At 35.8% G+C, this 72,089-nt stretch overlaps 1 pseudogene across 1 annotated transcript; it reads right to left on the bottom strand.

The window, feature by feature from the left end:
- Positions 1-43,973: 43,973 nt before the first annotated feature.
- LOC145031516 (wall-associated receptor kinase-like 2) lies at positions 43,974-47,190 on the bottom strand (annotated as a pseudogene). The gene is made up of 3 exons (XR_013676964.1): positions 46,301-47,190; positions 46,044-46,208; positions 43,974-45,462 (listed from the first exon to the last, which is right to left on the bottom strand). The product of XR_013676964.1 is annotated as a wall-associated receptor kinase-like 2 (transcript).
- Between the last annotated feature and the right edge of the window lie 24,899 nt (positions 47,191-72,089).

Raw genomic sequence — 72,089 nt, 5'->3', positions numbered from 1 at the left:
GTTCCTTAGCTTATAGTACAGCTAAACTAATGTGGCTGAAATAACTCACCAAAGATCTTCATGCTCCTATTATCACCCCTCCACTGTTGATCTGTGACAACGTTGGAGCAATTTTCATGATAGAAAATCTGGTCATTAGTACTCGCTCTAAACACATCACTTTGGTTTCCATTTCATCAGAGAACAAGTCGAGTCTGGTCAGCTCAAGATCAATCATGTTGCTTCTCAGGATCAGCTTGCGGATATATTCACCAAACCACTCAGAAAGGATCGAATTATGTTTCTTCATTCCAAGCTTCAAGTACGACCTGCCCTTGAGCTTCCAGGGGGTAATAGCATTATAATAGTCTTATCTCTTATTGTACACATGTATTTGATCTAGTCTACAGTCAAGAAGTCTTAATATTCACATAGGAGCAAATATATCTTTCTCTGTTATTCCTCTATATATATATATATATATATATATATATATATATATATATATATATATATATATATGTAGACAGTTCGTATGAAGATATATACAAATTTACAACATCACAGTATGTGTGTTGTGTGTGTGTGTGTGTTCGTCCTCAAGAAATCAAGACCAACATCATCAGATATACACATATATTTTGTTTCTAAAATTGATTTTGTATTTTGTTTTTGAAATCATTTTTGTAATTCGTTTGTTGGTTTTCTAGAACTCGATTTCAAAAATAAAAACACGCAAACGCAAAGAAAAAATGTCATAAACATTTCAGATTCACGAGTGAGATTATCTAATATGTTAATGAAACCCAAAAATTAAATCTCTAAGTATGTAACTATGTATGCGTTCTTGAGTTTTGAACGAGTGGTATATATATATATATATATATATATATATATATATATATATATATATATATATATATATAGAGAGAGAGAGAGAGAGAGAAAAAGAGAGAGAGAGGACCTTTTCTTTATTTATGTATGAAAAAACTAGTTAATAATCGGTGAGAACCATGGTTATACAATTAACTAAACTTTCAAATTAAAAAATCAAGATATTAATCAATTAATTTAAATGAATAATTATTTAATAGATATTTTTTTAGTTATATAAAATTATAATCGTTGATTTAAATAAATACGCAAAGTTATATCTCCTTATAATATGTATTAATTTTATTTTATTTTTTTAGTCTAATGTTATTAATTTAATATAATTACAGTGAAAAAATTATAATTTAAATTTTAAAATGGAGAATCAATTATCAATTTTAATGTAATTAGAATGGGAAATTTAAAATTTGAAATTTGAATTTCATAATTAATAGGTTGACAAGTGGTATGATAGGTAATATATAATATTAATGACGAGTTTTAATAGTATGATACTTGTCAATAGAATATAAACCTATTCGTTATTTAGAATAAGGAGATAGTTAAAAAAATGAAAGAAAAAAAAATCTATATTAAGAGTACAATATACTTTTCATTTTGTAGGGGGACCAAAAACATAGGTAAACTTGCTGAAAATGACCATCAATCCAAAATTTTAATGATTTGGACCTTTTTTCTTGAAAAAAAATGAAAATCATACGGACAATTTTTGCATTTTCGTCTTCTTTTTATGTTAGTGGTAAGGGTTTAGCACCAAACCCTTTAGGGTTTAGCGATTTTGGCGATTTTGCTTTTGGTATTATCTATATATTCTTATGTTATTAACTTTGAAGAATCAATCCATTATCTAACATGGTATCAAAGCTCTAGGTTAGAACCTTACTACATTCCACAACCCACATCCACTGCCTTCCACCTCCGGCGACCTTCTCCAATAGTCGTCGGGGGTGCCTTCATTATGTTCCATATTTTTCATTTCTTCTCTGTTCTGCCTAAATAATAAAAGAGCCACCGACACCAAACTAGAGATTTTTCATCGGTTTCTTCCATTGCCTCGTCTACCTCTACCTCCTCCTCAAATGACCCCTGCCTCTGAGCATTCTGCCTCCTCCTCAGCTGGCCACTTCTTCAGATCTCTTTTCTGATTCCACCCCTTCTAATATTGTTGTTACCTCCCTCCGATGGCACATTCTCCGTCGAGCATCGTCTGATTAGTAGTCGTTTCTTTCTCTATCAAGATTGTAGTTGCTGATCTAGCCAGAATTGGCTCTGCTCACCGTAGCTCGATCCTTCTTTCTTTATCGTTGCTTTTCTCCAGACTCCTTTGCCATTGGTTGCATAATCATCAACGCCGCCAATATTCTATTTTTCTACAGTAGAATCACCTATCGCTGCCGCTTCTCTTCTCTTCTTCTCCGACAAGCAGTCGATGATAGCCACCATTGTTAAGGCTCTACTACCGCCAATGCGCTGTCTTCATCCAGTTTTAGTGTTTTCTTCTTTTGTTTATTTTTCCAGTTTAATTGTCTCCACCCTATTAAACTAGGGGGGGTGTTAGTTGTCACACCCCCAAACCAGAACGGCGGGAATGTCTGGGGGTGGATGACTTCATGTACAGTATCATAAAAATTGAATAGTAGCGATCAAAGCTTTACAACCATTGTATTGAATATTTAATAAATTACATTGTGCTCAAAACATTGTTTACATAATATCATATGCATATGACAATAATAAATAACATGATGCGACGGCGTTCCATCCTCCAAATCTCTCGTGATTACCTGTTACCAAATTAATGAGAATACAAGTGATTTTGAAAAGTGTCAACAGTTAAGTTGGTGAGTTCATAAGAATTTTGTATGATAAATAGTTAGTAAATGTTTTGTGTAAAAATGGGTTCGTACACTTCTAGAAAATTTGATATTTTCTTTAAAAACGAGTTGTAAGTCTTATACCCAAGACTAAAATGTATGTATTTCGTTTGTATCTTTTCCTTGTAAAGTGATATTTTATGTTATCCGAAAATCCAATATTTTCGTAAATATAAACTGTAGTCTTAAATCCTATGACCAAGAATGTAAGTAATGTTGTACTGAGAAAAAAGTAGGTAGTTTTATCTTTTAATAAAACCAATGAAGTGTAAGTTACCCCGTAAACCGAATAGTTTTTTTAATCCCTATGTGAGTTATTATAACCATACTTAATATGAGTGATATGCCTGGACGCCGTTCTTTAGGCGTTGGAATTGGTAGATATTTGTAACTTTAGACTTGTCGGTCTAACTGTAGGGGACAACAGGGGTGTGAGGTTGTCAATCAGGTATAGATCTATACACAATTATCTCACTATCCCTCAAAGAGACTCTGGTTATGATACATGACTTAAGGTGTACACTAGGTAGGTACGGTGAAGTAAATGTCTCACAAGAGCATCAACAGATTTATGTGATATATGACTCTTTTTTCTTGTAAAACGTAATATTTCTACTTTTGAATAATTATATGGTTCTTCTGAAATGATAGTGTGGTTTTGTGACTCACAAACTATACCAATTATAGTTTATTATGAGTGTTTTGTTAAGTCCATTTATATAATTAAATATATAAAAGCATGTAAGTTATCATGTTTAGATGTTTTAAAATATTATAACATATAAACTTACATATAAACACAAGTATGAAACATTTAGTATAATAAAGACAATTTTTAGTTTTTAACTTTTCTGTCCCTGTTTATAGAAAAATTATCGTAAGTCGAAATTTTGACCCGTAAACTCTCAGAGCTTAGAAAACGAGTCTACATTGTCCATAATATTTTTCTCTAATCATAAGTGGTTCCTAACAAGATTGAAAACATTCATTTTTACAAACTGGTCCGAAAATGTTCTGAAATGATAGACAGTTTTATAAAAATCACCATAAATTATAGAAAAATCGTATGAATGCATACGAGTAGTCCTTAAAAAGGTATAGACCTGTAATATTTGCATGTTCAACAGTTTTAAAATATATAAAGTTTATGTAGAGAAAAACAGTCAGTGAACAGATGACAACTTTTATGTAAAAAAGCTGATTTTAAGCTTAGATATGTTTTAGTGACATAACTTGTATTTTTAAATTTTCAAAGCCTTTAGATCATCCAAATATGATTTGTTTACTTGTATTTCCCCCTTAAAACTTGTAAAAATTATAAAATGACGGGGTATGAACTCACCTGGAGCGGATTTGTAAGTAGTTTGAAGTGATGAAGTGAAGATTTCGAGTCTAGAATCTTGAATGGAGTTGATGAACTCCCTTGAAGATGTTGTTATCCTAAAGTTTTAACATATACTTATGTGTAAAGATGATGAAATCAACATAAAAGTGTATAGAAACACTAGAGGTTTACAAAAATGCTTACCAAAATCTAAGGACCAACTTGATGGTGATGATCTTGAGATAATGAGGAGTGTTCAAGATGAAAGGATATGATAATAGTGGGGGAAGTCCATTCTTAGCCGAAATTAAAAAATGGAAGGGGATGGGATGGGTGTATGATTTTTTGTGGGTTAATCACATGTGTTGCATGGTTGCTTGTGGGGTAAAGGCCTGAGTTGCATGGATATGTGTTGGATGAAAGGTGGCAAAGTGGAAACATCAAGTCACTAGGTCAACTCCTACCCCTTGAATCACTAAACCGAAATCACCTTTCACCCTTGGTGATGTCGGTCCTAACTCCTCCACGAGATGTTTTCGGTCCTAGTGGTTTGGGTTCTTAGGTGTTTTCGGCCTAAAGGGTTCTAGGTTGATGATTTCGTTCCTAAGACATTCCTTTATTGTGTTTTCTATTTTGGTATCACCCATAAAAGGGTGATTTCGCTTTTGGTGTTTCTAGGCCAAAAACTATAAGATAGTGATTTAAATTTCATGGTTTTATGTTCCAACGATATGGCTTTGCTTTGCCTTTAAGTGTTTACTACCAACATGGTTTTTAAAGTATGCATATATGCTTATATATATATATATATATATATATATATATATATATATATATATATATATATATATAGGGAAAGGTTATTTGGAAAACAAAAAAATCCTAAAAATCATAAAAATGCATAAAAAAAATACCTAGAGATCACAAAACTTTTTTTTGACATTTTTTAAGAAAAATCGTTGAAAAAAATTTGAAAAAAAAAAAAAAATCAGCGAATTTTTATAAAAAGCTGCGATTTTTTATAAAAAAAATTCAAAAAAAAGTTTTGTGATCTCTAAGTATTTTTTTTATGCATTTTTATGATTTTTAGGGTTTTTTAGGGTTTTTTTGTTTTCCATAGAACCTAAACCTATATATATATATATATATATATATATATATATATATATATATATATATATATATATATATATAGATATAGATATATATATACAAATGATACCCTTTTGGATTTCAAAGTTTTATTGCAACAAGGTTGTGATGTGGTTTTACATTATACATAGATACACCGTAGACCTTGGTTGATCAAAATCTTCTGGTTGTTACATCATCCCCCCATTAGAGGGAATTTCGTCCCGAAATTAGTTCTAGAGTAGGCACTCACAAACTAGGGAAGAAATGTGGGTACTTCTGTTTCATTTGATTTCGCGCTCCCAAGTGAATTCAAGTCCTCTCTTGGTGTTCCAGTGGACCTTCACTATCGGTATACAACTTTCTTTCGTCTTTTTGACTCCCATGTTTGCCAAAGCGTATCGTTCCCTTCTAGGGCGAGACTTTCAACAGTACGCGATCATCGACCTGGGACTGCAAGAGTTTGCGTCGCTTGTCTTGCATAATTCTTTTCCCAATCTCAGGATGCTTTTAAACGTTCACATATTTGGACGATCTGTGGTTTCCCGTATGATTTCCGGGCCGACGAGTGTGGTATCAAGTACTTCTCCTATTTCTAGCTGTATGTCACCCACCTTGGTCCAGCATAGGGGTGATCTGTATTTGCGTCCGTAGAAGGCTTCGAATGGAGCAACCATTATGCTAGTGTGATAGTTGTTATTCTAGGAGAATTCGACGAGTGGTAAGTGGGTATCCCAAGCTTTACCAAAGTTTATTACACATGCCCTCAACATGTCTTCTAGCATCTAGATGGTCCTTTCGCTTGGTACATTAGTCGGAGGATGATAGGTTGTACTCTTGTCGAGCTGCGTCCCCAAGGACTTTTGTAGGGATTGCCAAAACAGAGAGATGAATCTACTATCTTTGTTGGAAATTATGGACATCGGCACCCCCATGCAGTCGTATAATTTCTCTAATGTACGTCCTGGTTAACTTTTCCATTTTGTCGGTCTCCTTTATTTGTAGGAAGTGCACGGACTTGGTTAACCTATCAACGATCACCCAGATGGTGTCGAGTCTACCCATGGTCTTGGGCAGCTTAGTAATGAAGTCCATTGTTATTCGCTCCCACTTCCACTGGGGTATATCTGGTTGTTGTAGTAATCCTGAGGTCTTTTGCTATTCTACCTTGAGCTTGGCGCAAGTCAGGCGCTTGCTCACATGGGTAGCGATTTCTGTCTTCATGTTTGGTCATCAATAAAGTTTCTTGAGGTCCAGACACATATTGTATGAACCAGGATGAAAGAAGTATTTGGTCTTGTGAGCCTCGTTTATGACAACTTCTATGTACCCGCTGAATCTCGGTGTCCGGTTCAGCCAACGAGGTAACGAGCTCCATCATTCTTGATCTCGAGGTTTTTATCCATTTCCCACAAGGCTTCACTTGAGATATTCTCGGGTTTCAAGACATCAATTTGTGCCTCCTTGATCTGCGTGGACATGTGTGAATGGATGGTCATCGTCAATGAAGATTGTGCACTTGGTTTCATAAAGGTAGTGTCTCCATATTTTAAGGCAACCATTATTTCCTCCAAAATCAAGGTTATGTGTGGTGTACATGACCTTATGAGTGTTAAGTTATCTCGGGTATATCCTTCCCCGGAACTCTGAGGTGATGGTATCTTGACCATAGATCGACTTTCTGCGAGGTTGCTTGTTCCTTGAAGTTGGTCAAACAGATCATCGATTCGGGGTAGGAGCATCGGTCCTTGATGGTGAGTTTATTCAACTCTTGACAAACAACATACATACGGAATGATCCGCCTTTCTTGAACAAGACTGATGCTAAGCAATATGGGGGTGGCTCTAGGGATTTAGTCGATTTTGAACTCGACTCGGCGTACGAATTGTATTCCCGAAAGGTCTTCTGGGAATACATCGGGAAAGTTATAGACTTCGTGAATATCCTTGAGGCCCTTAACCTTTTGTTCCTTATTTCTGTCGTGGGCTAAGAAAGAGCATCGTATCTTTTGTATAGGTACTTGTGATCCTTGATTGCAAGGTATAATTCGGAGGTTTGTGTCAGATTTTTCATCATAGATGGAAGGGTTTTGTTTATTTGGTAAGTAAAATCGAACATGCTTTTCATATCATTTGGTATGATGAGGATTTGACCAAACTTGGAATGAGTTACATCGAGTTTTCCTATTATTCCTGGTATTAAGTCAAATTTGAATGAATACTTCTTTAGAATTAGAGTGCATACTAGGTATGTGTCGTTGGTAGTTTCAGTTCTTATCCTAGCTATTTTTGCGGTAAACATTTCATTAAATTTTTTAGGTTTTTGTTTAAGGAAATGTTCAAATTTATGGTTCACGAAGCTTCTCTCTGCACCTCTATCATAAAGTATGTATGCTTATGATTTATTTGTGGAGGAAGCGTATCGATAATCATAGTGAGGTCCCTTGTTTCTTACTCAAGCCCCGTGGTTGAAACTCTTTCCAAGCCTCCAACATTGTCTTTATTGACTTTTGGGCACTTCCTCTTGAAATGGCCTATTTATCCACATCTGTAATAAGTCTGACCCATCCTAGCATTTGCGGCTATGGTAGTTTCTTGTTCTGACGTCTTACTATAATGGGCGGTATGCCCCTTTCTGTTGCTATTATTTTAGTGCAACTTTCAACAGGATCCGAAGTGATGGAAATTACACTTGCCACATGTTAGAAAAATAGGATAATAATAGCCTTGGAAATTCTGAGAATTGTGATTTCACCATCAAATCAAAGTATTGGGTGGTACTCCCTTATCTTTGATTGGATAAGACTCAGAAGAGAAAAGAACAAAGAATGAGATATATGAAATTTGTGAGTACCAGAAAAAACTGACCAAAATTGGTTAAATACCTCCTTTGTCTGAAAACTGTCATAAAACGGTTTGGAAATAGTAAAAAAAACTGTCATAAATCCGGGTTTTCTATAATGATTAATACCAAGCCAAAAAAACGGGTCAAATATTCTAAATTTGGATTTCTGATGCATTTTCAATACGACAATATAACCCAAATAACAAATTTCGATCCTAGCCAGGGGCTCTGCTCCTTAGACCTCGCCAGGGGCTGTCGCCCCTTGGACCCCGCTCCCAAGGGCACTGCTCCCGGACCCCTATTCGTTTAGGGGCTTCGATCCTAAATGAAAGTCTACTTTTAATCTTGAATAAATTTAAACAAGTGTGCACTCCACACCTTCCTTACTTGTATAATATTTATCAAAATCACTTTTGGTCACACAAAGTAATCCCATTACACTTAAATCACATTAGTGAAACAAATCACAACACCACATTTAGGCAAGTTCCCAGTGTATGGTTCCGTCGGTACTAAGGAAAGTACGGACAATAGTGGTGGTATGAGCTACCATAGTTTGTTTTCTTTTGGCAGGTATTTATGTTGGATGACCATTTTTCTTGTTCTATAACTTTCGTTTCGTGGATAGTACTCACCCATTGTAGTGGGAGTTCTTAGGTTTTCCATTTTGGGTGTCCTTGTAGGAACACACTCGTTGGTGTTCTTGGTTGTTACCGTGATTGGAACTGTTGACACCGTTCCCGTTTACATTCGTGTTGTTAGTGGTGAGTTGTGCCATAACAGCTGTCACAACGGTTGTTACAATGGCTTGGAATGTAGCGAGGTACAATCGTAGGACTAATGTTACTCCGGTATGTTGGCTTTTTCCGCGTCGCAACATGATTTTGTTGTATCGAAATGAATTTGTAAGTAACTATGATCCTCGTTTGTTGTATCCCATCTACATTTATATTTATATCCGTATAACTACATGTTTTGTTGTACGTTTCCCAATTGTTTCGACCAACCTCATCATAATATACGTATGGTAATAAGTAATAGTAGGTATTGCACAAACGTCAAGTTATCTAAATAGAACATGGACGTTGAAACATTAAGTTGATTCGAGTTACATTGATTTTGGAGGGTGTACCTTGCTTGATTCATTACTACTAGTTGGGATAAGAGATACACTAAGCTTGACCCTTAGTATGAGTAGTGTAACCACTTAACTCACTATGTTATACTAGTCTTTCATATACCAAATTGATGCACAAGGTGTCCCGCCATCTTATACATCTCGCGAGTAGCCTCCTCTGCTCTTTGTTCTGCTATGGTTGCCCTAGGTTCAGCTGCAATAATTTGTTGTCTAAAGTCGGCCATCTCCTCCTCTAAGGAGTGTAGGTGCTCTGTAATGTCCTCCTGCCCCGCTTGTTGATTTAGCATGATGCTCGCATGGCGTTCTTGTTCCTCATGGATGTGTCGAATTTGCATTGTCGCATTCCGGGCTTCGCCACCGATCTTCATTACCTCGTGATGGAGAGCCCAAACTAATTTTCTAAACGGTCCACTTGTGGTACATCCAGAGGTAATGCTTGATTTGTGAGAGTGTTGGGGCCCGAAAGATGGTGTAGTGGGTTCATGCCAAATGTGGGTCATCGGTCGTTATCTCTAGTCCACTCTTGCGGTTGGTTTGCCCGTTGTAAGGGAGCATTCTGGAAGGAAAGGGGTGGAAGGGGCTCATGCCCGCTCCTGAGAGGGAAAGGTTCATTAGCAATCTTTCCAGCACCTTCCTCCTCGTTTGATCCCTCATCAGAATCCTCCTTCTCGTAGTCCATCTCTTGCTACTCCTCAGGTTCCTCTTCTGGATTTTCCTTGTGGACCTCCTATGGTTCTTCCTCAATCCATCCATTGGCTGCCATGGCAGGGTAGTAGGGGTCTTCGTGGTGATGCTCGTCCATGTCGTCTGTACGAGAATAGAGATATGAGAAATATATGAGAGGCTTAAGCGTATGATCATGTAGTATTCTAAAATACCCCTATAGTATTTTAATCCTCTATGTTTGATTCTTAGAGTTTCTTGGTATGTGGGGTTGGTAAGTTTTATATTTGTTTCCCACCACGACCATTCCTAAACACATGTTGGTCGTATATCGTACGTACAAATATAGTTGACCATGCTATATTTATGTTGGATTATGTGTATAAGCCTGTAACTATTATTGGTATGTACTTGACCCGAGAGTAGTATGGTCCATTTGGGTTGCATCGTATCGGAACAATTTGGATAGACTTTTGTGAGAAGAGGATATTTATGATTTATTAATATATTATAAGTTCTAATATATTAATATGAAATCATATTATTTAATTATTATTGATCAAGAATTAGTTTGGAATTAATTTTGTGATCAAAAGAGAATAATTAAATAAATGGGGATTGATTTGGTAAATCATTCATTCTTATATAGTGGGCTTATGATCCATAGTTCTTCATGGTGGGCTAAACCCATGTGGTGACCCGTGGATACTCCAAGGGGGTTAAGACCCATGGATCATGAGGAATGTGGAAACTCATGAGTTACATGGTGTAACCCGAAGGTACACACTATATAAAGAAGCCTCACTCTAGCAAAATCACCAATTAAGATACACAAGTGAGGGCTAGCCGCTTTTGGTGCAATATAATATTCTCTCAAGTTATTCTAATTGTTGGTGGTGTTGTGTGATTCTATTTGAGGTGCAACACTTGGGGCACTATGTTCTTAAAGGTCCAAGGCTTCCAGCTACAACAAAAGGTATGTTTTCTAACTTGTTTCATTACCCAAGTATCAATGTTTTGTATGCTAGTTAGGGTAATACCTTGGAAATATCAAGTTTGCATGTATAATAGAGAAAAAATAGATCCAAAGCATTTAGGGTTGAATGCTCACCTTAGGAGTGTTAGAATGTTCAAAACCCAACAATGGTATCAGAGACTAGGCTTTTTTTCAATTATACTTTATGCTACATGCTTGGAAATGCTTTAAAAATGGATTCTGTACTGTTCTGGACAGTGGACTCGCCGAGTCCTCTCATGGACTCGCCGAGTCCAAGAACAAATTCATCCAACTCGCCGATTTGGGTCATACACTCGACGAGCTGGTGCCCCAGAATGAATTTTTTCGAGTTTTTTGGCTGGAATTGGAATATGATCATTACCCTAAATTATTTTTGATCTTATAAACTTATTTTTGATGTGGTAGTGATCATACTTATCAAATTTATAAGATAATTGTCAAAGTTTGATGTTTTGTATTAGTTTATATGGTTAGGCTAATTACATGAAATTTGTTTGATGTGAATTATCTTGTTCTTATGAGCTTAATTTAGATCATATACAAATTGTTTTCTTTTCATGTTATAATTTTTTATCTAAATGATTTTGATGAATTCTATAACTTGTTCTCAAGTTATGGAAAACAATAAGTTTTTTCTTAAAAAGATCATTAAAATCACAGGTTATGAACTTGAAAAGTCTTTTTCCCATAAATGGTTTTATGAACTCCATAACTTGCCCTCAAGTTATGTAATGTCAAAAGTCTTTTCTTAAAACTTATATTAAACTCATAAGTTATGGATTCCAAAAGTTTTTGAATTGTTCAAAACATGCCCTCAAGTTTTGGAATTTGTAAATGTAAAACTTTAACTTTTGAAACATTTAATTCCAAACCCTAAAATTTTAAAGTTTAAAATTTTACCCTTATACTATTATAATATTATTGGTTTAATATTTATATATATGTATAAGGAAAAAGTTAGTCTTACCATTAGTAGGCCTCATTGACGAACTCAGTCTATAAGGGGGTATAAGGTTACTACCTATAAAATGGCAGTTTAATGGGTGTCTACTCTCACCCATTACTTCCTTGACTAGTGGAGGGTCGTTAGCTGAACCAGTAGGATATGACTCTAATTCTCCCTTTATTAAAAGTATAATGATTAATATAAAGTAACTAAACACTTATAAATCCCCAATCTTATTTACTTAGGAAAATGTGAATATGGTTCCAACCCATGAAATTGCACTTTGCACCTTGTTAAGCCATATGTGGAGCGTGTGTGGTTAGCCGACACACTAATCTGGACTGATAGTACATGGAAAAGGGTAGCTTGATGTTAATCAAAGATTAATGGAGCGTGTGTGGTTAATCGGCACATTTATTAGGTGGTTGTAACATTGGGTGTACCAAGGTAATTTGCATGGTTATGCACACCTTGTTTGTGATCCTCGGCATCCAAATCACAAAATTGAAGGGCACACTCGAGATTTAAACAAGCCATTGATTTGTTCACTGAATCTCAAAAGATATAGGAGTTTCAATTCACTTAAAACCTAAAACTCTTTTTTGTTTTTCGTGGTGGAAATTGGTAAATCATTATTTACCTACCTTAAAATATTTTGCAGTTTGGATTACGGCATCCCTCTTACAAATTGTAAAATATTGTGCTGGGTCCTAGCCTTAATATATTTATTTGAGTGTTATATTAAGGACTTAAATAAACTAACTTGAATTTCTCCCATTGTAGATGTCTAGTTCAGACAACTATGGTCTTCCCAAATCTTTTGGAACAAGCTTTCTTCTTGAAGATGATGTCCCACAGTTGGAGCGTGGAAGTCATACTTCACTTCCTCCACTTCCTCCAATAATTCTCCCTAACCCACAAGTTCAAAGATTTAAAAAATTCAAAGTCACTCAACCCCTACTTGCAATGAAACATCAAGATGGAAGGCATGTATGTACTCACATCATGGAGATGATGTCACATATTGACAGACTGAGAGTATTGGGTGTCGTTGTCTCGACGAAGTTGGAAGTTGACTGGGTTCTTCAGTCACTTCCTGAGTCATATGGTGAGTTCATTAAGGACTACTATGTGATAGACCACGACATGACCCTTATTGATCATACCTATTCGCTTTTTGTTGTTGAATCAGCAATGATTTGGTGCACTATAGAAGCAAATTAGATTGAGATCTACTCCCCAAACTTCCATGGACATTAACAATGGAAACATTGGAAGTGCATAAAATATTTCTCTTTCCAAGGGAAAGAGAAAGGCTAAGTCTGAGATTGTCCCGTGTACCATTCCCAAAGATTTTATATGTTTCTATTGCCTAGAGAAGGGGCACTGGTTACGAAGCTACCTCGACTACCTAAAAGATCTGAGAAAAAGGTAGAATCAAAAAGTTTCACTCTGCTTCAGGTAAGCCAATTGTCTATCTCTATTAAGTTCCTAATTGTTGGTTCTTAATACATGATGTAACAAGGTTTCATTTTGATGTTTTGTAGGATCATGAAAAGTGAAGGAAGCTTAAAGGAAGAGTATGTTGAATTTGATCGCGAAGATGGATTTCAATCGACGGTTTGAAGATTGATTTTTTGAGCTGCTGCTTAGAGTTATGATAGATTGCTAGGAAATATTTAATAACATTGTTTTCATTTGTTGTTGCATTGTAAGGAATTTTTTTCCGCATTTTATAAACAAATAAAATTTTGTTTTTATATTTAGTATATCTCCTTGCAATGGCATTTGTGAAAATTGATGTTTGTATGTTTCTATGTTAGCAATATGAATTTGATTCTTTCGTTTGTGGTAGTGTCGAGTATTTTCCAAATAAGGAAAGATTCTCATCACACTATGTTCAATTGGACAGAAACTTGGAATTATGCAAGTTGTATTGTATGATGAATGAGAAGTTTGATCTTTAGTAAATTAAGACTAATTCCTTGTTCACATGTATATGTGAGTCAAGTGAAGGACTAGGGGATCAGGTACATTGGGTGTGCACTGATAGAGATCCACCACAAAGATCGATAAGACTATTCATCATGATTTACTAAATTTTAGTAAAATGGTTATGCTTACAAGTTTATTTATAATTCTGGAACATTGGAAAAGTTTCAATGTAGGGCAGGACGAATCAGAAGAATCAAATTAGGCAGAAAGATAAAAGTTTCTCCAATCAGAAAAGATGGGAGAGTACTTTAGTATCGTGTTTGATGATCATCTTAATGTTTATGGAAAAACCATATCATAATTGTTCCTCTAAACACATCTTAGTTCATTTGTATGGCTAAGAAGAGGAATCATGAATTGATGAAATAGTTTAGCTCAAGAAGATGAGCCATACTTCGTTCCCAAAACAAGTCTTTGAGTTATACTCCAAGATTGTAACCTTGAGTGACATAATCTTAAGAAAGGTTTAAAACACTTATCAAAATGTAGAGTAAGAGTTTTCTACTCTTGTACATTTGAAATTGGTAAGTTGTGATGTTTTGGATAAAACAAAGACCAACTAAGGCAAATTGTGTGAAGTGTTTGTCTTTATTAGAATCCACACAAACTCTTGAATATTGGTTTGTCAAGTAACGTTCCTTGACAAAGTGAATCATATATGTCAAGAGGTCAGTGGGAGTCTTAAAGATTTTGACAAGCTTCAAGAACTGATGAAGAATAAACCTAATGTTAAACACTAGCACATGACTTGAGATTTGTGACCTATCGTGTTGACATATTCTTATTTCTGTGCCCATTCCATTTAAAGCTGATTATGCATGTGAGTTCTGAGAGTTCTCAGTTGGTTGCATAACAACCTGGAAGCAATGGTAGGCCCTTGTGCTACCAGGTGGCAATAAATTAGGATTGAAAAAGTTTAGTCCATATGAGTTTGGATTTGTCACTAACCATGTTTTGTGATTATGGTCATGAAAAAATTCAAATGGATAGGAATATATACACCATAAAATCTTAGTGTCATAAGGTTTCTCTCTGATTCATGAAAATGATGGTGAGGAAACGCTTTAACTATGTAGATTTTAAGGAGATAGCAGTTGTTATATTTGCATTCTCAAATTTGATTATGATTACGACATCCCTTATCATAATTCAAATTGTGAGAAATGGCAAAGGTCTAAAAATTTCAGACTTAGGGCTATAAGTTCTAAAATTGTTAAAACACACATGTGACATATCTAAAGAAAGGTGTATGATTTGGAGAATCCTAGATAAAGTTTTATCTAAGCATATCGTATCAGAAATCTGAGCTTTGGTAATGAAAGTCAATAAGTATTGATTTCTAGAAGTCCAACTAATTTCTGAATACATGTCAACGCTAGTGGGAGCATAAGTCTTATGCAAATAATACTTTTTATTATAGTGGGAGCATAATTATTATAGTAACAGTTGCGAGTTAGCAATGTTAATTATAGAAAACAAAGGTTTCAATTGTCAAAGTGTGTGTGTGTGTGTCTATATATATATATATATATATATATATATATATATATATATATATATATATATATATATATATATATATATATATATATATATACGAATGTTATGTTGGAATGGTTCAACATAAGGGGATTTTGTATATGGGAACGTTAGTTGCGTTCTCAAAATTTGATTATGATTATGGCATCCTTCTTCATAATCAAAAATATGAGAACATGGCAAATAGAAATATTATTGCAAAAGGATGATTAAGCCTCATGTCTTTATGTTAGAGATTATGAATCATATCCCATATGCTTCGGGTATGGGATCGATTCATATGCTGTAATATTCTCGTGTTCTAATTTTTTCCAAATTCCTAGGGCATTAACAGGGAAAAAGGACTAGAATCGGTTATGACTAAAGTGGTTGAGCAACAGTTAAGGATAATCTAAGGTTCACCAATGATTGGTCGTTTAAGGATAGTTGGAAGTATAGTAATGGACGGGCCATATTGACATTATTATGAATAGATAGAAGTTTATTAATAATGAGTTGTCGTATGGAAAATATGTAATGTTTTCATATTAGGAGTTGAAGAATAGATGAGAAAGTTAGAAACCTTCATGCAAGAAGGATGTTCAAAGGAATATACTTTGAATTTGAGACATCATTTCCATGGAATTGTTTTGTAACAATTCCAAAGGAATATTTTTTAATATTATTGGTCAAGTCTCTGTGACTTTTGGCACCTAAACATTACAAAATAATCTTTGCATGATAGTTTAGAATCCAACACTTTCTAGCAGTGACAAGAATTTGGAATTCATACACTTGCAATAAGGATTTGGAATTTTGAAATGAGCATCTTTGAAATGTTTTTCAATTGATCTATTTCACAATGTAAGGACAATAGACAAACATAGTGTGCATGCTTGGTGCATGACATTATTTGGTTTTGAGCATTCTAACACTCCTAAGTGTACATGAAACCCTAAATACCTTGGATATATATTTTCTCTATTATACAGGCAAATATGAATATTCTAAGGTATTACCCTAACTAGCATACAATCTTTTGATACTTGGGTAAGAAAATGGATAGAATACATACCTTGTTGATGTAGCTCGACTCCATCAAGCTCGAGAGCCTAGTGTCCCATGTGTGACACCTCAAATGGTTCACACAACATCACCAACACATGGAATAACCATGAGGAGAAGACACTCCATGCTCAAATCGGCTAGCCCTCATATATGTATCACTAGTGCCGATTTCTTGAGCCAAATGGGTCATTATATAGTGTGCACATTAGGGTTACACCATGTAACCCATGACTTTACCCATTCCTTATGCTCCATGGGTTTTAACCTCCATGGAGTATGCATGGGTCACCACATGGGTTAAACCCAACAAAAGGAATCTTGGATCATAAGCCCCCATATATAAGAATGAATGATTTACACAATCAATCCTCATGTATTTAATTAGTCTCTTTTGATCACTAAATTAAGTCCAAATTAATTCTTGATCAATACTAATTAAATAACATGATTTCATATTAATATATTAGAACTTATAATATATTAATATGTCACAAATGTCCTCTTCTCACAAACGGTCTATCCAAATGTTCCGATGCCATGCAATCCAAATAGACCATGCCGTGTCAGGTCAAGTACATTACAATTATAGTTATGGACTTAGACACTAATCCAACAGTCTCCCACTTCGATAAGTCTAAAACTCTTATTGAGTATGACTTCAAAACCTAACTGACAATCGTAGCTCTCAAAAGCCGTTGTCGAACTCTGACCTTTGTCAATGACTTGTCCATTAGATAATGGATCATATATTCCTCCATTCTAGATATAATGTGCACTGAGACATGGATTATAAATCATTCTCTTTGTCCATTTTTTGTTTCCCGATTTTTTATTTATGATGACCGACTAATTGAACAAATCACATTAGTCCTGGCTTGGCCAAGCACTTCGGGGTGTCATCACTAAATCATCTAGGGGCCCACAGATATCGCTTTTATCCATTTAAGGGTAAAAGGAATGGATAAACTTCGACTCATATGCTTGTTCTACTACTTGTTGAATCATACACAAAGGCACGTTTTATAACATTGAGTTACCAATGTGTTTTTGTACAATCAATGCATAACCAACTCATAGGCAACAAGTCACATCTCTAGGTTTGAATAATATAAGATATTATCATCTCAGGATCACTCATGATAAAATCCATGAAGCGAGTCAAATGAGCGTGGGTTGAATCCAATACCCAGAACTTATGAGCACTCATGAGTGTTATAGCACCACTTTGTCCAACATCTTAGACCTCTACAAGCCAACCCATGACAGTCTTGATTCATATCTACTTCCAACATATGAACGACTGTGGATGGTTTGAATAACTTAGTGGTTCATGAAAAATGAGTTAATCTGGAAGTCAAAACATGCAAAGTGAAACACAAGTATAACCGAATCCAATATGGTCTCCGAACTTATGAATATAAATAAAACATCTTTTATTTATCACCATATTGATTACCCATTATTTATTGCATACTATTTCAAACTATCAACTTTATACTTGAATTAAAACAATAGTTGTCCCATGCTCCAAGCCTGTACACTATGTTTTTCTAAACACTAGTCATCCCATACTCCAAGTATGCATGCTAAGTTTTTCTATAATCTATACTTTGTGAAATAGATCGATTGCACATAACTCCAATGATTCTGATTTGACAGTCCCGAATCCTTACCGCAAATGCAAGAATTCAAAATCCATGCCATTTACCGAAATCTGTTAGATTTTAAACTTATATGCAGTGACCCTCTTGTAATAATTATGCACAAACTCACAAAGACTTGACAACAAACATTACAAATTATTCCAAAGGAGATCGACTCCTTGGAAACATCCTTCTTGCATTAAGTTTCCTAATCTTACACAAATTTATTGAACAACTTCCACCTTCCCATATTCCCATTTTGATTATCACATTTGAACAAGAGTTGCCTCTTTTCAGAATATGTCAATACCGTCCTTCCAAAAATTAACATTATACTTCCAACTATCCCTGAGCAACCAATCTTTGGTAAACCTTAGATTGTCCTCGATAATTGCTTAATCATTTTAGTCATATCTAATTCTAGACTTTTCCCTTGTTAATGCCCCAAGAATTTGGAAATTTTTAGAAAGAATGAATATTATAGCACATGCAATCGATCCTATATCCAAAGCATATGGGACACGATTCATGATGTCTCACATAAAGACACGATACTAGACCAGTCCTTTGGCTACAATATTTCTATTTGCCAAGTTCTCATAATTTAGATTATGAAAAGGGATACCGTAATCATAATCGAATTTTAGAATGGAAATAATAGACCCATATGTAGAATTTCCTTATGCTGAGCCATTCCAACATAACATTCATATATATACTTGACTAAATTTGATTAAAATCTCACAATCTAAGCTTATAGATTTGAGATGAAGTATGATTTCCTCTCCCTTAATTATAGCAAAGCAACTTTTTCCTAATTGAAACCTTTTGTTTTTCTACAATTAAAATTGCTATCTAATAATAATTATCATGCTCCTACTAACACAATGATTATTAGCATAAGACTTATGTTCCCACTAGCTTTGACATGTACTCAGAAATCAGTTGGACTTCTAGAAATCAATGCTTTATTGACTTTCTTACCAAAGTTTAGACTTCTGATACGAAATGCTTTGACAAACTTTATCAAAATCATACACCTTTCCTTAGATAGCACACATGTGTGTCTAAACAATTTCAGAACTATGAAAAGGGATGTCGTAATCATACTCTCAATTGTTTGGACCTTTCCCATTCCTCACAAGTCCATATTAGTGTGTCGCTTAACCACGCATGCTCCACTAACAACTTTGAGAATGCAAATATCACAATTGCTATCTACTTAAAATCTACTTAGTGAAAGAGTTTCCTCACCATAATTTTCATGAATCGGAGAGAAACCTTGTGACACTTAGATTTTTATGGTGTATTTGTTCCTATCCATGTGAATTTTGAAAACCTTAGTCACAAGACAAGGATAATGACAAATCTAAACTCATATGGACTGAACTCAATCTTAATTTCTTGCCACTTGGCAACTCAAGGGCATGCCATTGCTTCCAAGTTATTATGTAACCAATTGAGAACTCTAAGAACTCATATGCAAAGCCAACTTTAACTGGAATGGGAACATAAATAGAAATATGTCAATATGATAAGTTATAAACCTCACATCGTGTACTAGTGTTAAACTACAAGTTTTTTATTCTTGATTAGATCTTGTAATTCTTCCAGGATCTTTAAGACTCCCACTGTCCTTTTAACATATACAATTATCTTGCCAAATATTCAAGAGATAGTTTGGATTCTTTATCAAGACAAACACTTCACACAATTGGTCTAGTTGGTCTTTGTTTTATCCAAAACATCACAACTTACCAATTTGAAATGTAGAAGAGTAGGATACTTTAACTCATATATTTGACTAGTGTTAAGAAACCTTCCTTTAAGATATGTCACTCAAGTTACAATCTTGGAGTATGAATTATGATTTCTTGATTTGACTCTAAAAATTGTTTTTGGAACAAGGTATGAATCATCTTCTTGATTTGACCACTTCAACAATTCATAACTCCACTTCTTAGCTATTAGAATGCACTTAGAGGATGAATTATGATAAGGTCTCTTAATCATTAAGATGATCATATAACATGATACTATACTACTCTTCCATCTTTTTAGATTTAAGAAACTTTTGTCCTCTTGCTTAATTTGATTCTTCTCATTCGTTCTGCCCTACATCAAAATTTTCTCAATGCTTCAGAATTATACTTAAGCCTGTAAGTATAACCATATTTACTAAACTTTAGTATCATGACAAATAGTCTTATAGATATTTTGTGGTGGACTTGATCAGTGCACAAGAATGTATACTCGATCCCTTGGTCCTTCACTTGACTCGCATATGCATGTGAACAAGCAGCTAGTCTTAATTTTCCAAAGCTTTAAGTTCTCATTCATCATATTGTACAACTAGTATGATTCCAAGTTTCTATCCAACTGAAAACTTGCATGATGAGAAGCTTTCCTTATTTGGTAAATTTAGACACTACCACAAATGAAAGAATCAAATTCATATTTCCACTCTTGCTATTAATGGAATCATATAAGCAACAATTTTTCTCAAATGCCATTGTAAGGATATTTTTAAAATAAATAAAAAACAAAAATTTTCCTTTTATTTTAAAACTTTGCGGAAAAACTTTTCCTTACAATGCAAATTTGAATGAAAACTATGCTATTATATGTTTCCTAGCAATCTATCATAACTCCTATGAGTGGCTCAAGAATTCGATCTTCAATCAAGCAATAGAAATCCATCTTCGCGATGAGATTCATCATAATCTTTCTTTAAGTTTCCTTCACTTTTCCTTTGATTCTTAAAACATCAATATGTGACCCAGTCACATCATGTAATAAGAATCTCATACTAGAAACTTAATCGAGTTAGAAAGTGGACTTTACCTGAAGCAAAGTCAAACTTGTTGACTTTACCATCCGTATGATCTTTCAGGTAAATTTGGCAGTTTCGTAACCAATGACCTTTCCTTTTGGCAATAGGAACATATGGACCCTTTGGGAATGGTACATGGTACAATCTCATACTTAGCCTTTCTCTTTACCATTTGGTCAACCAAGTTGACTATGGCCACTCCCTTTCCATTGGGAAGAGAAACCTTTTACTGGGTATCCAATACAACCATTTTCAATGTCCATTGAAGGTTTGGAAAGTTAATCTACTAATCAAATTTGCTTTACCAAAGCTCCAAATCATTGTTGATTCAGCAGTACCAAGCAAATAAATAGGATTATTAAGGGTCATGTCATAGTCTATTTGATAGTAGTCATAATGGTAACTCACCATGTGACTTAGAAAGTGATTAAACATCCAAATTTATTAAGACTTTGATACCCAACTCTCTGGGCTTGTCAATATATGCCTTCATCTCCAAGATGCGATCACACATAGACCTTGCTTTCCAATAGGGATTGAGTGACCTTGAACTTGTAGGTTAGGGAGGATAATTGGAAGAGGTGGAGGAAGTGAAGTTCCAAGAGATTTGGGAAGATCATAGATGTCTTAACTAGACATCTTTTGGGAGATATTCAAGATAGTTGATTTAAAGTCCTTAATATAACACCCAATATGAAATATTATGGCTAGGATCCAACACAATATTTTATAACTTGGAAGAAGGATGTCGTAATCCAAGCTATAAATTATTTGAAGGTAGGTCAATGACGATTCACCAATTTCCACCATGAAAATGAAATAATTTAATTAGGTTTTACTTGGATTTGAAACTCCTAGATCTTTTGAGATTCATTGAACTGTTCAATGGCATGTTTCAATCTCGAATGTGCCCTTCAGGTTTTGTGAATGGGATGCCGAGGATCACAACCATACAAATTACTTGGTACCCTTAATATTTACCCCTCAATCGATGTGCCAGTTAACCACATGCGCTCCACCGATGCTATGATAAATATTAATTTACCCTTTGCCTACCTTGTTAAATCAAGCTAGTGTGTCGGTTAACCACACACGCTCCACTAACCGACATAAGCAAAGTGCAAAGTGTAATTTCATGGATTAGCACCTTATTCACATTTTCCTAAAGTAAATAAGATTGGGAATTATAAAAAACATTTAGTTACTTTATATTTATCATTAATACTTCTAATGAAGTGAGAATAGTTCTTGTCCTACCTGTTCGGCTAACGACCCTCCACCAGTCAAGGAAGCGGTGAGTGAGAGTGGACACCTATTAAACTGCCATTTTATAAGTAGTAACCTTATACCCCCTTATAGACCGGCTTCGTGAATGAGGCCTACTAATGGTAAGACGACTTGCTTTTACACATATATTAATATTATTAACTTATAATATTATAAAGTATAAGGGTTAAATTTTAACTTTTAAATTTCTAAGGGCTTAACTTGGAATTGAAGTATTCATAAGGGAAAACTTTTCAAATTCCAAAACTTGAGGGAAAGTTTTAAAACTATTCAAAACTATTCAGTTTGCAAAACTTATGTGTTTAAAGTAGTTTTAATCCAAAAACTCTTCAAGTTCCATAAATTGAGGACAAGTTATGGAAGACTTTAAACTATTAAAAGAATGTGACTTTTCTTATTCATAACGTATGAAAATCTTTATGAGTTTTATGGATCTTAAATGTGACTTTTCATATAACTTGAAGACAAGTTACAAAAACACATTTTAGAATCAACTGTTAGATTAATTTGGATTGAAAACAAGAATTTCACATAAATTTCCTATTAATCTAAGCAACTCATAAAAAACAAGATAATTCAAATCAAACTTTTTCATGTAATTAACATAATCCTTAAACTAATACAAAGCATGAATCTATTGACAATTATCTTTGAAATTCGATTAGCGTGAACATTACCACATCAAAAACAGGTTTACAAGTTCAAAAACAACTTAGATTAATGTTCCTAGTATAATTCTACCCACAACTTCGAACAACAAGTTGTCAACACCCAAAACTCGTCGAGTACTTTAAGGAACTCGTCGAGTTCATGCCCAAATAATGAACTCGTCGAGTTTTTTTTGCATAAAATCGTCGAGCTTTATGGTCTGGACAGTTTCAACTTTGAAAACCTAAGTTTGCATCAAGTATAATTGAAAACAAGCCTTGGTTCTGATACCACTGTTGGTTTTTGAGAATTCTAACACTCCTAAGTGTACATGCAACCCTAAATACCTTGGATCTATATTTTCTCTATTATAAATGCAAATATGAATATTCTAAGGTATTGCCCTAACTAGCATACAAGCTTTTGATACTTAGGTAATAAAATGGATAGAATACATACCTTGTTGATGTAGCTTGACTCAATCAAGCTCGAGAGTCTAGTGCCCCAAGTGTGACACCTCAAATGGTTCACACAACAACACCAACACATGGAATAACCATGAGGAGAAGACACTCCATGCTCAAATCGGATAGCCCTCACATATATATCACTAGTGCTGATTTCTTGAGCCAAATAGGTCCTTATATAGTGTGCACATTAGGGTTACACCATGTAACCCATGACTTTACCCATTCCATATGCTCCATGGGTTTTAACCTCCATGGAGTATCTATGGGTCAACACATGGGTTAAACCCAACATAAGGAATCTTGGATCATAAGCCCACATATATAAGAATGAATGATTTACTCAATCAATCCCCATATATTTAATTAGTAACTTTTGATCACTAAATTACGTCCAAATTAATTCTTGATCAATACTAATTAAATAACATAATTTCATATTAATATATTAGAACTTATAATATATTAATATGTCACAAATGTCCTCTTCTCACAAACGGTCTATCTAAATGTTCTGATGCCATGCAACCCAAATGGACCATGCCGAGTCGATTCAAGTACATACCAATTATAGTTATGGACTTAGACATTATTCCAACAAGAATAACTTTTGTTTAGACAAACCTAGTGTGCATGCTTGGTGCATGGCATTACTATTGTTTTAACTCAAGTATTAAGTTGATTATTCGAAACATCATACAATGAATAATGAGTAATCAATATGACTCAAAAGTTTTTGGGCCATATATAATTAGTATTATTCTTGTGTTTCACTTTGCATGTTTTGACTTCCTGAATAGCTAGGTTATTCAAACCATCAACAGTCGATCCTACTTTGGAAGTAGGTATTGAGGAAAGACTGCCATGAATGGGTCTATAGTTTGTCTAGGACAAGGTGGTTGCAGTGTTCATGAGTACTCCTGGAATAAGTTTTGAGTATTGGATTCAAGCCACACTCATCTGAATCAGTTTATGGATTTTATCACGAGTGATCATGAGATGATAATATCTTATATTCTTGAAACGAAGACATGTGAGTTGTAGTTGCGAGTCGGTTGCACATTGACATACGTAAACACACTAGTAACTTGGATGTTATAAAACATATTGTTGTGTGTAATTTGATGAGTAAGTACAAGTGAGCATTTGGGTCGAAGTTTATCCATTCCTTTTACCCCATGTGGATAAAAGCGATATTTGTAGGCCCCTCGATGATTTAGTGATGACATAAGGCCTGGGCTGATTTGATTTGTTCAATTAGTCGGTCGTCATAAATCGAAAATCGGGAAACAACAAACGGACAGAGATAATGATTGTAATCCTTGTATCAGTCCATATGATATCTAGAATGGAGGAATATATGAACCTTTATCTAATGGACACATTATTGACTAGGTCAAAGTTTGACAACGACTTTTAAGAGCTACAACTGCTAGTCGGGCTGGAATCATGCTTGCAACAATAGTTATTAGACATATCCAAGTGGGAGACTTTTGGATTAGGTGTCTAAGCCCATAACTATTATTGGTATGTAATTGACCCGAGAGTAGCATGGTCCATTTGGGTTGCGTGGCATAAGAGCAATTTGGATAGACTTTTGTGAGAAGAGGACATTTATGATTTATTAATATATTATAAGTTCTAATATATTAATATGAAATCATATTATTTAATTAGTATTGATCAAGAATTAGTTTGGAATTAATTTTGTGGTCAAAAGAGACTAATTAAATAAATGGGGATTGATTTGGTAAATCATTCATTCTTATATAGTGGGATTATGATCCATAGTTCTTCATGGTGGGATAAACCAATGTGGTGATCTATAGATACTCCATGGAGGTTAAGACCCATGGATCATGAGGAATGTGGAAAGTCATGAGTTACATGGTGTAACCCTAATGTGCATACTATATAAAGAAGCCTCACTCTAGCAAAATCGCCACTTAAGGTACACAAGTGAGGGCAAGCCGATTTTGGTGCAATATAATCTTCTCTCAAGTTATTCCAATTGTTGGTGGTGTTGTGTGATTCCATTTGACGTGCAACACTTGGGGTACTAAGTTCTTAAAGGTCCAAGGCTTCCAACTATAACAAAAGGTATGTTTTGTAACTTGTTTTATTACCCAAGTATCAATGTTTTATATGCTAGTTAGGGTAATACCTTGGAAAGTTCAATTTTTCATGTATAATAGAAAAACATAGATCCAAGGTATTTAGGGTTGCATGCACACCTTAGGAGTTTTAGAATGATCAAAACCCAACAATTTATCCCATATATGATTACATAATTGTAGGCTGGACCGTAGTGTCCAACTCCTCCAGAAAACCTTTTTACGGTTCTTATTATGATATTGTTCCTAGTATGTATGCATGTATGTATACTTTTTTAAGATACTTATATTTTTAAAGTGAACTTTAAGTCATAGTGTTTTAGCCCTATTGTATTTATATTTGTATATCTTTCATGATTTGATATACTTAGTTCACTATAAATAATGCTCTGATACCAACTAGTCACACCCCAAACCAGAACGGCGGAAATATCTGGGGGTGGTTGACTTCATGTACAATATCATAACAATTGAATAGTAGCAATCAAAACATTACAACCATTGTATTAAATATTTAATACAGTTACATTGTGCTCAAAACATTGTTTCCATAATATCAAATGCATATGAAATGCATAAATAACATGATGCGACGACGTTCCATCCTCCAAATCTCTCGTGATTACCTATAAATGAATTCTTGAGAATAAAAATGATTTTGAAAAGTGTCAACAATTAAGTTTGTGAGTTCATAAGCATTTTGTATGAAAAAGAGTTAGTAAATGTTTCATGTAAAAATGGTTTGGTACACTTCTAGAAAAAATGATATTTTCTTTAAAAACCAGTTGTAAGTCTTATACCCAAGACTAAAATGTATGTATTTCCTTTGTATATTTTCCTTGTAAAGTGATATTGTATGTTACCCGAAAATCTAATATTTTTGTAAATATAAACTGTAGTCCTAAACCCTAAGACCAAGAATGTAAGTAATGTTGTACTGAGAAAATAGTAAGCAGTTTTATCTTTTAATAAAACTAATTAAGTGTAAGTTACCCCGTAAATCAAGTAGGTTTGTTAATCCCTATGTGAGTTATTATAACCGTACTTAATATGATTCATATACGTGAACGGCGTTCTTCAGGCGTCAGAATTGATAGACATTTGTCAGCCTAGACTTGTCGGTCTAACTATAGCGAACAGTTGAGGTGTGAAGTTGTCAATCTCGTATAGATATATACAAAACTATCTCGCTCTCCCTCTAGGAGACTCTGGTTATAATGCAGGACTTAAGTTGTACACTAGGCACGTACGGTTAAGTAAATGTCTCATAAGATCATCAACAAATTTACGTGATCTATGACTCCTTATTCTTGTAAAACATAATAATGATACTTTTGAATGATTATATGGTTCTTTTGAAATGATAGTATGGTTTTGTGACTCCCAAACTATACCAATTACAGTTTATTATGAACGTTTTGTTAAGTCCATTTATATAATCAAATATATAAACACATGTAGGTTATCATTTCTAGATGTTTTAAAAGATTATAACATATAAAATTACATCTAAACACGAGTATAAAAAATTTAGTATAATAAAGATAATTTCTTGTTTTTGACTTTTATGTCCTTGTTTTTAGAAAAATTATAGAAAAATCATCGTAAGCCGAAATTTGGCTCCGTAAACTATCACAGCTAGAAAATGAGTCTAATTTGTCCATAATATTTTTCCCTGACCATAAGTGGTTCCTAACCAGAGTGAAAACGTTCATTTTTACAAACTGGTCTGAAAATGTTTTGAAATGAAAGGCAGTTTTGTAAAAATCACCATAAATTGAAGAAAAATTGTATGAACGCGCACGAGTAGTCCTTAAAAAAGGTATAGATCTGATCTATTTGTATGTTGTACACTTTTGAAATATACGAAGTTTAATTAGAGAAAATAGTCGGTGAATTGACCACAACTTTTCTGTAGAAAGATGATTTTTAAGCATATATATGTTTTAGTGACAAAACTTGTGTTTTTAATTTTCAAAGCCTTTAGATCATCTAAATAGGTTTTGTTTACTTGTATTCGCCCCCCCTCCCCCTAAAACTTGGAAAAACTCGAAAGTGAAGGGGTAAGAACTCACCTTGATTGGATTTGTGGGTAGTTTGAAGTGATGAAGTGAAGATTTCGAGTCTAGAATCTTGAATGGAGTTGATGAACTCCCTTGAAGATGTTATTATCCTAAAGTTTTAGCACATAATAATGTGTAAATATGATGAAATCAACATAAAAGTGTATAGAAACACTAGAGGTTTATGAAAATGCATACCAAAATCTAAGGACCAACTTAAAGGTAATGATCTTGGAGGATTTTTGGCTTCATCTTGAGAGAATGAGGAGTGTTGAACATGAAAGGATATGATAATGGTGGGGAAAGGCCATTCTTAGCCACAATTAAAAATGGGAAGGGGATGAGATGGATGCATGGTTGTTTATGGGTTAATAACATGTGTTGCATGGTTTCTTGTGGGGTAAAGGCTTGGGTTGCATGGATATGTGTTGGATAAAAGGTGGTAAAGTGGAAACATCAAGTCACTAGGTCAACTCCTACCCCTTTAATCCCTAAAACGAAATCACCTTTCACCCTTGATGATTTTGGTCCTAACTCCTCCACAAGATGTTTTCGGTCGTAGTGGTTTGGGTTCTTAGATGTTTTTAGCCTAAGGGGTTCTAGGTTGATGATTTCGGTCATATCCCATTCCTTTGTTGTGTTTTCGATTTTGGTATCACCCATATAAGGGTGATTTCGTTTTTGGTGTTTCTAGGCCAAAAGCTAAGTTGGTTTGCTGGAATCGTAACAACCCGGGTCACTTCAAGAAAGATTTTCATCTTTGTAAAGTGAACAAGGATGGTGCTGGACCAAGTTGGTCCAATGATCCAGAAAAGCAACAAGGTCAGATTTATGTTTTCATGATGAATTCTAAATATATTCAGAATTATATTTCTATGATTTCTGAAGCATTTTATGTGCAGGATGATAATGTTGTATGGTGGGTTGATTCGGGAGCAACAAGTCATGTTTGCAAAGATCTATATTGGTTCAAAGACGTTCAACCAATTGAAGATGGATCTGTTATGAAGATAGGAAATGATGCAACTGAACCAATCAAAGGACTAGGACCTGTTTTACCTACCTTTACTTCTAGGAAAATTTTGTGTTTGAACAATGTTTTATATGTTCCAAGGATTCGTAAGAATCTTTGTGTCTGAAATTGTATTAACTAATTGTGGTTACAAACAAGTATTAGAAAGTGACAAGTATATCTTGTCAAGACATGGTTCTTTTATGGGATTTGGATATGTATGTTATGGAATGATTAGGTTTAATATTAATTATCCTTATATTGATAATTATGTTTGCATGACTTCTACTAGTACTAGCAATAATTTTAATAAATATGAATTATGGAATGCCAGACTAGGATACATTCATTACAAGAGATTAAAAGACACATCTAAAATGAGTTTAATTCCTGCTTTTGATATGAAAATTAATGAAAAATGTAAAACATGCATGCTAACCAAAATCACCAGACAACCTTTCAAAGATGTTGTTAGGGAAAGCAAGGTGTTGGATCTTATACATAGTGATTTTATGTGATTTCCATGCAACACCTTCCCTTGGAAACAAAAAGTATGATGCCACTTTTATTGATGATGCATCTAGATATTGTTATGTCTCTTTAGTACATTCTAAGGATGAAGCACTTGATAAATTTAAAATTTATAAACAACAAGTTGCTTCATAAGAACGAATTAATAAAAGTATTGCGTACTGATAGAGGTGATGGGTACTATGATCCAGTTTATTTTGAATCAACTGGAATAATACATCAAACGATAGCTCCATATACACCATAACAAAATGGTGTAGCTGAAAGGAAAAATAGGACTATGAAAGAAATGGTTAATTCCATGTTGTCATATTCTGGTTTAAGTGAAGGGTTTTCGAGTGAGGCAATGTTAACTGCATGTTAGATATTGAATAAAACTCCAAATAAAATGAGTAAGAATACTCATTATGAACTTTGGTGTAAAAAGGTACCAAATTTGAGTTATCTCAAAGTTTGGGGTTATAGAGTAGTTGTAAAGCTCACTGAACACAAAAGGAAAATATTAGGTGAGAGAGGTATAGATTGTATCTTTATTGTATATGTTGGGTATTCCAAAACATATAGATTCTATGTTTTAGAATCTAATGACTCTGTGTCTGTAAACATAGTGATAGAGTCAAGATATGGTATCTTTGATGAAGAAAGATTTACATCTATACCTAGACCAAGGGACATGATTCATCAATCTTCCAGCAAGAGTACCACTCAAGCTGAAGATGTTTCTGGTGGTGTGAGTTCTATACCTAAACCTAGGAAAAGCACAAGAGCTAGAAAAACTAAGTCTTTTGGATCTACTTTTCCACTTTATCTATTTGAAGGGACAAGGAATGGAACTCTATGTCAACATTGTTGGGTTTTCTACGCATCAAATACACTTTAAAACTAGGCAGAGGAAAAATCAAAACAACGATATACCTAAGTGTACATGCATCATATGGATCTATGGCTTCATGCTAATTACATCAACCCTAGATAACTAAAACATAAGTAAGAAAACATACCTCTTATGTTGCCCTTGATCTCCATGCTTGAGATCTTGAACCTCCATGAAGTTGCTTGGATGAAAGGATCCAAACTAGAATCCCTCTAATGGTATCACACCCAATAACACTAAACAGTGGAATAAAAATAACTAGGAGAAGGGTCAATTTCACAAACCCAAAGGGGTTAGAAATCGTCCCTAAGAGGGGAAGGAAGAAGGGTTGGCGAATACTTCAATTCAAGGTGCAAGGAGGAATGAAATCCTTAAGGCCCTATTTATAGCCTTGGATGTATCCTAGGGTTTAGTACTCCTTCCCATGTGGGATGGAGGCCTAACCACGAAGTTTCACACCTTTCCCATGTGGGATGGAGTGATTTTCATCCAACCCTAATTCCATAAGGTTCCGGAACATTCCTGATTAACCAACTATCGATTAATGAACATTCAACCCTTTAATTAATTAAACTGTTAATTAATTCCCAAAATATAATTCCAATTAGTTTCTAATTAATTATTAACCATAATAATTAATAAACTAATTTCTCCTTTATTTATTCTACTCAATTTGGGTCTTGAGGGAAACCCAAAAGGACCCTGCTATTATTAGAAATATTACCAATAGTTAATGACCTTGGACACTATTCCAACAAACATCAATATTGTATTAATATTGAGGAGGATCCAAAGACTTTTAGTAAAGCTATGGCATCTAGGGATGTTCATTTTTGGAAAGAAGAAATTCAGATTCTATCATGCATAAAAATACTTGGGTATTGACAGATTTACCTCCTGGTTGCAAGGCATTAGGTAGTCAGTGGATCCTCAAAAGGAATGTGAAGGTGGATGGCACAATTGATAAGTATAAAGCTAGATTGGTTATCCAAGGCTTTAGGAAAAAGAAGGCATTGACTTCTTTCATACTTATGCTCCTGTTGCTAGAATTTCCACTATTAAGTTATTGTTAGCTATTGCAGCTATACATAATCTTGTGATTCACCAAATGGATGTGAAAACTGCATTATTGAGTGCTGACTTAGATGAGGAAATTTTCATGAAACAACCTGAAGAGTTTGTTATACTTGGTCATGAACATAAAGTGTGAAAGTTGAATAAATCATTATATGGTTTGAAACAAGCACCAAAACAATGGCATTAAAAGTTTGATGATGTGATTTTGTCTAATAGTTTTGCATTAAACGAGGCTCACAAATGTGTATATAGCAAATTTGATTCTTCTGTTAAAGGAGTTATAACTTGTCTATATGTTGATGCTATGTTAATTTTTGGTACTGATCAAGGTGAAATTGATAAAGCCAAGAAATTCTTATCATCTTGTTTTGATATGAAAGACATGGTGGAGGCTGAGGTAATTCTTTGTTTAAGAATTAGAATAGGAAACAATGTGATTTTAATTTCTCAATCTCATTACATTTATAAGATATTGAAAAAGTTTAAATTTGTCAATTGTTCTCCTGTTAGCACTCCTATAGATCCTAGTCTTAAGCTTATACCTAATAAAAGATCTCTAGTGTCTCATCTTGAATATTCAAGGGCTATTGGTTGTCTAATGTATGCCATGATTAGTACTAGGCCTGATATAACATATGTTTTGGGAAGGATTAGTAGATGTACTAGTAATCCCAGTTCACATCATTGGCAGGCTGTGAGTAGAGTATTCAAGTATTTGAAAGGGACCATAAATTATGGTATAACTTATAGGAGATATCCTTCTGTTTTGGAAGGTTATTCGGATGCCAACTGGATTAACAACTTAGAGGATCACTCCTCTACAAGTGGTTGGGTGTTTCTTCTTGGAGGAGGTGCCATTTCTTGGGCATCCAAGAAACAGACTTGTATTACTAACTCAACCATGAAATCTGAGTTTGTTGCGTTGTCTGCTGCTGGTAAAGAAGCTGAGTGGCTAAGAAATTTAATTTATGAAATTCCACTCTGGCCAAAACTGATATCTACCATTTCTATCAGACGTAATAGTGTTGCAACCTTGGCTAAGGCTTATAGTCAAGTGTATAATAGGAAGTCTAGACATTTAGGTGTTAGACATAACATGATTCGTGAGCTCATTATGATTGATGTGATATCTGTGCAGTTTGTGAGAACTCAATTGAACGTAGCCGCTCATTTGACCAAAGGGTTAGCTACAGATCTTGTGCACAAGGCGGCTGTAAGGATGGGTTTAAAGCAAGGTTGTAGAACTCGTTACTCGGTACCTGTTCGGCCGACTACCGAGTAGCGAGTACTCGGGAGTACTCGGGGAGTACTCGGATTTGGAAATTTGTGTAGAAATATTTTTAGGGAAATTATATATGTCAAAATCATAAGATAAAATCATAAGTTGATTAAATATATAACAAAATTGGATACATGTGAATACACAAAAAATGAAAAACACATAATGGTCTCACTTCGTGAATAATTACTGAAAATTTAAGATATATATGTAATAATAATCACATGTGTGTGTGTCAAATAATAAATCATTAAGTATATTATACATATTAATCACCGAGTTGACCGAATTTTACAACACTACTCAGTTCGTAAGGGGCCGATCGGGGAGTACTCGGGATTATGTAACTCGCCTCGGCAAGGGGGGGAGTAGCGAGTACTCGGAGGAGTAATCGGCTAACTCGGCGAGTTTTACTACACTGGTTTAAAGTCCACCTAAAATCTTTTATATTAAGATACCCAATTCTCATCTAATGCAATATTAAATGTTGAATTCAATGTGGAAAGCTTGATATTGAAGATTGGAACACATTATTATTATCATCCCAAGGTATGTGTTCGGTATTGCAAGTTAAGGAGGTTGAAATTTAATTCTTAATAGTTCTTTGAAAAATTGCAATTGCAGGTGCAAGAACAAAAGAACTACCTATATAAGCATGAAGTTTAGCTGCTTCAAGAAGTTGGGAGTTGACTTTAATATGCTTGATGAAGGATGGGACACAAGCTAGTAAAATATAATCTCAACTTAGAACTTTGAGAATGTAAATTGTTGTTTATATTATCTTCATGTATTCACTTAGAATAGAAAGGGTTTAATCCTTAGTGACAGCTTGATATTCGAATATTTGGAATGAGTAATATACTAATGTGAAATTCAATCGTCATAATATTTTCATTTATGAATCAGTTTGTTGGTGTTATGTTTCATTTTAAGTTGATCAAAATTACACTTAATTGGTGGAGGTTTGTTGGTGATTTGTTATCATCAATGTTATTTAAGTGTAATGAGATTACATTGTTAACCAAAACTGAACTTGATAAATATTAAACAAGTAAGGAAGGTGTGGAGTACATACTTATTTAAGTTTGATCAAGTTTCAAAGTACATGGGTATTTAGAGACGAAACCACTGAACGAATAAGGGTACGGAGGCAGCGCCCCTGGGAGCGGGGTCCAAGGGGCAGAGCCCCTGGCGGGGGTCAAGCTGTGGTATGACACTTTTTAGATAATTGACCATTTGTTTGACCCTTATCCATACATCCGTTTTTATGGTTTTATGACAGTTTAAAACTGTTATATGACAGTTTTCAGATAAAGATTTTAAAGTTGGTTTTAGTCTCATTTCAGGTATATATGAAAATATCATCAAACATTATTTGTTTTTGTCTCTCTGAATCTTATCCAATTGAGGATTTAGAAGTACCATTTAAATACTTCGATTTGAAAGTGATAATCACAATTATTAGAATTTTCAAAGCCATTCCATATCCAAATTTCTAACATAAAATATGCTTGGTGTTAAAAAAAAAAAAAAAAAAAAAAAAAAAAAAAAAAAAAAAAAAAAAAAAAAGAACTAGTACAACCCATAAAGAACAAAAGTGCCGAAAGAGATGCAATCATAGCTAATACGTGTCTAAGTTGGAAATATAACATGTAGATATTAAAATCACACACATAATTGATAGCCACATAGGTTCCTTAAAAAATATTTAAAAGTATTAAATTTATTTTTTTCAAAAAGATAGTTCTAGTTACGTACGTATGAATACAAAGGTTACTTTCATGAAAGTTCAAACTTGATTAATTCAAATTTGTCATTATCGAACGATCAATTAAACTTTTTTCGACATTAGAAATATTATATTGCAACAGTAGCTTTAAGTAGACTCTTAAGTTACAAACCATTACATGGATCACATGAAATCGAAATCAAGTTCACTATACCAGATCCAACCAAAATATCGTCGCCATGTGATAAAATAATATAATCATCATTGTCTCCCGAAAATTTGTTTTTGAGGATTTATTTTGTTAGGAAAATATAATCCAAAATTGCACCAAAGAACAAGTAAAATATGTTTATTGGGCTGTATTTAATACAATTTCCTTAAAAAAATTCACCTTATATGACTCTTTGTTACTCATGATACAATAGTAGAAAGCATGTAACGTCTCAATAATTACAAAGAAAATTTTCATTTTCAAAATATACTAATTGATTTAAAGATTTGCTTTGAAAAACCACTGGATAACATTTGATTGATTGAAACAATTCATTATCAGAGTTAAATTTATAAAATCGTGGAAACGAGTATATTCGATGCATGTGTACAGTCCCACCCATGGTCTTTCCTTACAATGTCATGGGCTACACCCATGGTCTTACAAGCAAGTTCCATGGACTACCCTCATGGTCTTTCACAGAATTGTCATGGGCTACCCCCATAGTCTTTCCCTGCAATACACAAAGTCATATGTAGAGAGGGATCAGATAGATAGTCGAATAGATGATCCACTCGAGAGCAAACAATCAGACAGGAACATCACAATCAGGGATTAGACAAAGAATTCTCAGGCTATCCAACTTAGACTACGTAGAACCTAAGCTATTACTACCACACCACAATATAACATGAACTCAGAATAGATACTAGCATATCCATACTCTTTGCAACTAGTCTTCCCTAGTTACCCTGCCATTGACCACTTCTCAATCAAATCCTTCATTGGTTAATCATACATAATCTGAATAACTAGACTACCCTAGCTACCTTTACCAAACATAACTCCTAACAGAAACATATGATCAACAGTATGTAATGTCCCAAAAATGCAAATAAAAATTTTCATTCTTAACCATCAAGTCATACAACCATTTATTCCAAAACCAAACCAGGTAAAACGTCATTTGCAAACATCATAGTAAATCAAAAGTAATCAATACATAAATTAAAATACCATCAGGAGATGATGTGCAGTCAAGTTGAACCCCTTCCCTTTCAAACTGGAAGTACATGAAAATATTTAAACCATAAAAACCGTAAGCACAAATCTTAGTGAGTTCCCCATAATACCGCATATCATACATACATTTACTTGGGCTATCCCCATGGTCTTGCATACAAGTGTCATGGCCTAGTGGGCTACACCCATGGTCTTTCCTTAAGTTGCCATGGGCTACCTACATGGTATCATATACAAGTGCCATGGGCTACCCCATGGTCTTATATACAAGTTTCGTGGGCTATCTCCTTGGTCTTTCATACAAATTCAATAGGCTACCCACGGGGTCTTCCATTCAAGTATCACAAAGACAACTAGCAACCTACACAACATAGTAAGAAGAATCACCTTGCTGATGCAATCTACAACTAACAGCTCTCACAGCCAATGAATGGGTGATAAACACCTCCTAATAAATCAAACAAGGTAAACCATAAGTCTACCTTCTAAAAAGTAGAAATTTGACTAAAAGTTAAATCATGCAAAAAGTTAGCGGTCCAAGTCAAAGTCAACAACTAAGGTCAACACTCAAACATCATTAAAAGTTGCTTCCCATGTCGTGTCCAACTGTTGGTCACGTTGTTACCAATGAGCTCGGATCCGAACCAAAACTCTAGATTTGAACAACTCAACCGCGATAAAAACCACTGCCACATCGTGATGGTCATGCCCTCAAGTTGTGACTAAGTTAGTCCAAAACATCTAGGAAAATACCTAATCACGTCATGACAACCACATCGTCACATCGCGACTACAAAAGGAAGGGACAACTTAATCGATTATAACTTTCCAGAGGGCCTGATTACTTCAAAATCTTCCTCAAAATCAATTCTTTATAGACATACATATCTAATGCATGTCATGATCTCACATTAGGTCAAAATGATAAAGGAATGGAACCACAATCACATGAATAACTTCCAAACCTAGACAAACTCCAAATCTAACAACCACAACCCTTAAGGGACCTTAAGGACCCATAAAGTTTCCAACTTTATGGAATCCTTCCTTCTAAACATCCATAACAGGAAGGAAAATGGGACAAAAAGCCTAGATCTGGAAGCTATCATCATAAAGTTTGGATCTAAGACACTTACAATGATCCAGAAATGGCTTCTTTTCCCACAACTTCTTTTTCCTTCCAAGGGCTCCAAAACACAAAGGATAAGCTCATAAATGAAGTGGATAGTATTAGGTTTTTCTTCAAGGCTCAAAAGGGTGATGGAGGCTGAAAATGAAACCCCAAATCCAAGTTTAATGACTTAAATACAGAGGAAACCCTAAAAGATCATGGGCTTGGACTATAGCCATCTTCACAACGTGGCCATACTTATGTCACATCGTGTCATGCTTCTCAGGTACGCGCTTCCCAATTGACTCGTCACATCGTGACCTCCCTATGGTCATGTTATGACACCTGGTTTCCCCTAAAAACCATGCTTTTGACTCCTAAATTTCCTAAACCGATCTTTTTTGGAAAACGGGTGTTACAACTCTCCTCTACTTAAATTAGATGTCTTCCTTGAGATCATTCCCAATAAGTCACTCTGGTACACCATCCAACCCCATTTGAACTTTCCTGAATTTGAAATAGAACCGCGAAATCATCTCACATGGACGACAGCTTTCCAACGCTACTACCGCAACCCAATCTTCGCATAAATCGCATACCCTGATGGAGAATGAACCTTAAGACACTGTCCTTAATCAGCAAAGAGAAAATACAACTACTCTTCACAAAATCTAAAAAACCTATACTATGCTAACTTCTAGGAAAACAAAACCATTCAAATCACATCCAAAATGACTTCAATCTGCAACCCAAACAAAACAAAACCCCTCTGACCTTGAATTATCTCATTAATAACTGGAAAACGGAATTCCTGACCATGGGTCATCGATAACCTTAAACTCGAATACAAAAGTGACTCCCAACATTAGTCTTAACCATTGGTGCCATACTAACATATACCTCACATCTTGTTAACCAAAATTTGCATATTCGGTCAATTTGAGATCTCCTAATTCCATGATGTCTTACAAATAAACTGAGATGCAGAATCTATGATTGATTGTTGAAACTGAAAACCTCCCACACGATTGCAAAACAAGACTCCTACCAAGAGTCTAACTAACAAAGACTAGCCTACCGATCTGTCAACACGGATCCAACCGTCCTCCAACCCAAACAAAGGATGAGTTAACTAACCAACACACGTACCATAAACAACTTTGTTGCACTACAGTTGAATTTTGCAGCTAAGTCGTAGTCGTACATTACACTTGGGCCCAAATCAGCCTGCGATCTATCCTAATAATATGAATGACGTGTCCCACCCACAGTCTCACAACCATTCCTAGGATGGTCTAACTCATCCTAGTGAATGCTACGAGCCAATTCATAGACTTAAAACACTTCCATAACTGCCTACCAATCTAGTAAATGCTACGGTTCACCATACAGTCATATAACACTTCCACAATTATCTACCAACCTAGTGAATGCTATGGCAATCATGCAGTCTAACAACACTTCCAAAACTACCTACCAACCTAGCGAATGCTCTGGATACCCTGCAGTTCTACAACACTTCCACAACTTCCTACCAACCTGCTAAACCTCAACACGCGTTAGGGTCATGTTTCGAACCCCAAAGCCTTCATCAGATAAGAACCGGTAGAGAGGTCCTAACACAACCCTCAACCTAAATCTAGTAACGAACCCAAAATATACCCTTACTGATGTTTCACATCTGTGAACGAGATAAATAAAATCCTTAGCATTTCTTTCACTGATTACAACAGACCAATGAACATTATTCCTTTAATAATCATCATCACAAACCATTTCTGCATTCGGGAGAGTACACTAGTCAACCTCCTTAAAAAGTAAATATAATGAATTGAGGTTATTGTACAATATTTTACCTCCTTAAAAAATAAGTTAATATTTTACAATATTTTACCTCCCATTAAACCGCGTTCAACAAAATACCTTTGAATGTGGTCATGAATTGACTCAGTAAGCCTTATTATCAGTACATTGCATTGATTAACAGGTAACACCAACATAAATTTTGGAATATGAATTTTGATTTCATTCCAACGGGTGTTAGGGAAATAAGTTGTTGCCCATTTCACATGATCGATGTCGGAAAACACCTCACATGCATAATTGGTTAGTCAATAGAAGTTATGTTCAAAATAAAACATACTATATGAGTTGGATTTCATACAGAACAAAGGTTCCAATGTACTGTTTCCACCAACTCTTGTGTGCATATACATGAACATGCTTTTAGAAGTATACCTATGATAAGAATCAGGGAATACCTTACCTATGCAAGAACTGATGACATAGTCTATGTTGGTTATGAATTAGACTTCCCTACCTTCTCCGAGAGCTTCCTTCAACCTCATTAGGAACTAGGTACAAGAGTCGACATTATTTGTCATGCCCAGACCAAAAGCTATAGGGAGGGTCTGGTTGTTTCCATCCATAGAAACCGCTATGAACATTGTGTATATGTAGTCCCCTCTTAAAAGGACACTACCTATGAAGATGATAGGCAACAAGCAGCCTATGAATGTATGGAGTTGTATTTTTTTCGGAACACAAAACAATTAGTTTAGATGTAGAAACATTATTAATTTTAAAGAAACAATAGAAATGTCGAAAAAAATTACCAAACATCCAATAGCTAAGGCCATGTCAATGGGTGGGGCAGCATGGTCGATGACACAGGGCCTTAAAATTTCTAGGGGGCGCATTTTGATATACCTTATTTTGTTAGTATATCAAAAACATTAATATATCATGTATAGTGGTTGCGTAGAAAAATAAAAGAAAATGGACTCATAAACAAAAACAACAGTAAAGACTTAGGGATGTGTGATTCTTCTAGAATAATCATCGAATTGCGCCCCTCACCACCATCGATCGAGGGAGTTTATAATTCGATTATCTGTTTTTTTACACAACATTCTAATTTTTTATTTCAATTTCCGTTTTCTAATTTCTAATTTCAATCTTTCTTAATACATCGACTCTGATTATTTGATTTCACACATCCTTCAAAAAATGATCTTCTATTTGTGTTGATTTGATTTCAGACGCTCTCGCCAATTTCATTTCTGATTTCTTATTCGATTTAAATTGATTTTTTATTCATGTAAATTGTAAGATTCGTTATTGTTTTTTACTTTTTTCATGTTAGTTTTCTAATAAAAAGCTAATTTATGTGTTTTAATTCTGATTTTTTGTAGATAACATGAAACCTCAACATAACAAGTATTGAAGTCCTTGTTGTTGGAGTCTAGGAAAAAAAAATCAAAAATCATTATTCTTGTTGGAAAACAATTCTGAAAATGATTTAACATCACAAGATCATAATTAAGTGTTTTTGTTTCATTGACTTGGTTTTTGTTCTTATTTTTTGATAAGTTTAAAATAATGACATGTTGTCTAGAAAACATTTATCAGGTAACGAGAAAATGAAAAAAAAAACGAACAACTAATACTATTAAGAAAACGATATAAGTAGAAATTTATAACAATGGTTCATTTAAAAAAAAATAAAAAAGCCACGCTTTAGTATATTTTTTACTTTAAGGGTATATCTGATCTATACAACAACTCATTTTTTACGCAATTTTTTTATGTTACTTTTTTAATTAACAAATTTCATTTTAATAAAATAACATATATTTCGAATTAGCAATGTACAAATAATTAATTTGGTTATAATTTTATAATAAACATATTTTATGATGTTTCAAAAAAAAATTGTACATAAATATGTTAAGAACTAATTAATTAGTTGAAGAGTGTGCTTGATAAATTTATATAAGTTCAAAAAAAGACTATAGTTTACAATATTATATTTGGTGTAAAAGTTGTGTTGCGTTGGAAATAGTCTAAGGGCCTCATTTATTTATGTTGCTCGAGGCCTTAAACCGGCTTAAAACGACACTACCAATAGCCACGAAACAAGTTTAGAAGCGATCAGTCACATCAGTTTTGATGTAAATGTAAGTATGCAGGTTGGTTCGCCTAAGGTTGTGTAAGTAAATAGGCAGGTTGTTAAAGCTTTCTTCGTGCTCACTCTCTGAGAAACTCATCTTCAAGCAATTATTAAAGAAAATTACGGATGATCGAAAGTAAGCGTCTTCAAGCAATTATTAAAGAAAATTACGGATGATCGAAAGTAAGCGTCTTCAAGCAATTATTAAAGAAAATTACGGATGATCGAAAGTAAGCGTCTATGTACATGCAGACACACACACACACACACACACACACACACACACACACACACACACACACACACACACACACACACACACACACACACACACACACATATATATATATATATATATATATATATATATATATATATATATATATATATATATATATGGGACAAAAATTGAGTTTTCTAATCTGGAATAACTGCCCGGAATGGGTGTTCGAAACGTGTATGAGCCTAACAATCATACATAGATTTTCTTATTTGGAATAGTGGCAGTTTGGAATGTACGAAGATTCTTACTATACTAGAAAAATACCACTTAATGACACACATTACGAGTCATAAAAGGGTACAAATGATACGCAAATGTGTGTCAAGGAATGTCATGTCATAAAGGAAGACGAAACGCATTTGCATGTCGTAATCTTACAATGCGCATTTACGAAACACAATGTGTATCATAAAAGCCCCTCTCAAGGAAGGTCATATCATAAATGAAGTCGACACCTATTTTTACGTATCGTAATTTTAAATGTTTAAAAAAATATTATTTATACATTTACTAATTTTCAAATTAAATTTGCATTTAATATCTCATAAAATAAAATAAAATATCATATATAAAAAAAAACAATCCATTGAACATAATTTAATGTCATACAAACAATCGTTCCAATAGCAAATAAATGTAATACATTAAATGAGAAAGAGAAGAAAATCATCAACAAATAATACTTGAACTACAAGAACTTTTGACCACCTTCACGACATCCGAGTTAATTTGCTTGATATTATGCACATCAACAAGACCTACAAAATTTGAATCATGCAACCATTAGATTCATATAAACCAGCAAACCCCATTAAAATGGATCGGACACTTCCTTTAAAATATCTAATAGAGGCAAAAGGATACTTGTTTGACACTTCCTTTTATCAAAATCAGATAGAATAAATTGAAGATTCTTGCCCAATAATTATCAACATGTTTATCATGAAGTTAAATCTATTCGATGAGATAAGCATAATACAATAGAGATAGCATAAGACATCTTGTCAGATAAGTTGCTACGATAATTATAAATATAATTTTCAAATTATGACTTGAAATTATTGTGATTCACAGATGTCTTGATGCTATAAATAGTTCTATCTATATTTACATTTGCGGAGTTCTACATGTATATTCTTTTGTAGAAAGATGTATTTGCAATGACTACACACTAACGCAAACTGAATATCTTTAAAAGGTTATCTCATTTGTTGTAGGAACAACTCCCTATTTTAAGTACTTTATACCAAGAAGAGCATTTATGAAAGTTGATTTTACAGAATTGAATTCAACCTATCAAATCATGACAAGATGAAATCTTAGTGAAAATCGTAGCAAATTGTTAATACTACTTACTTAACAACAAGGTCTACATGTATCATAATATAACTATGAGGTTAAAGTTTAACAACAGAAAAATCTTCGAAATTTACTACGTTGCAAATTCCCCAGTTTTAAATGAGTATTTGAAAGTAATTTTGTAACAAAAAAATAAAAGAAAATCATTTGAAGTTCAGAGCTAATAGAATTTATACCTGCAGAATCATAAGTTGTTGAAGTTCAACACATAATTACCACTATAAACAGTAAGAATGGCTTGTTGTGGTGTGAAAGATCATCCCTAAGAAGTGAATCTTGATTAACCCAAGCTTGTTTCAGGATAACAAAATGTGATAATTACCAGATGGTGCTTCGTTCTATATTCATCAGTTTTTTCATTGTCATTGGCTAGAAGAAGAACCAATATCCAGATAAGAACGAAAAAGAACAATCATATTAGGTTAAAATAAAGACAAAATATGTAGGTGGTGAGTTGGAATCTATACAAACTTGAATATCCTCAAAGAAAAAACTTATCACACTTTCAATCTCTAAGTATATTGTCTTATTGCTAACTTTTAACATTTCGATATCTGAGACGAAAGTTCTACCTACCACAAAAGAAAATATGTGTGTCTCTACTAACTTGTGGATCAACATGAATCCTTCTGAGAACTACAATTATTTCCTTTGTCATATTTAATCACCAATGCTACATAGGTTCCAGTTGAAGGTAGGGGTAAAGATAAGTACATGAAAGGGTCAAATAAAAAAATAAAAAATAATTTTCATTTGCCTTTGCATATGCTAAGTAATGGCCACCACCTCAGAGGGTGGTGGGTTTTTATCGACTCCAAGAAAGAAATAACAGAAAAGCATGTAAAAGAAGGAAGACCGACAACAAGAAAAAAAGATGAATGAAACCAGAAAATAGTGGAAGAAAAACACACCTGTAGCTGAGAATCAAAGGTCTCCGGCGTAGCTGTGGGGTGCGCCGGTCTCCAACCAGTGGTGGTTTCATAAGGAGGCGATGGCTAACTGCGGCGAGCAGTGTCGCTTGAGGAGCCAACGATCGTGATAAGTAGATGAAGGGTATGTGATATGTTTCATTATACAATATGGAGTGTGATATGTTGGATTAGGATTTTAAAAGAGAAGGAATGCAAATAAATTTGGGTGAGTGTGATTATCAATGGGTAGAAGGGGTTTGTAGAGAGAAGGAGGGAGAGAATTAAGGTCGATCTAGTAGGTGGAGAGAGTGCAGAGGTAGAGGAAGGCGGATTGTGATTTTAGGGTTCAATGGTGGTGGTGATGGCTTAGAGTTTGTAGAGAGAATGCAGGGATGGAATTAAGGTCATGCGTGGGTGAAGATCTAGAGGAGAAAGTGCAGAGGAAGAGGAAGGCAGGGTACTTCAAATTTATAAAACGACATTTCTACATGACACCCTTTTAATTTAAGTGCCCTCCGTTTTTGTAATTTTTTTTGTCGGACACTTAATTTTAGGGCATGTTTAAATGCGTGTCATCTATCCTTTAAATTTTGGAAAGCTGATATTATTTTTAGGACACGCTCAAAATGCATATCGTAAATCCGTGTGTATCATTGTTCGCATGTCATTACAGGTCTGTTTTCTAGTAGTGTTATTTCAGACTATATCTCTGAAATGAGTACCCCTACTCTGGGATGCTCTATTTCAGAGAAAGTGGTCTAGCAACGCTCTAGAATAAATACCCTGACTCCGGAATGCTCTATTCCGGAGAAAGTGATCAGTTTAAAAAAAAAAATTATGTTGGTTATTGTTATTAAATTAGTCGTTTATATGGGTTAGTTTACTCAATTTTCCTATATTAAATCATTTGTCACTTCATAAATTTATTCCACTAAACTAATAGCATCCAAAATGATGAGTTCAAAGGAAGTGTTGAACAAGGTGACAAGTCATTTTGTCATTCAATAGATTAAACTTTATTTTAACGAGATGCTATATTGACATTCAATGGATTTGGAGTTCAATGGACATTGAACTCTTTAATGGGAAAAAGTAAAGTTTTTTAATTCTTAAATATATACTATAAATTAGCTTTTGTAATTTTCTATTAAAATTTGTAGAGTTCAATGTATTGTAGAAAAAAATTGATAAAGTTGTATGGAATGTAAAAAATTATGTGACAATCCATTCAATTCTAGGAAGTTCAATGCATTATGAATGCCTTAAAAATGATTATAGGCTTATAGCTATTGTATAGTGGATGATGAGAAAGAAAATATCATATGGAGAAGATCCTTTTGATACAATGGAATTATCATTACTCATACCAAAACTGGAAAGTTTAAGAGACACGTAGAAACAGAACATACTTTTTAACTTTAATAACTTATCGATAAACACATAACCATCCGAGAAATTAACACATACTACTAATTCATAAACTTACAAATTACCTCATCATTTACTAATGTTTTCTCTGAAATTAATTGTTGTTGACGTTGACACATCACTTGGTAGCATAAATATATTTGTGCTAGAGTTCACTTTTCCAAAAATCATTTGAACAGTTGACGGCACATGTGATGTTCTCATACCTTCCAATGCCATGGCTACTTCCTTCATTGTTGGTCTGTTTCTTCCATTAGCATCCAAGCATCGACTTGCTAAGTTAGCTATAGCTAAGAGCTCATCCCTAGAACCCTCCTTCACAACCATTGCATCAAAAATAGACATCACATGGCCTTTTTCCATGGCCAGCATAAAGTGTGTAGCTAAATTTCTATTTTCACCAAATCTTGTAAATGAAATTGGCTTTTCTCTTGTCAAAAGTTCTAGCAAAACAACTCCAAAGCTATAGACATCACTCTTTTCGGTGAACTGACTGGATTGGAAGTACTCTGGATCCAAATAACCAAATGTTCCTTTGACTAAGGTCGTTAAGTGAGTTTGATCTATTGATACCAACCTTGATGTTCCAAAATCAGATACCTTGGCTCTATACGTTTCATCCATAAGTATATTAGTGGTCTTTACATCCCTATGATAGATTGGAATAGAAGTTTCAGAATGTAAGTAAGATAGTGCCGCAGCTACCTCTGCAGCAATTTGTAATCTCAAGTTCAAAAAAGTGGGCACTCATTAGTATGGTCTTGAATAAGTTCATACAATGTGCCATTTGGGATGAATTCAGAGACAAGTATAGGAACCTCTGTCTCAAGGCAACATCCCAATAGTTTGACAACATTCCTATGATTAACTTGTGAAAGAATGACAACTTCATTGATGAATTGCTCTAGTTGGCTCTCATCAACAACTTTTGATTTCTTAACTGCCACAATCCTTCCATCTGATAACATGCCTTTATACACTGTGCCTTGACCCCCTCGACCAAGAATTCTGTTATCATCAAAATGGTTAGTCGCCTTCTCCAACTCAGTAGAGGTGAAAAGTATGGTTTTATCAACTAAACTAGTGTCAGTTGCTTCTCGTTGTTTAAGAAGTAGGCCACCATTGTGTTTAAAAAACTTCTCTCTCCGTCTCTTGGTTTTTATTTTCTTGATTAGTTTGTACAACTCGAAGATCATCTTTGCTAGGAAGATCAACCCTATGGATATGCTAGTACCTGAAAAGAGGCAAATACAGTAAAATTATATTACAAATTTAAGATGTTTATTATAGTCAAAATTTCAAATCGAAGGAATCTTGAATTTTAGAATAGATATATGTGTAAGCAGAATAGTCTGGTGTATTACAATAGAAATGTAAAATGAAAAACTGGATTGAATAGAATAGTGTACTGATTCGACTGCATGATTAATTTTCATTACTATTATTATAATTTAAGTTTGAGGATAAGCCTTTAAAATGATTACATATATTTATTTGACAATTTGTAGGCATCTTAAAGGAGTCCCTTAGCCAGTGATTCAAGTCTTGCTTCAGTGTAGATTTAAAGTAGATTTAGGAGGTATATATAGGTGTGTGAGTTAACTCCTAGAAAAATAAGTTTTAAACATCTTAAAATAAATTCCAGAGGAACAGGTAAGGTTTTATATGTATCTAGCAGTTTTGTAATCTTTTCAATTGTATTACAACTTATTTACATTAAAGCCCAAGTTTGACTATATTATTCAATTTAATTCAATTCAAGCATCAATTATGATGTTTTATATGACTCGTAAGATCAGACAATAGCTTAATTACCTAGAATAACACCTATTGGTGATTTGCTTCTTGCAAGATCTGGGGTACTATATACCGATGGATACACACAAAAGAAATTCCCCCGGTAATCTAAATCATCAGCATATCCTTCGTCATAATGGCAGATTCGTCCAGAATCCCGACACTCTTTACACCTTTCAGATTCTAAAAGAACATAACATGCACAAAGCTTAATTAAGTTTCCTGGACATGCACAATTTTTACGCCAAAAGAATATAATACGCAAACTTACATACCTTGGCATTGATTGTACAAATAAGGGTTTCCTTCTCGTCCAAAACCACAGTAGCACTTCATATAATACACATTACTACCGTTACCCAAATCCAGCGATGGTCTCCTGAAATTTCCTTCCCAACAATTTGGTATTTCATCGTTTTTTAGGGTCCACATAAGTGATATTGGAATAAAAGACTTATTCTTGACACCATAATCTTCATACCAATAGTCAGCATATGTTTCATCCACCAAAAAGGCAGACCCACAATGTCCACCTCCATCAAGCCTTTGTAAACGCGAAAGATCCACAGTGTAGGACTGTAAATAATGAGGAATTGTAGTTTGACAACTGATGCCAGAATAATTTTTTTTTTCACTGATTGATTCATTGAGGCAAGTAGTTGAACATCCAGTGAAATGGTTCTGATCATCCAAGATAGCAGCATGACCACACCCCTCAACGATGAATACGTTATGAGTTTTGGAAAATAGGAAGGGGCTCTCACCAAGGTCGACACTTGGGATAAGATCAGTGTTATTCTGCAATGGATTCTGGCAACCAGAGATTGTTGGGATCTTAACTATGACTATTTGTTCTTTCAACCTCACACTCAACACCTCCAGGTTGTGGAATGCGGATAGATATGGTTTTGAAGAGTTGCAATCAATAGCATACCATTCGTTCACAGAACAGTTTGGTCCAATCCCAAAAGGGAATGGAATCTGGATTCCCCCACAAGTATCTTTGCATCCTGTCTTAGCGTAATCAAGAGCTTCTGTTGATGCTGTTGATAATAAGATCGAGATAACAATATGAAAAACATGAAGTTGCTTCATTTTTGTTAACAAGGTGGAGTGATGGCAGCGAGTGTACAATGGAGGATGAACATATCTAAGGATGAATGAAAATGGTACGCAGTTACTTGGTCAAAAATGCCGCGTGATTTAATTAGTCTCGTGGAAATTTAGATCATTGTTGACTTTATATCAAACGATTTTTTTTTTTATTTTTATTTTTTTTAAAAAAAAAAACGTGTGAGATCCAAATAATACATTATTTTTTTTTTAAATTAATATATTTTGTTAAGAATTACATTTTTTTGATAATTTACAAAACTAAATTTATAAAAAGTATCAATATTAGCGGTGAATGAATAAATTTTTTGCAAGATTTTTACTAATTATTGTCGATTCAAAAATGATTGGTTAAAAATTATGTTTTTCAATTAACAAAGTTGATTTTGAATTTAAATTGAATTTAATAACAAATTACGTGAGAATTTATGAAGATATTTAAGATTCCTTATTTTCTTTATTATTTTTTTAAATTAGATTCTTTTATAATTTAATAATAAAGACAAAAAAATCAAAAAAACACAATTTAACAAGTATATTTAAATTAAATTGAAAAAATTAAAAAAATTGTCATGTCGCATATTGAATTAAGTAATGACATTTGGCAAAAAAATCTTTATATATTAGATATCCAATATTATTATTATATTTATTGCAATTAGTATATTAAAGTATTATGTAGTTTTTATTTTTTAATAAAACAGGAAAAACTTATAAATGACATGTGGATAAAAAAATTAATTCAAAATAACCACAAAATAATATATGGTAAATTGAATAATAATGTGATAAATAGTAAAAAAAAATCTTTATTTATTATAGAGGAAGAGGTATATCCTTGAAAAAAAAATAATATATTTTTCACATTGTACTCAAAATTTAATTAGTAGATTATAATTTATAAAATATACTTATTATGGCAATGGTTTATTATCAAATTTTGCTAATACTCATGTGTGCCTCCACTGCAAGAAAGGTGGGCATTAGCGGCGACGCCTGTCACCGCGAAGGATAGCTCCGACGCCGCAAAAGGTAGTAACGGCTTGCTGCAAATAGGTTGCCGCTAATGCTTCGTCCCTAATACCTTTTAGTCGCCACTAATACTGACTTGACGTTGTTGTTGGTTTGTCACCGCTAATAGTCACCTATCGCCGCTAATACACCGTCACCACTAATAGCTTTATAGTGTTGCGAAAGGCATCGCCACTAAAACAATTTTCATTTTTTGATTTTTTTTTATTTAACATTAAAACTATAAAAAATAATATAACATTTAGAAAAGCTGGTACAATTTTACAGAAATATTAATTAATTAAAAATATTAATCCATATACAACCAATACAAAATATTAATCCATACACAACCAATCCAAAATATTCTTCCAAACAAAGTGCAATATATCCAAAATATTATTCTAAACAAAACATTTCATAAAATCCTAAAAAAGTAGTTACTCGTTCTCATCACTACCATCATTTCCTTTATTATTATTTTGTAGCGGTAATGAGAGAAACCACTTTCCAATGCCACAAAACAGGGGTGGTGCTTTAGTTTGCAGTATTATCAACTACAAAGAAAAAAAATATATTACCAACATATCATAATAGCGTTATATTTTCCAAAAATTAACAAAATAAAAATACCAACATATCTAACTATAACCAACATAGCATTCCAGCATTCTACTTTCAAAATACACGTAAACATAGATCATACACAACATATCATTATACCATTCTACTTTTCGTTATAGCATTGTGCTTTTCAAAACTTACCAAACTACAATGTATCAACATATCAAACCATAACCAACATATCATTATAGCATTCTACTTTCCATTGTAGCTGTAAGTCCCAAATCTGGAACCAACTAGTGATCAAACACAAGAACAAGCAATAATCAATGAGAACAAGAAGGAGTAGAAGCAAGAAGATCCAAATTGCACACGTTTGTATTGAGCCGTAAACGTCATGTACAATGGAACACACACATACAACCGTTTTCTCTAACATTGTATCTGACAAGACTCACACACACACAAACACACACACACACACACACACACATATATATATATATATATATATATATATATATATATACACATATATATAGGGAACAGTGAACCGTAAACAGTTCATGGCCGCAAACATCCTTGTAGCCGCAAACACCAACTGAACCGAAAACCCCATTTTTCGGTTCACCCAACCGCAAACACAATAAATACCCAAAGAAAGACTAACAAGACCTATACAGATGGATGCCTAGCCCAAACCAACAAAATATGACCTTACAGTCTCCCCTTGGTTTGAGGCTAGTATATGTTCAGTCTTTTTCCATGACCAACATGTCAGACCTTCCCATCGCACTAGCCACATATACTTTTTAATAATCTCCTCAATCATTCTTGTAAATTCCTTAGCAGCAGCCTCAAGAATCTCATGCTTGCATATAATTTGATGTTGAGCCAAAGTGTTGATATACCATTCACCGAATTATAGCAAATCCTTTTTATCAACGATGCGAAAGACACCATCTGGGAATTTGATAACAGCAGAAGTTGTGACTTCATACAAAAACCCAGTATTCCATATTGCTCAGCGATCCATCACAGAAATGGTTAACAATAGGAATCTGTTTCATCAGCTTGGTCGGAGGCCACATAACATTTTTGAAGCTCTTGTTGGTCTTAGGATCCAAAACACCTTGGCTCTTTTAAGGAAGTATTCGGCAGTTTTCATCCCATCAAATTTCCTCCTAACTTGATTCTCCAAGAAAAGTTTGAAATCAGTTCCACGAGGATCATTGGCTGGGTTGGAGAATGGAGCTTCAGAAAGCTCGGTGAGGTCCACTTTTGTCAAAGAAGAAAAATCATTCTTGTCCCTGTAGTACTCCACATTACCGCTCTTTTGCTTCACCAGCCAGCAATTTAATCGGTCATGAAAACCCCACATAACACTCCCTAACCGATCACCATATTTATCTCTGAATTGCTCTTTCAAGATCAGTCACAGTTAGTTGGGGATAGTCTCCATGAATATTTTGATTTGAGTTTTTAATGAAGAGCCACTTCCCCTTCTTTTGTGAAGATACCTGTTTCCGAGCTTGTTTGAGAGTAACTCTTGGATTGGCTAGAGCAGGTTCAATCTCAAATCCGTCAACAATTGTTGTGCGTCTGACTGGTGGACAATTATCAAACAGATCTGGTTGAGATGTATTAGTAGGGGCACTTTGAGAAGCCTCGGCTGCACTTTGTTCTTTGACAGTTGTTTTGAATTTTTATCGCCAAATTCTACTATCAGTTTGTTCTTCAAGTATTAGTAACTAGCGGTCAAGGCACCAAGGTTAACTTGTAGAGCAGAAATTTGTTTTGATTTTAGTGAATTTTCTTCCACAAGCTCGGAAACTCGAATGTCGAGATTTCCAATCAAAACTTCATTCTCGATAATCTTTTGATTTAATATTCTAATCTCTGATCTAAGTTCTGAAATTGATGGGTCTGCTCCCCCTAAACTTCCTTCACCTTTAGATATACCTTTGGCTCGGGGTGAAGGGTCTGAATCTTGTTGGGCTAAAAACCTGGCAAGTCTCTCGAAGGCAACATCATGTGCATGTTGTGGTGGAGAGGCACCCCCAGGAGTTGAAGAGCTCCCGACTTTATAAGAAGATCAACCAACACTTGGTCCTTCTTTCAAAACTTGACTTTCTTCATATTTGGTTGGGTTAGTGCAGCAGTTGCAGAAGCTTGTTGGACTGGCAGAGCTTGTTCCCTAATCAACACTCCCGGCCTCAGATCAACTCTTCTCCTTTTGATTGGAGGATGGGAGGCATGTGTCATGATAAGATCACTTGTAGATGGCAAAGTGGCTGGAGTAACAACTGTAAGGGGAGGAATCCTTGTAGTTGTATCCAAATTAGCTGAATAGTCGTCCATCTGATCAAAAGTTGGAGGCGTCACCTTGAGAACACTACTAACTCCCTCAGTCTCCATTGTTGGTTGTACAACATGATGTACATCATCAAAGAACGCATGTAGTTCTTCATCATTTGGCGTAAAATCAGTATTCTATTCAAAGTCAAAGAATAATTCATCATCATCATCATCACCAAAATCAAGAAAATTCTCCCCAAGATTCACCACATCTTCACATTCATCATCATCACTTGCATTATCATCATCATTCACCTCCACATCAGTCATTTGTACATGTTCCTCTGCAACAATAGCAACGGGAGGAACATGCTCTTCTTCATGTTCAGAGGCAGTAATCACATCATCTTCATCTTCTTCATTAACTGATGAGCTTTCTAACTCGGATGCATCATTGGTCTATGCAAACTAGCCAAATTTCATCAGTGGGTACTTTCCTTGGAATACAAACTTTGTACCCTTGCGGTTTTGTTTCATCAGCCCAAAAGTATTTTCACCCAAGGACTTCAAGTCCAAAGTTTCTCCATTTCTTTTCAAATATGGATATTTACAGTTGAATATCATATGAAGAAAGCTGGGAAACATTAGAAACTTGTCCTTCCCCTTTCCTTCAAGATTGCTCATGATCTCACTCAGAATGTATCTTGAAAAGTTGAACTCAAGACCCGTAGCAAGAGTATATTATGAAGGAGTGAGCAAGAAATTGCCAATAAGGAGGCAATAGCTTTTTCATGGTAGGAGGAAATAGTCCTTCATAGCCCATCTTTGCGATAATTTCTTATGTTTGCTCCATGGAAATCTTAGTTTGAAACCCGGGCTGGTCATTGATTTGGAGCGCATCACGAATGATTTGCTTAGACACAAGAAACTTCTTTCCATGAATAACTGATTCCACTGTGTCTTCACCATCTTCTCTTTTATCCACAGAAGCCTTGTTCCAGAATTGTTTCACTAGGTCTTGATAGACGATGGGATTTGTCCTAAAGGCATGTGCAAAACAGCATCTCTTGAGTCCATGAATCAAGGACTTAAATTTGTGGTGTGCTACTGGAGGATCAAACAAGAAAGAAGCAATGTGGTGGTTATCAAAAAACTTCAAGTCTGTCATTTTATCTACACCAAATGATAATGATTTAATCAATTAAAATTAAGTTTTCTCATTTATCAATTTGATTAGGCTTTAATTTAATTTATTTGAATGAAAAAAATGGTTTAAGGCCAAAAACAGGTTCACAGTCGTAAACGGGTTTATGGTCGTAAACTTGTTTACGGCTGTAAACGGTTTGCGGCCGTAAACAGTGTTCATTGCCAAAAATCATTTTTGCTTCAATAAACCCACAAAATGCGACCAAATCATATGAAAAACAGCTGTGTGGGGTTCGTCTTTGATGTACCTACAAGATTCAGAAGTCAATTTCAAATTATAATAACAAATCGATGATGAATCGGTGAGAGAATTTCGCGAAAAGTAACTGAGATGGGTTTGCGGCCGAACACGAAAAAGTGAGTGTGAAGGGTTTTCGGCTGGAAACCTAACATTTTATACCCTGGACCATATCTGGTCCATATCCCATTTGCTGTAAACTTAAATACCTCAAATCTAAGCCCAACATCTAATTTTAATGAAAACATTTTGGAAGACTTAAAAAAAATTAAAATAAAAATAAAAACTAAAAATTAAATTCCAACTAACATTTTTTTAAATTTTTAATTTTTAGAAAATAAAATAAAAATAAAATAACACTAATTTCTTTGCACCATTGCTAATATTATTTTCGTGGTTTTATGATCAAAGTTTTAAGACACCCTTAATCTGTTTTCCGGTACTCCAACTTCATGAGTATATCTGGTCAATCGTCGGTATAATGGTCCACTTAAACATGAAAAATTGTGACGAATTTTGTACATGCTACAAGTGACCAGACTTTTGACCTTATAATCTTAAATAATCTTCATAGAGGACCATTCAGTTGATGACGACCACTGATATTGTTGTCAACTTAAATTTAGCAACAAGATCTACAAGCAGCCTATTAAATATTCAATTTGAAATGTACTAGACTGTGTTTCTCGCTTCCTGATATACCCCGGTAATCAAGAACTTCCAAAATACTCCGTACTTTAGGTGAGCAAACAATTATTAAGGAAGAAGATATATTTAGAAATCCATATGTCTTATTCCCAGGTCAGATATCTTCCAATCACGCAGAGGGATTGACATATGACTTACTGAATTAGAGAGATTGAGAAATAGAATGTTGCTATGCTGTGTTCCAGGTCGGATAAGAACTTATCACGCAAAGGAGAGAACATATGACTAATAGAAAGAGAGAATTGCATATAGAAAGAGATGTATAGAGATAGAGTTGCATATGTTGCAGTCCAGGTCGGATCTCTTCCAATCACGGAGAGGAGGCAACATATGACTAACAAAAAGAAAGCAAGAAAATAACCTTCTACAGACCTTCTTTATCGGAATTCCCCAGTCGCCGTATTAGTACCGGAATTAAGGACATGCATCCATACATTGAGGAAAAGTTGCGCCACAATTCTAGATACAGATTACTTTAGTGTAGCCCGCAGATTCCCACGTATAACTCACTGCTCAATCTACACGGGCTTCGTATTGTCAGACCAAACGGAACTATCTAACTCAATATTTTTCAATTCCTTTTAAATGTCCATCTATAGTTAGTCTGGTCCATTGAAATCTTTCGTGCCTACCAGCACATTGAACACAGAGCCTACATAGTTCAACGTTGGTACCTTATGCAAATTAAAATTGCATGTTATCACTAGGTTGATATCACTTCCCAATACATCACCCGCAGACAACCTCCATTAGAACATATTTTTAGATTTTTGAATTTTATGATTTTTTGTTTTGTTTTTATTTCTCCCCCTAAATTTGTGCATAGGAGAGAAAGGAAATTAAATGCGTAAATTTAAACTAACCTAAAACAAAAATCAGTCTTCAAAACGTATCATTTTAAGAAAGCCCACAATCACATCGAATCGAGCATTGTTAAATGGTTTGGTGAATAGATCTGTGTCACACCCCAAAACCAAGAACGGCGGAAACGTTCTGGGGCGGAGGACGTCATGTAAGTATCACAACACAGTAAATGTAAATAAGCAAACAACATCATCCATTGCATTAAATATATAATTTTAATACAAGCGTGTTCTGTACATTATAGACACCAAAAATAACGTATATCAAAATAATAAGATGAGTCTTAAATGCGCTCCATCTTCTCAAAAGTTGGCCTCGGTACCTGTCTACTGATGACCTGAGAATACAAGTTATTTTGAAAGAGTTTATCAGCATTAAGCTGGTGAGTTCATAAGTATTTTAGTGTCGGTATTTGTTATCCAAAAATGTTTGAACATGTATAAAGTATAAGTTTGTAAAATGTATGTAAAGGTTTACAATTGTTTGTAAAAGTTTGAATCTCTCAGAAAAACCTATATTTTCTATTAAAGTAGCCTTCTACCAAGGCTTAACTATTTTGTATGCTCGTTTGATGTAAAAATGTGTAATTTCCCAAATGTAACTATCATTTAACAAAATATAGTTTGTACATAAACGTTTAAGTGAGGTTATCACTAAAAATATGTAATGGGTAAATTATTGTAGTACTGTAGCCTTGTATTATAAGAACTACTGTTGTACTAACTACCTTAAACCGGATTTATATTAAGGCATTATGTGATAAATTGCACCATACTATCGACTAGTAACAACGACAAATGAATGGTCATAATAACGGAATGACGTTTGGCACCCGCAGACCTGCAGGTCCGGCTGTAGCTAGCAGCAAGGTGTAGGATTGTCAATCCAGTATAGATCTATACGCAAACTCATGCTCTCCCTTCAAGAGAATTCTGGCTACAACTCGAGCCATGACAGTTAAGTCATGCTCCGATTTAAATCACAATAATAAAGTATTCATGTATATGTACTGTTTCTCGTTCTAGTATAGTTGTATATGTATTGTTTCTAGCATCATTGTATATGTATTGTTTCTAGCATCATTGTATATGTATTGTTTCTAGTATATGTATATGTATTGTTTCTAGCATCATTGTATATGTATTGTTTCTAGTATATGTATATGTATTGTGTTACCCCGATGGTAACTAACTATTGATGTACTAATAAATATGAATATGGAAGTACTTTTATGTCTATACATGTATATATGATATATAACTAATATTGAAACGACCTTCGGATGGTCACCCGAAATCCCACCAGACCACATCTCAGTGCGCGAAAAGGAAATAGGGCGGATGGCCTTCCTAAGCCCTTTAAACATTACTTATATATATATACATATATAAGCATGCAATTTATAAGAAATAAAACGAAGTTTAATAAAATTATTTGATAAGTAAAAAGAGTTTGTAAAACATTTGAAGTGAAACAGTTTGATAAACAGTTGGACAGTGATAAAATCCTTGGTTTTCTAGTTATTAATCACATGTGATTAATGCAATCACATGTGATTGATGTAATAACTATAAGTATTTGACTTGTATTCCCCCCCCATAAAGTATTTAAAACATTTAAAAGTATTTCAAAGGTTGATTAAAGGGGTATAAACTCACTTGTGGTGAGTAGATTCAATTGATGTATCGGGTACCGTGCTAAGTGTCAAATGGAGACTTGTTCACACGTTCGAGCCTAGTTATCATATAATAAGCATATATATAACTAATTAGCCACATAATAACTTAACAAAGTAATTTAACACAATTAGGAACATGTATACACTTTGTATAAGTGTTATAGGTCCTAATGGTTGCATCTAAGTTGATACGGGACAAGGCAAAAGGGTTTGAAACATCAAATGGCCTTGCATAAGAGTTCACCACCCAAAAAACCCCACCCTTTGGAGTTTACGGCCGTAAACTCATGGGTTTATGGCCTTGAACTCCTCACATGGTGGTTTTGGGTGTTTTAAAGTGTTATCTTGATCCAAGAACACTTCTAGCTTTGTTGGAATAATACATGAAGAAGTTTAAGGCCCTAGAATGCTCCATAGGAGAGTTTACGGCCTATAGTCCATATACCCTAGAGTTTACGGCCGTAAACTCCTATGGGTGATGGATTTTAATTCATTTGAGGCACTTGCACATCAAGGATGGCTTCCATGATTTTATCTAAGGCTAATAGGGACAAGATGCACACATTTAGGTCATCACTTGGAGTTTACGGCCCAAGATATGTTCCTTGGCCGTAAACTCCTTTTAAGGAGTGATTATGAAGTCCTTTGATCACCATTCAAGTCCCATGTGTTCAAGGTAAATGGTCCTAAGGCCTTAGGGGTGTTTGTGGCATGTTTAACACAAGAAAAAGGGGTTTACGGCCCAAGATCTTTCCTTGGCCGTAAACTCCTAAAACCATAAGATCTTGAAGTGTTTTGGTGTCCAAAATAGTTACAAGCATTAGTGGTTAAAGTCCTTAGGCTCAAGGAGGCAAGTTATGGCATTTTTGACCCATAAAAAGGGGTTTACGGCCCAAGAAAGTTCCTTGGCCGTAAACTCCAATAACTTGTGTTTCTTGGTTGCTTTTTAGTCCCAAATGTTTATACACTAACCCCTAAACAAGTTGTCTAACAAGGAATCAGGACTAGGAAGCCTTTAGGCTCCGTTTTGGAGTTTACTCCCCAAGAACGTTCTTGGGCGGTAAACTCTCGGATCTTGCAGTTTAGACATATAAATGATGTTATAAAGCATATAACAAGTATTAAAACCTGTTTAGGAAAGTAGACTCACAATCCGGGATGAAAACCCGAAGATCCGTCAGAGAGAATTGGCTTTTCTCTAGTTGGAATTGTGAATAATGAATTAATTAAATTCAGAAATCTATTTATAGTCCTGGAATATTTTGATAGAAAATATTTTTATTCAGGAAGTCGGACTATAACATTGTGAAACTTAAAATGTTCAAGTTTCACAATTACAGGAGCATCCACTCTCCTGATACGTCCAGAAACGTAAACCCTAATTACACAAACTTGTTCGGACAAGTCTGAAATTTACAGATGCTGGACTAGCTTCAATTGAATAGATAATGTTCGTACAAATGGAAATTTCGGGTTGTCACATCATCCCCCCGTTAGAAGGAATTTCGTCCCGAAATTAGAATTTAAGCAAATAAGAAGTTACAAATAACTAAGCGAAAAGATGAGGATATTTCAGTTTCATCTGATCCTCGCGTTCCCAAGTGAATTCTGGTCCTCGCTTAGCGTTCCAGCGAACCTTCAGGATAGGGATACAGCTTTGCTTCGTCTGCTTGACCTCACGGTCCATGATCTCTACAGGTTCTTCCACGAAGTTGAGGCTCTCGTTGATCTCGATATCGTCAAGTGGGATTACGAGAGTCTCGTCGGACAGACACTTTTTCAAGTTAGATACGTGGAATGTAGAATGTACGTTACGAAGTGTGTCGGGTAGATCAAGTTTGTAAGCTGCGGGGCCGACTCTTGCGAGAATCTCGAAAGGCCCTATGTACCTAGGATTAAGCTTCCCACGCTTACCGAAGCGTATCAAGCCCTTCCAGGGTGAGACTTTGAGAAGGACTCGGTCTCCCACCTGAAATTCCAAAGGTTTTCTGCATTTATCAGCGTAGCTCTTTTGTCGATCTCTAGAGGCTTTCAATCGTTCACGGATCTGAACGATCTTCTCTGTTGTTTCCCGAATGATTTCCAGACCAGTGAGGGTACTGTCGGAAGCTTGCCCTCTAGCTAATTGGGTATCACCCACCTCAGCCCAACACAGAGGGGATCTGCACTTTCGGCCGTAGAGAGCTTCAAATGGTGCTGCTTTTATGCTCGTGTGATAACTGTTGTTGTAGGAAAATTCGACGAGGGGTAAATGAGTATCCCACGCTTTTCCAAAGTCAATTACACAAGCACGCAACATATCTTCTAAAGTCTGGATTGTCCTCTCACTCTGTCCGTCAGTCTGTGGATGGTAGGCTGTGCTCATGTCCAGCCTTGTTCCTAGGGAATGTTGCAGTGATTGCCAGAATCTTGAGGTGAACCTACTATCTCGATCGGAGATAATGGATATAGGCACACCATGTAGTCGTACGATTTCCCTAATGTATGTTCTCGTAAGTTTCTCCATCTTGTCGGTTTCTTTGATAGGCAGGAAGTGTGCAGACTTGGTCAATCTATCAACGATGACCCATATGGTATCAAGTCCACCCGTTGTCTTGGGCAACTTGGTTATGAAATCCATAGTGATCCGCTCCCACTTCCATTCTGGAATCTCTGGTTGTTGCAATAAACCAGAGGGCTTCTGGTACTCTACCTTTACCTTTGCGCAAGTAAGGCATTTACTCACAAAGGTAGCAATCTCTGCTTTCATATTAGGCCACCAGTATAGCTTTTTAAGATCCAGATACATCTTATCTGAACCTGGGTGGACGGAATACCGAGTGTTGTGCGCCTCGGTCATGACTAAGTCTCGGAAACCACCGTGTTTCGGTGTCCAGATCCGATCCATGAAGTATAAGGCTCCGTCACCCTTGGCTTCTAAATTCTTGTCCATTCCTCTAAGGGATTGACTCGTCACATTTTCAGGTTTCATGGCTTCAAGTTGTGCCGCCTGAATTTGGTTAGACAAGTGTGAATGGATGGTTATTGATAATGACTTGACCTTGCGACCAGAATATTCTTTCCGACTCAGGGCGTCTGCTACTACGTTGGCTTTACCCGGATGATAACAAATATCGCATTCGTAATCACTGAGTAGCTTGACCCACCGTCGTTGTCTCATGTTGAGCTCCTTCTGATCGAATATGTGTTGTAAACTCTTGTGGTCGGTAAAGATAGTGCTCTTCGTTCCATACAAGTAATGTCTCCAGATCTTCAGAGCAAACACCACTGCTCCCAGTTCAAGATCGTGTGTCGTATAGTTAACTTCGTGTGTCTTCAACTGTCGGGAGGCGTAGGCGATGACCTTACCTCGTTGCATCAGAACACACCCGAGCCCTTGGTTCAATGCATCGCAATAGACTACGAAGTCTTCTATCCCTTCGGGGGAGATAGTATTGGCGCGGTGCACAAGGCTCGTTTGAGCGTTTGGAACGCTCTCTCTTGTTTCTCTTCCCAGTCAAAGGCCACACCTTTCTGGGTCAGGGTTGTAAGAGGTTTTGCTATTCGGGAGAAGTTCTGAATGAATCGGCGATAGTAACCAGCAAGACCTAGAAATTGACGAATTTCTGTCGGCGTCTTGGGTGCTGACCAGTTCTCAATGGCTTTAATTTTGGATGGGTCCACGTGGATTCCCTCTTCGCTTACCACGTGTCCTAAGAATTCGACTCTTCGGATCCAAAATTCACATTTCGAGAACTTCGCATAAAGTTTCTCCGTTCGTAAAGTTCCTAAAACTAGTCGTAGGTGATCGCCATGCTCTTCCTTACTTCGGGAGTAGATCAGGATGTCGTCAATGAAAACGATGACGAACTGATCCAAGTAAGGTCGGCATACTCTGTTCATCAGGTCCATGAAAACTGCTGGCGCATTGGTCAATCCGAATGGCATCACCACGAACTCGTAGTGTCCGTAACGAGTTCGGAAGGCTGTCTTTGGAACATCCTCCTCTAGCACTCGTAACTGGTGATATCCGGATCTTAGATCAATTTTGGAGAAATAGTTCGCCCCTTGCAGTTGGTCAAATAGATCGTCTATGCGAGGTAGAGGGTAACGATTTTTGACTGTCAGTTTGCTGAGTTCTCTGTAGTCGATACACATACGGAATGATCCGTCTTTCTTCTTAACGAACAAGACCGGTGCTCCCCAAGGTGAGAAGCTTGGTCTTATGAAGCCCTTGCTGAGCAGTTCGTTAAGTTGACCAGATAATTCTTGCATCTCTACTGGTGCTAATCGGTAGGGCGACTTGGCTACTAGGGTAGCTCCTGGGACTAAGTCGATACGGAACTCGACCTGTCGTTGCGGAGGTAATCCAGGTAGTTCCTCTGGGAAAATGTCGGGAAAGTCGCTCACTACTGGAATGTTCTTGAGTTCTTTCGTTTCGAGGTTCGTGTCGACGACGTAAGCAAGGAATGCAAGGTATTCTTTGCGCAGATATTTTCGTGCTTGAATACTTGATATAATGCGAAGACTCGCACCAGGTTTGTCGTCGTAGACTATAAGAGTTTCGTTAGACGGAAGGTTTAGTCGGACTGCTTTCTCGAAGCACATGATGTCGGCGCGATGAAGACTCAACCAATCCATGCCGATGATGACGTCGAAACTTTTTATTGAGATCGGCATGAGGTCGATTGGGAATGAATGGTTATCTAGGGTTAGGATACATCCTAAGTATATGCTACTGGTGTTTTCTGTTTTGCCGTTAGCCATTTCTACTGTGAATTGTTATTTAAGTGCGTGTGGTTGTGGTTTAAGCATGCGAGCAAATTTTTGGTTTACGAAGCTTCGCTCCGCTCCACTATCGAACATAATGCATGCATAGGAGTTATCGAGGAGGAACGTACCAGTCACCACTGTCGGGTCAGCGACTACTTCCCCGTGGCCTATAGCTAGTACCCTCCCTGCTCCTCCAGCATTTCTCGCTTTGGGGCAGTCCCTCTTGTAGTGGCCTGTTTCACCACATCCATAGCAAGTTGGGCTCGCGCCAGAGCCAGGGACTTGCGTGATCGGTTGCGCCGGGAATTTACAGAAACGGATGGTGTGTCCTTTCCTGTTGCAGTTAGAGCACAGCATTTCACAGCAGGGACCGTTGTGGTAGAAGTTGCATTTGTTGCACTTCGGTAAACTTCCAGCATACTGCTTCGTCGGAGCAGTAGCAGCAGGGGTTACCGCGGCATGTACTGCCACAATTTGCTGCTTATTGGCAGCTCGCTGCCTCTTCTTGTCATCCCAGAACTTCCGCTTGGTGTTAGCGGGTTTGGATGGTTCTGAGATGGCTAGGGTTGTTGTGGTTGCAGGGGTTTTGACACTATGGTCAATGAGTCGTTGTGCCAGTCACTTGGCACTGTCGAAGGTAGCGGGGTTTGATGATAGAACATTCCCCTGATACAGAGGAACTAGCCCCCATATGTACCTTTCAATCTTATTCCCTTCAGTGGGAACCATATTAGGGCAGAGGGCCACCAGTTCGCTAAACCAGGCAGTGTAAGCGATAATGTTGGTGCCCTTCATGGTCAGGCTCCAAAGCTCCTGTTCCAGTTTCTGGATCTCGCCCCTCGGGCAGTATTCCTCAATCATGAGGTCTTTCATCGTATCCCAACCTATGTCGTTGGCCACGACGAGAGTTAGAGATTTAACGTGGCTGTTCCACCACGTCAGTGCCTTCCCTTCGAAGGTGCATGCGGCATATTTGACTTTGCTCGCAGCAGGGCAAGAACAAATTCAAAGACTGATTCAGTCTTCTCGAACCATTGCGAGAGAGCAATGACTCCGCCGGTCCCATGGAAGGGTTTCGGCTTGCAGTTGGTGAAATCCTTGTAAGAGCACTCTCTCGAGCGCACAGGAGTTTCAACCGGAATGGAGTTAACCGGAGTTCCACCTCTGCTGGCATCAGTAGAGTGATACTGTGCCATGGCAGTTGCCACTGCTGCAGCTACGGCAGCATTTAGGGCTGTTGTATCAATGACCGGAGGTGGTGGAGGTGTAGGGTTATTCCGGGTAGATTTGCGAGGAGGCATCTTTCAACTATAAGTTTATAAAGATGAGAAAAGTGGTAAGGATCAATTTGTAAGTAATGTGCGAATGACACATGGACTAACTAACCATAGCCCAACAATTGAATGAGTGTTTGTGTTCATAAACAGAAAGGTGTGTAGGAAAACCCAAATGTAAAGATTCATCCCACAGTGTAAGTAGTTGTCAATAATACTGGTATTACTGATGTAATGAGTTCAATGAAAATTGACCTAACAGTAGGTCTTACATCATACCATACGGAAAGTTTGATAGTTCTTAGATTCCTAATTAGAGTACTGAAAGTTAGGAATATTTTACAGATAAGTGCTACTTAGAGCACAGATGTTAAAAGGCTAACCCTTAACCCAAAAGATAATGATGTACTAGACATCATCTAACGGCGATGAGTATTCCTCGGGAGAACCCTGAGGTCTCTCATTTGACGTACCACCTCTTGAAGGTGTCGTTCATGAGCCCTTTGACGAGCTCGAAGTTCCATGACTTCAGCTTGAGAGGCAACCAGACGTTGCTGCAGAGTTTCATTGGTTCTCCGGGTCCGTTCCATATCTTCTTCGAGACGGCGAATGCAGACTGTGTTGACACCAGAGTTGGCATCAATCTCCACGACCCGGTCGATGGCTGCTCGACCTTGCTCGACATTACGAGCTATTCTACGGATAAGGACAGGTAGAGCTCGGTCAGCAGAGCCGTCGCTGACGTTGTAAAAGGTTCGGTCCCCAAAGTAGGGTAAGGGTTGACCTTGTTCGTCACTCCAGCGATTTAAGTTATCTGCCCACAAGGGAGTGGGACCTAGAAAAGCTGGTCGAGGGTTGTTGTTCGGGGCTTGACCTACTGGAGGTAGGTTGTTGACTTCGGGCTCAGAGTCTGATCCATCTGAGAAGCCTTCAGCTTGATGATCATCCAACGGGATTGGGTGTTCATCGTCAGACTCTGCTTCGAGCCATCCTGCGTTGCCTTCATTTGGAAAGTACGGGTCGCCGTGATGGAATCCAGCCATTTAGATCTACGCGAGAAGAGAGGTATAAAGATATAGTATACAAGTAGTTGGTAGTACAAAATACACCTATAGTATTTTAAGTTTAGGTTCTATTGAATCTTCTTGTGGTATTGTTGGTAAGTTTTTAGACTTGTTAACACATCACAACCATTCTAGGGCATATGCTAATCACTCCTCGGACCAGCATAGTTGATCAGGCTATGCCATTCCCAGGACTGACCATATATCCCCAAGCTTACCTGTGATATTTAACAATCGTAATACTTTTGTTCTTGTCGTTGTGACACTGGTTTTAGTATGAATGTAGAATAGTATACTTAATTAAATATTTTAGTATTTTAAGTATAGACTCTTGGTCAGAGTGTTTTAATCCCAACTGGGTTTATAGTTTAGTATATCTTTTATGGGTTGATACACTTGATTCACTATAAACAATGCTCTGATAACAATCTGTCACACCCCAAAACCAAGAACGACGGAAACGTTCTGGGGCGGAGGACATCATGTAAGTATCACAACACAGTAAATGTAAATAAGCAAACAACATCATCTATTGCATTAAATATATAATTTTAATACAAGCGTGTTCTGTACATTATAGACACCAAAAATAACGTATATCAAAATAATAAGATGAGTCTTAAATGCGCTCCATCTTCTCAAAAGCTGGCCTCGGTACCTGTCTACTGATGACCTGAGAATACAAGTTATTTTGAAAGAGTTTATCAGCATTAAGCTGGTGAGTTCATAAGTATTTTAGTGTCGGTATTTGTCATCCAAAAATGTTTGAACATGTATAAAGTATAAGTTTGTAAAATGTATGTAAAGGTTTGCAATTGTTTGTAAAAGTTTGAATCTCTCAGAAAAACCTATATTTTCTATTAAAGTAGCCTTCTACCAAGGCTTAACTATTTTGTATGCTCGTTTGAAGTAAAAATGTGTAATTTCCCAAATGTAACTATCATTTAACAAAATATAGTTTGTACATAAACGTTTAAGTGAGGTTATCACTAAAAATATGTAATGGGTAAATTATTGTAGTACTGTAGCCTTGTATTATAAGAACTACTGTTGTACTAACTACCTTAAACCGGATTTATATTAAGGCATCACGAGATAAATTGCACCATACTATCGACTAGTAACAACGACAAATGAATGGTCGTAATAACGGAATGACGTTTGACACCCACAGACCTGCAGGTCCGGCTGTAGCTAGCAGCAAGGTGTAGGATTGTCAATCCAGTATAGATCTATACGCAAACTCACGCTCTCCCTTCAAGAGAATTCTGGCTACAACTCGAGCCATGACAGTTAAGTCATGCTCCGATTTAAATCACAATAATAAAGTATTCATGTATATGTACTGTTTCTCGTTCTAGTATAGTTGTATATGTATTGTTTCTAGCATCATTGTATATGTATTGTTTCTAGCATCATTGTATATGTATTGTTTCTAGCATCATTGTATATGTATTGTTTCTAGCATCATTGTATATGTATTGTTTCTAGTATATGTATATGTATATGTATTGTGTTACCCCGATGGTAACTAACTATTGATGTACTGATAAATATGAATATGGAAGTACTTTTATGTCTATACATGTATATATGATATATAACTAATATTGAAACGACCTTCGGATGGTCACCCGAAATCCCACCAGACCACATCTCAGTGCGCGAAAAGGAAATAGGGCGGATGGCCTTCCTAAGCCCTTTAAACATTACTTATATATATATATATATATATATATATATATATATATATATATATATATATGTATATATATATATATATATATATATATACATATATGGGCATGCAATTTATAAGAAATAAAACAAAGTTTAATAAAAGTATTTGATAAGTAAAAAGAGTTTGTAAAACATTTGAAGTGAAACAGTTTGATAAACAGTTGGACAGTGATAAAATCATTGGTTTTCTAGTTATTAATCACATGTGATTAATGCAATCACATGTGATTGATGTAATAACTATAAGTATTTGACTTGTATTCCCCCCCCCCCCCATAAAGTATTTAAAACATTTAAAAGTATTTCAAAGGTTGATTAAAGGGGTATAAACTCACTTGTGGTGAGTAGATTCAATTGATGTATCGGGTACCGTGCTAAGTGTCAAACAGAGACTTGTTCACACGTTCGAGCCTAGTTATCATATAATAAGCATATATATAACTAATTAGCCACATAATAACTTAACAAAGTAAGTTAACACAATTAGGAACATGTATACACTTTGTATAAGTGTTATAGGTCCTAATGGTTGCATCTAAGTTGATACGGGACAAGGCAAAAGGGTTTGAAACATCAAATGGCCTTGCATAAGAGTTCACCACCCAACAAACTCCACCCTTTGGAGTTTATGGCCGTAAACTCATGGGTTTATGGCCGTGAACTCCTCACATGGTGATTTTGGGTGTTTTAAAGTGTTATCTTGATCCAAGAACACTTCTAGCTTTGTTGGAATAATACATGAAGTAGTTTAAGGCCCTAGAATGCTCCATAGGGGAGTTTACGGACTATAGTCCATATACCCTAGAGTTTACGGCCGTAAACTCCTATGGGTGATGGATTTTAATTCATTTGAGGCACTTGCACATCAAGGATGGCTTCCATGATTTTATCTAAGGCTAATAGGGACAAGATGCACACATTTAGGTCATCACTTGGAGTTTACGGCGCAAGATATGTTCCTTGGCCGTAAACTCCTTTTAAGGAGTGATTATGAAGTCCTTTGATCCCCATTCAAGTCCCATGTGTTCAAGGTAAATGGTCCTAAGGCCTTAGGGGTGTTTGTGGCATGTTTAACACAAGGAAAAGGGGTTTACGGCCCAAGATCTTTCCTTGGCCGTAAACTCCTAAAACCATAAGATCTTGAAGTGTTTTGGTGTCCAAAATAGTCACAAGCATTAGTGGTTAAAGTCCTTAGGCTCAAGGAGGCAAGTTATTGCATTTTTGACCCATAAAAAGGGGTTTACGGCCCAAGAAAGTTCCTTGGCCGTAAACTCCAATAACTTGTGTTTCTTGGTTGCTTTTTAGTCCCAAATGTTTATACACTAACCCCTAAACAAGTTGTCTAACAAGGAATCGGGACTAGGAAGCCTTTAGGCTCCGTTTTGGAGTTTACTCCCCAAGAACGTTCTTGGGCGGTAAACTCTCGGATCTTGCAGTTTAGACATATAAATGATGTTATAAAGCATATAACAAGTATTAAAACACGTTTAGGAAAGTAGACTCACAATCCGGGATGAAAACCCGAAGATCCGTCAGAGAGAATTGGCTTTTCTCTAGTTGGAATTGTGAATAATGAATTAATTAAATTCAGAAATCTATTTATAGTCCTGGAATATTTTGATAGAAAATATTTTTATTCCGGAAGTCGGACTATAACATTGTGAAACTTAAAATGTTCAAGTTTCACAATTACAGGAGCATCCACTCTCCTGATACATCCAGAAACGTAAACCCTAATTACACAAACTTGTTCGGACAAGTCTGAAATTTACAGATGTTGGACTAGCTTCTATTGAATAGATAATGTTCGTACAAATGGAAATTTCGGGTTGTCACAATCTGCCACATTATTATCAGTGTGAATCTTCTCCAAGAGGATGAGCGAAGACTCATAACAATCTCTAATAAAATGAACTTTGATGTCGATGTGCTTTGTTTTGGAGTATTGGGCAGGAATTTTAGCAATTTGGATTGCAGCATCGTTATCACAAAAGATAGGGGTTTCAATAAAATTCAAACCATAGTCCAACAGCTGATGTTGAATCCAAATTACTTGAGAGCAACATGCAGAAGAAGCAACGTATTCCACCTCCACCATTGAGGTTGAGACAATTTGTTGTTTCTTGCACTGCTAAGACACCAAACAGTCACCTAAGAATTAACATCCCCCGGAAGTTGATTTCCTGTTAAGTTCACAACCTCTATAATTACTGTCAGCAAATGCATATAAATCAAAATCAAAAATTTTAGGATACCAAATACCCAGTTTTGGGCTACATTTCAGATACCTAAAAATTCTTTTAACAACAATTAAATGAGAGAGGTTAGGATTAGCCTGATAACGTGCACACTAACAGAGTGCGAACATGATGTCGGGTCTGCTCGCAGTCAGATACATCAGGGATCCGATCATCGATCTATACTCTGTTGGATCTACGGATTCACCATCAGGATCCGGAGACAAAAAGGGTCGTCCAGCCATCGACATCAAGGCAGCTTTGGAGTCTTTAAACCCAAACCTCTCAAGCATGTCTTCAACATATTTTCCTTGATGCAAAAGGATTCTGGTTGAATCTTGATGAAATTGCAGCCCCAAGAACATGGTCATTTCTCCCAAGGAGCTCATCTCAAATCTCTTCTTCGTAAGAGCCTCGAACTCTTTGCAGAATTTCGAGCTCGTTGACCCGAAAATGATGTCATCAACATATATTTATACAAGAATTATGTCGGCATCCATATGCTTGATAAAGATCGTCTGTTCAATTGTGCCTCTGGTATAACCATGTTCAAGCAAATGATCTGTTAGAGTGACATACCAAGCTCGAGGAGCCTGATGTAACCCATACAGAGCCTTGTCTAATTTGTAGACATGATTTAGAAATTTTGAGTTGACAAAACTAGGGGGTTGATCAACATAAATTTACTCTTTCACATCTCCATATAGAAGGCATCCTTAACGTCAATCTAAAAAGCGGTGAACCCCATGTAGGAAGCATTAGCCAGAGGATCGATACTCATTTTTACCATTATATTACATTTTACTTGCAAAAAAAGGGTGTAATTTTCTTTGTGGAGTTGACATCCCATAAAGTTTTGGCGTCATTGACAGGGAAAGTTAGCCAAATAAGCAAAGAAACAACTTGTTCAAGCTTCTTCCTCTTCTCCACTAATCAATATAGAAGATCAAGTTCATACTTCAAGTGATACCGACATTGAACCGAGTTCTCCAATTGTTTGTTATTCCTTTGAAGACATTACATTTGAAAACTATATAGCAATGAATCACACTCCACCTCAGAATCCCAACCTTAACCCAAACAATTTAGATTCCAATACCCCACCCCAACAACCAAGACAACAACAACACAAAAGATCCTCTCATAGATATGTCACCTTGGAATCAACCCCCTCATCAACCAAATCAACCAAATTATCAACAACCACAAGCACAAAACCAAAACTTCCATCAAAACAACCAACTTCAAAACAATGCTTTTCAAGTTCAACAACCACAAGCACACAAACCAAATCAACCGCATTACTTGCAACTTCTAATGTACCAACAACCAATGTACCCCCAACAACAACCTCCCTACAACCAATATCCTAACTACCAACCTTACCCACCATCGATGTACAATCACCAACAGTACTCATACCTACCTTACCAACAACCTCCCAATTACATGCAACAATATCCTAATAACCCCAATCCACACATCCCCGCTCAAGAGTTGACACTTAGACCAATGATGGAGATAGATTTTACTCACACGGCCATTGGTATTGTTTATCCCACAAACCGCCGAGGGATTGAATTGAAGTCAAGTTTCATACATCAACTCACTAAGTTCCATCGTTTGGATAGAGAAAAGCCTCAAAGGCATTTGAAATCCTTTCATATGATATGTGTTAGCATGTTTCTTGAGCATGTGATATTGGATGATTTCAAGCTAACTGCCTTCCCGCTCACCTTGGAAGATAAAGCTAGAGATTGGTTATTCAACTTACCATTGGGATCTATTCACACATGGGAAGAGTTACTCAAAGCCTTCAATAACAAGTTCTATCCCACCTCCCAGATATCAAGTCAAAGAAATGACATTTTAGGGATACATCAAGGGGAGAATCAGACTTTTCATGATTTTTGGGATCGATTCAACAAGTTGTGTACAAGTTGTCCTCAACACAAGATACTCGAAAAACTACTTCTTCAAAAATTTAATGAGGGTATGAATGAAAAAGATCGAAGTATGATTAATGCTTCAAGTGGTGGTGACATCTTAAATAAGACACCTCAAGAGATAAGATCACTTTTTAGAACCCTTTCTTAAAATCAAAGAAACTTCAGAACTCGAAATGAAGAGAAATTCTCCACAAGTGGTTGGTAAAGTTAGCAACACCCAACACTTGGAATCAAATCTCTTGAATTTGACTAATGTGTTAAGTCAAATGGTGGTGGGAAGTGGTCAATAATTGATGGTGTGTGGTATTTGTGCAATGACGGGACATTATACGGATAAGTGTCCCACACTTGGAAGTAAACAACGAGATTTTAATGCAATGGGAGGATATCAAAGTCAACCAAAACCCATGGGATTTCAAAATACATACAACCAAATTGGAGGAATAACCCAACCAACCCATACCTACCAAATCAAAACCCACCACATGTTATGATGTGACCCCAATTTTCTCAATACCCATCACAAAAACCTCCATATCCACAAACATCTCATCCCACTCCAAATTACCAACAACCTCCAAAACAAGGCCAATCAAGTGGTAACCATGAAATGAGCCTTCAAGAACTCGTCACTTCTCTTGCTCAAAGCCAAACCCAATTTCCACAAGAGACCAAGAACACATTCTACAACATTCAAGCACAAATTGGAGACTTGGTCACTGCTCTCAACAAGATAGAACAAAGGGGTAAACTTCCATTTCAAACCGAGAAGAACCCCAATGTGAGTGCAATAACCTTGAGAAGTGGGACAACACTCGGAGAAAGTAACCCCAAAAGAGTTTCAAGAGAATAAAATGATGAGGTTATTATTTTTGAGCCTACAAAGGTTGTAGTTCCTCCAAAGGAACCGGTTGTGACAAATATTAAGCAACCTGAATCTTCCAACAAGACCATCAAGCCATTGGCCATACCACTACCCTACCCTTCGCGGTTAGCCATTTCAAAGAAAAAAGTGGAAGAAAATGAATTCTGTGAAACCTTCCGCAAGGTCCAAATCAACATTCCAATATTGAATGCTATTAAGCAAATTCCAAGTTATGCAAAATTTCTCAAGGATTTGTGAACCAAGAAGAGGAAATCAAGGAAAATGAAAAGATTCAAGTTAATGAAAATGTGCTTACGGTTATCCAAAAGAAGTTACCTCCTAAATGCAAGGATCCGGGAATATTTGCTATCCATTGTACCATTTGTGATTTGCATGTTGAAAGTCCACGTTAGATCTTGGAGCCTCGATTAATGTGATGCTATATTCGGTTTTTCAATCTCTCAATGTTGGACCTTTGGAAGAAACGAGAGTAATCATTCAATTAGCAGACAAGTCAAGTGTGTCTCCAAGAAGAGTGTTGGAGGGTGTACTAGTACAAGTTAATCAACTTTTTTTCCCGTGGATTTTTATGTCATTGATCTTGAAGAGAAGACTCCATCCAAATCTTCTATGATCCTCCTTGGAAAACCATTCATGAATACCAATCACACGATCATTGATGTCCTTGTTAGACCATTCATGATCCTCCTTGGAAAACCATTCATGAATACCACTCAGACGATCATTGATGTCCATAAAGGAAAAATTACTATAGAGTTTGATGGAGAGATCATTCACTTCAACATCTTTGAAGCAACGAGGTATCCTAGCAACATTTCTCCATTGTACCGGGTTGATGTGATTGAGCCAATAAACATGATAATCCCTAATGTATGCACACACAAGATTCCTATGGAAGATTATTGTAAGCATAGGAGAGAGGCTAAAAAAATTGAATCCTCCAATGATGGAAATGGTCAAGAAGAAGATAATTAAAAGGTTTAAAAGGTGCACAAAGAAGAAAAAGGAATTTCATGACAAGCACATAACCCAAAAACACTTTATTCTGGGTCAAAATTTCCTTCTTTATCATTCACGCTTATAGTTATTCCTGGGAAAATTGCGATCTCGATGGCACAAACCTTTCATTGTTTTAAAAGTGTTTGATCATGGTGCGGTGGAAATCAAGAGTTTGGAAATGAATCAAATCTTTGAAGTGAATGGGAATTGTTTGAAAGCACTTTATGAAGGCTTTGACACGGGATAATTTGACAACGTAACATTGGAAACTCCGATTTACGAAGGTTGATGGAAGCGGGGCTATGTCTTGGCAAAGACGTTAAATAAATGCATTGTAAATAAATAATCTCTGCTTGAAGTTTTGGTGTTTCTAGGCATGAAGTTGGTAAAAAAATAAGCATCTTGAAGTTTAGCAATGATCTTGGTTAAGTATGCAAAAAGTGTCAAAAATATGCAAGTTGCACGGATACCCGCGCAAACGTAGTGAGATCGACCCCCATCCATGCAAATTCGAGTCCAATTTACCCCCACACGGGACAAAAATTGTTGTATGCGCGCGTAAGGGAGGTTCTGTGTGGCCTGCCTCCCACCCTCACAACCTCTTGCACGGCCTGCCTCCCACCCTCGTGGATCCTTGTGTGGCCTGCTTATCCTCGTAGATTGTTGCGCGACCCAACCATCACCCGCGCAAAGCTTACGAAACTGCACCCTCACCCGCGCAAAGTTTGCGAGGGTACCTGTGTAAATATGTCACTTCATAAGAAAATTTCGATCCATTTCATATGCTTCCCTTGCACGACCAAGCTTTCATCCCTGTGTATTTAGGCGGCCAGGAACTCCAACCACAGATCATTGTACGACCCATGTGTTGCTTCTGTACCATCCTCGCGGGCTTCCTCCACCTTGATCTCGGTACGATCCTTCTTTACTCTCATCCTAAACATTGAGGACAATGCTTCATTTTAAGCTTGGGGTGAGGTATTCTTTATCTATTATTTTTTATTGGATTTAGGTTGTATATGGTTGCATTTAGAGTAAGTCATTTAGGTCATTTAGAAAAAGAATGCATAAACAATTCAAAAATATTGCATATTTAGTTTCTTTGTTTTCTAATTTTTATACTTTTTAGATGCATTCTAGGTTAAATTCATGCATTTTTGTTCTCTCTTGTCTGCTCATCCCTACAGGTACCATAGTGCCTAGTCATAAGTATTGAATCATAGATTGGTTCGGGTCTTGATATGGAATTCCTTGAATTGGATAAATAGAACACGCTTTGAGCCTCACAAACCACTTTGAGTCCGCTTGTGTAGGGGTCAGATGCAGGTATCTTGATTGGGTCTAGGTGCGGAGGGATATGGTTGGTCAAACCAATGTGTGCGAGCAAACATTAGCCCGGTAAGGTATTTTGAAGACATTGAAGACTCGCATCTTGGTTTTGGGGGTAGTACCCGTTAGTACTCCCGAGCCTTGTCCTAGCCTT

The sequence above is a fragment of the Lactuca saligna genome, chromosome 2, assembly GCF_052625555.1.
Source record: "Lactuca saligna cultivar CGN05327 chromosome 2, ASM5262555v1, whole genome shotgun sequence".
Taxonomy (NCBI): Eukaryota; Viridiplantae; Streptophyta; class Magnoliopsida; order Asterales; family Asteraceae; genus Lactuca; species Lactuca saligna.
The sequence above is the reverse complement of the archived record's forward strand: the minus strand, read 5'-3'. Positions and strand labels throughout refer to the sequence as shown.